This window comes from Euphorbia lathyris, chromosome 5, assembly GCF_963576675.1.
Source record: "Euphorbia lathyris chromosome 5, ddEupLath1.1, whole genome shotgun sequence".
In the NCBI taxonomy this organism is placed as follows: domain Eukaryota; kingdom Viridiplantae; phylum Streptophyta; class Magnoliopsida; order Malpighiales; family Euphorbiaceae; genus Euphorbia; species Euphorbia lathyris.
Window position 1 is genome coordinate 80,092,007 of NC_088914.1, and position 72,089 is coordinate 80,164,095.

The 72,089-nt window shown below is 37.2% G+C and overlaps 2 protein-coding genes across 2 annotated transcripts; both read right to left on the reverse strand.

Moving 5' to 3' along the window:
* Window positions 1–24,272: 24,272 nt before the first annotated feature.
* LOC136229892 (protein JINGUBANG) lies at window positions 24,273–25,679 on the reverse strand. Its single transcript, XM_066018761.1, has one exon. The coding sequence runs from the start codon at window positions 25,677–25,679 to the stop codon at window positions 24,273–24,275; it is 1,407 nt and encodes a 468-aa protein (XP_065874833.1).
* Window positions 25,680–32,525: 6,846 nt separating this feature from the next.
* On the reverse strand, window positions 32,526–35,508 carry LOC136231042 (patellin-6). The gene is made up of 4 exons (XM_066020284.1): window positions 34,714–35,508; window positions 34,503–34,627; window positions 34,280–34,421; window positions 32,526–33,041 (listed from the first exon to the last, which is right to left on the reverse strand). The coding sequence occupies exons 1-4, from the start codon at window positions 35,407–35,409 to the stop codon at window positions 32,781–32,783; spliced, it is 1,224 nt and encodes a 407-aa protein (XP_065876356.1). The 5' UTR covers window positions 35,410–35,508; the 3' UTR covers window positions 32,526–32,780.
* Window positions 35,509–72,089: the final 36,581 nt, after the last annotated feature.

Here is a 72,089-nt window from a genome sequence, read left to right on the forward strand (position 1 = left end):
AAATCGCCATTTGCGAACCAGCTTGTTAAATTAGAAACTAACTTTTATCATTTGCATTTAGTATAAATTGTGACCTAGTTGTGAAGGAACTCTTTGTGTAGTGTTTCGCAATCTACAAAATGCGAACTAAATCCGACAAAAACATAAACTTATTTCAAATTTTATATAAATTACGAACCAGTATATAAAATTGTGATTCGCAATTCCTTAAATGCAAACTGATTGTCAAAATGTGAAGCTGATTTTTCACTCAATTTCAAACTACTTATTCTATGTCTATGTTGTACGCAAGTATTGTAGATATTTTGTTGGCCAAGTATATGTAAATAAAAACTATATAATTAATTTTAAAATATAGTCCAAGGAAAACGGTCCACACAATGTGTGAACCATGTAAGCTTGTCACCAAGTAGGCAAAGCCACTCACACGACATGTGAAATAGCACATGGCGTGTGGGTATGAATTTGAACTCCCTGCCAAAAGTTTGCTAATTCACACGTTGTGTGGTCTAATCCACACGACGTGTGAAGTATAAATGGCACAAAAAGTGCGTAAAAGAGAGCCACACGTTGTGTAGCCTATTCCACGCGTCGTGTGGCATTGATTTCCAATAGTCTATCCACATATGGTTCGATGATTTTGAACCTCGAAACGCACTGCACAACGAGCCAACAACAGAACCAAAGACTAGTCACTCTAGCATGACACGTCTTTTGCACATGTGCAAAAAGCCATCCACTTCCTAGCATACACTAAGCCCTACATCAAGGGAAAGTGAGGTGATATGGTACATATGTGGAGCAAAATTAGACATTGAGGAATGAAACTAAGTATTGCAAAGAAAATTAGGCATTGAGGGATCAATCTCAAACTCAAGCACATCAAATTCAAACTCAACAAAACACTTAATCTATCATTAGTTACCTGTATTCATTATTCTATATTGGTACCATATTTTAATGCACTTAAAATGTCATTAAGTATTTGTATTCATTCCACTTGGATAGTTTAGTTTATTTCAGTTTGTTCCTTCAAATATACTTTCTCTTAAATATTATCAACCAGGAAGAAAGCCAAAAATTAGTGAAAAATAAACTCTATCTCGTGGTTGCAGCATTAAAGCAAGGAGGGGGGATTTTCTTTACTTTACCGCTAGAACCTTTCTTATAGTCAACAGTTGAACTTGTTACCCCGAAGACTCTGAAGTTGCTCTTGGTGACTTCCTTCTCTTGGTCGAGCTAGTTATGGAAGCAGAGAAATCTTCTCCAAAAAAGAAAGGATTGTTGTTTATATATACCAACATTAAAAGGAAGTTTGTTTAGAAAAGAGTTCTTTTGAAGAAGAACAATGCAACAAGTTCAAGTCTTAATCTTACTAGTTGGAGAATAGATCATGGAGAGTAGACCAACAGAGCTGAAATAAGACCGAGCGAAGCGGCATCGATGTTGATGGAAACTAGCATCGATGAAGAGAGTGGCGAGGTCGATTGGGCATTTTAGGATATTTGGCTATAATTGGGGAGAGAGGATGATATTAGGGTTAAGAGAGCTATCTAAAAGGGAAAATGTGATTTATATATACTCTTATTTTTTAATTAATTTTTTTTATTGTGTTAATATATATATATATATAAAATTTAGGCTCCTACATATTTTATTATCGGTAACTAATATCACATATTGGTAATATCACCGTCACTAAAAATCACCTACTAAAGGTGGTGGTATTTGGGGTGAGAATAATCCCACCAAAAATGCCCTACACATTCCATGAATGTATAAGTAACTTCCGACGCATATTTTCCGTCGGTGATTCCTACACACAAAAATTCATCGATCGATTGTATTGGTGATAATGTTTTCCTTGTAGTGCATTATCGGTGTCATCGTTCCAAAAAGCATAACAGGGAAGGAATCGTGCTCTTTGGATGAGTTGTCGTCTTGGAAGGTTTACTACTGATAAAGTAGCTTCTTTTATGATGCGATTTGAATGGATTGAGTGGCTTGAAAGCTCCTCATCATGTTGATGAGTTGTCTCAATGGTTCTATGGTTTCTACAAGCAGGGGACTCAAATTCTACGGTGGCATCTCAGGCCCGTGACGGTTGTCAAGAGAGGGAGAGATCGTGCTTGGGTTCGAGGGATTCGCCATTTCCTTTTTACTGGGATAAGAATTGCTTGAGAATCAACCATTGGTATTGAGGGAATACTAAATGTTGGGAGGAAAAGAGTTTGAAAAACAAGATGAACGGAGTCGTGTGCTACTCCACGTTCATCGCACCAAATAATGGAGAAGTGTGATTTCTGCTCACAATTCTGTCATCGGTCTTCATCTGCACTAGGATCGGTCCATGAATGCACTCTGATAGTCAAGTTAGTTCCAGGTAGAGACAATAACAACTTAGAGAGTGAGAGAGAGAGAGAGAAAGAAAGCGTAATTTTCGAGAGTCCCTTTACCACTAAAGATCCTTCCTATTTATATGGTTGAGTATGTGGTGTAATGTCTTCTATACCCTTGGGCTTTTGGCTAGTTGTTCATGTAAGCTTGCTCTTTATTGGGCCTGAGAGTCTTTTTACCATTAATGATCCTTTCTATTCATCGAAGTTGAGTATATGATATAATGTCTTATATGCCTTTGGGTCTTGTCTAGTTATCCATGTAGGCATGCTCTCAATTGGGCATGTTTTGGACTAGTAAAAGAGAGCAGATTTGGTGGAGTTGGCCATAGACTCATATTTTTCATCATGTTTTAATATACTGAATGACATATTTAAATATTATTTATAAATATTTAACAAGTTAAATAGTAAATAATAATATACAAATAGAAATATGTAATCTTTTGTCAAACTGCATTATATGTAACTAAAAGAAATTGCAATATTATATTTATCTTTTATGATTTTGCTAATTTGCAGATGTTTATATTTTTTTTTTGTGTTAAAAACAAATGGGTGATGTTTTTTTTCCATTTATAAATTAAAGATCTTTAGGTTGACATTGTCAATTTGACCGTTAATGACTTCAAAATTAAAAAAAAAATTAAGAATTAAATTTGTTTAGTATCACGAAACTACATTTTTATTTTTTTTTTAAAAGAAATTTTTATTTTTTAAAATTATCATTTTTAGACTTTTTTTCTCTGATAACCAAACAACATTGGAATGATATCAAAATTAAAAAAATTAAAATTTCCTAAAATATAATAAATTCTTAAAATTTTCTATTTTAGATTATTGATTAAATTGATAATGAAAAAAAACTTTAGGCTTCTTTAAAAAAAAAAAAAAACAAAAACTACAAATGTTCATCTATCAATTAGCAAAGGCAAAAAGCATCATTAGGCCCCTGATTTTTCATTTTTTATTTCATTAAGCCCTTGATTTTTTATTTGGATACATTACGTTTCTGATCATTTATTTTTAGTCTCATTAAGCCTTTGATTACCAAATTATTAAATTATGAACATCTAATTCTGTTAAGAATACGTTATTAACTTCATTTGTATTTGAAATTATTAAAAAAATCCTCACCAGACCCGGACGTGATTCGAATCCAAGGCATAGGTAAGCTCTCAACCACTAGGCTAAGAGCTTCACCACATATATTTTTACAATTTAAATTAAGGTCTTTATAATTTTGCTATAGCCACATTATATATCCAAAACTGATTTCAAACAGTGAAAAAACACAAATTTTGAATGCATGTGCAATGAATAACAGCCTGTCAATCGAATTAGATGTTCTCAACTTATTAATTGGTCATCAATGGTTTAATGAGACAAAAAATAAATGATCATGGACTTAATGTATCCAAATAAAAAATCAGTGACCTAATGATTTTTTTTCCATTAGCAAAATCACAAAGATTTTTTTAAAATTGACCTTTTTCTAAAATCAAATAACTTTGGAATATGAAATTATATGTGGTACGTTTTATTTATAAAATAAAGTATTACAATTACAATTACGTTTTGATTACAACCAAAGACATTTTTATCTTAAAAAAATTATTCTTACTTATCAGTAAAGCACAACCCCCTGAAAACAAACTTTCTAAATCAAAACAATAAATAATATGGTGGAATTTTACGTTATTTACTAATTTGACAGTTTATGAACTAAATTAATATTTAAGTTCATTTACACAGTTGCAATTTGATTTTAGGATTTGTGTTTTGTCAAAATATAAATGTAATTAAAAAAATTAAAAAATGTCCTTAATTATCATCAATTACTTAAAAGTTTAATTTTAAATACTTTGTTTTGTAAAAAAACATACCACGTATTTCTATTTGTAAACTTTTAAACCACAGACCTCTACTTACAAATAAGACAAACCATGAATTTTTTTTTATACTTTGTTCTTATTTTTTTTATCTATTTAAAATGTTGTTGTTTTTTTAAAATGTTGTTTTTTTTATCTCTTGATTAATTATTTGGTTAACATTTAATTTAACATATTAAAATGTTTTCAGCATAATTTTAACTTTGTTCAATTTTGTTAAATTTCTAGCAGATCATTAATAATTTCGCTTTTTATGGATTATGTTTTTCTTAGAATTTTTAAAGTTTGACCATACTGTCATGTATTTTCTTAAACACTCTAATAGTTTGGTTCACTTATTAGGTAGAAGCTTTTTGTTGTTGCTCTTAGCTGTTATAGTTAGTTGTTTATTATTGTTGTTAGCAGTTTGTTATTAGCTAATTAATCATTAGTGTTTAGTAAAATTATCATTAATTATTGTTATTAGTATGTAAAATGTCTAAAATAAACATATTTTAAATTAATCAATAAATAAATTATATAAAAAAAATTAAATTCTAAATATAACCTTCCAAATTGGTACCTATGATTTTTTTATTGCAAAAGAAGATTGAGGTCATCGTCGTTAGCAAAACTAGGGATTTTTAGATTGAATGCTTAATTTTGACTGTTGATAAACATTTTAATTTTGAGGTTATTTATGTATTTTTTTATTAGGAGAGAGAAAGTGCATGCTTAGAGAGAGAATGCTCCGAAAATTATAATTTTTGGAAAATCGAAAACGTAGTTTCATAGTAGATGTAGTTCTTAGATTTGTCAACTTAAAAGTTCTTAGTTTTGCTAATGGCAAAGACCTTGGTCCTCTTTTAGCAACAAAAAAAAACCACAAACACTCATTTGTAAATCGGTGAAACCATATGGTTATATTTGAAACAAGCACTCAGTTGTTTCAAAAAAAAATGTTGAACGATGTTGATGTTGTATAAACTTAATCAAACACTATATTTTGTACGATTGAAAATGAATTTAAATCCCTAAACTCTAGTCTGAAAAATCTGAAACAAACATCCCCTAAAGCATAATTTTTTAACTTTTTTTTTCCAACTTCAACCTCTCACTGTATGATCCTAACCTTCTTTCAACATTTAATATCCAGATCCTTTGATCCTTAGTACATTTCACCACCCCTAACCCAATTAGCAAACTTATGGAAATAATTGAGTATGAGTATGGTGGATTTTCCGGTCCGAAGTGGGAGGCATTAGGATAGTAGGCTTGAACAATAATGAGCGACCTAAGAGATGTAGAGGTAAGAATGAACCGAATCTCACATTAAAAATGGAAAGAGCGTAACGGAGACTTATTAGTAAGGTGGACATCCAATACATGCAGACAGTGGCGAATCCAGGATTTGAGGGAACGGGGGGCAAAATTCTACGTAACAAAAATTTAGACAAAAAATGTAAAATTGTTCAATTTTTTATGACAAAAAATGCAAAATCGTTCAATTGTCATGCATTATTTTCATGATTTTTTTTTATAAATAACGTAAATTATAATGTTTCCGACTCGTAATCATCCATTTCCGGGATTCTCGGGTTGTTACGCATCAAATATCCCTAACGTTTTGGGTCAGGTGCAATTTTATCCCTAATGTTTGTAGCCAAGAGTAATTTTATCCCTAACGTTGATAAATTGGATCAATTTCAGACACCATTATAAAATACAGTCATTTTTTTCTTTATTTTGCATCAATTGCATATCAATTTTATAATTTTGCACCAATTTTACCTCTAACGTTGATAAATTGGATCAATTTCAGACATTATTATTCATGACCGAGAAGACAGTTTGATGAATTATTTCTCAAATTGACCCAATTTATCAACGTTAGGGGTAAAATTGCTCTTGGCTTCCAACATTAGGGATGAAATTGTACCATTTTAGACGTTAGGTATAAAATTGCTCCTGGCCAAAATATTAGGGGTATTTTTGCACTTTAACCCTTATTTTTGGATTTAAATTTTTTTTTTTAAATGGGATGAAGGGGGCAAATGCCCCCTTTGACCCCCTCCCTACATCCGCCCATGCATGCAGACGTATTTTAAAGCCGTGAGGTCGAAGATGTTGAATTTGGGTCAAAATGAACAATACGCTGCATTGATATTTGACAGGATTTTACATTGTAAGTCTAGTTGTACTTCATGACCGTATAAGTATTAAATTGAAAATAACATGGAAAGTCATGGAAAACCTTAAATTCAAAGGACCAGACCCAGATCACATCATATGTTTATTTCTTGGCCAATAAATGCTATATAGGATTCTACAGTTTTCCTTTTCCTTTTGTTATTTTCTATTTGTCACAGAAGTTAATATATTTTATTTACAAGTACAACCCTAGAGATATTAATACTATCCTTTTTTGGAAAAATAGTTATTAAAACTTTAGTATATGGACGTTTAATTTCTTTTCAGTAGACAAGGAAAACTAAAAAGAAACAAAATTGGGAAAATAAAACAAAAGTGTAGATTACACTAAGTAACAATCAATCAAGGGAATGTCACTCCTAATTAATCATCTTTTGAAAGGGTTTTTTTATGCCTGAGACAACTCGATGAAGAACAATAATCTTATAAGAATTTTATAGGTTTAATATCCTTCCAGCCCTCTCAAATTGGCCCAATACTGTAACTGATCTCGTCCTTACACTTTTAACAAATAACTCTCCCAACTTGCTTATTTCGAATAAATAACTCATCAAATAGGTTATTTCGGGAGTTTTTTTTTTTTTTTTTTGGCCTTTTACTTAATGTATCACTAGATTAGTTAGATGTATCAACCGATAATTTGAAATCTTTTATTTCTAATGTAATATTATGTTGAATGTTTTTTTGGGTTTAGGGGTTATTTGTTCTAAATAAGCTAACTTGATGAGTTATTTGTTCCAATTGAGTAATTTGAGGGATTATTTGTTCCAAATAAGCAAGTTGAGGGGTTACTTGTTAAAAGTGTAAGTATGGGGTTAGTTGCAAAATTGGGCCAACTTGAAGAGGCTGGGAGGATATTAAGCCAATTTTATACTATTTTTTATATTAAATAATATACTATATACATCAATATATATTGCTGTGGATAATATAAATAGAAAAATATTCCATTAGAATCATATTTAGACAATATAGATATTATGGATCTTAACTCCGCCTGTGAGGGTCACTTGGTGGCCTTTACAGCCGGTCCCAAGCCCGGACAAAGGAGGAGGGTTGCGGTAGGTTTGTGGCGGCCAGCGTAAAATTTAGTCACATCTTATGACATGAACCATAATATAAATACCGTTGGGGCGTTCCCTACTCAGCGACGCGCTGCACTTCCTAGACCCGGGTGTAGTGATAAATGTGCAAGGGTTGCTAGGTCGTCGCCCCGAAGCGGCGCGCCACCCCAGGACCCGGGGGTGGTGTCAAATATGCAAGGGTTGCGGGTAAATAAGCTAGTCCACGGTAATGGTAGGGGTAGGGGTAAGGGTAGTAGGTTACGCTTTGGGACATGGAACATAGGTTCTTTGACAGGAAGATTAGCTGAAATTGTAGATGTTATGAAGAGGAGGAGAATAAATATATTATGCCTACAAGAAACCAAGTGGGTTGGAGCTAAGGCTAGAGAGATAGCTCCTTGGGGTTATAAGCTTTGGTACTCAGGAAAGGATAAGGGTAGAAATGGAGTAGGTATTCTTATTGATAGGGAGTATATTGATGAGGTAGTAGTGGTGTCTAGGAAGAGCGATAGAATTATGAGTGTTAAGCTAGTAATAGGGGATGAGGTTGTGAATGTCATTAGTGCATATGCGCCACAAATAGGATTAGATGTGTCTATAAGTCAAGCTTTTTGCGATGACTTAGAGGAAGTGGTGCAACAGGTTCCTAGGGATGAAAAAATGGTACTAGGGGGTGATCTCAATGGACACGTGGGTTCTAGGCGAGATGGGTTTGAGAGTGTTCATGGAGGGTATGGTTTTGGAGATAAGAATGAAGCATGAAATGATATTTTGGAATTCGCATCAGTCTATGACTTGAGTATCATGAACACATGGTTTATGAAGAGAACATCCCACTTAGTGACTTATCGGAGTGGCGGTAATGCGAGCCAAATTGACTTCTTCTTAGTAAGGAGTGCTTGGAGAAAGAGTTATATTGATTGTAAGGTGATCCCTGGTGAGAGTACGACAACCCAACATAGAGTAGTGGTGCTAGATTTTCGAAGTAGGAAATGTATAAGAAAACAAACACCTCAAGTAGAGACTAAGATTAAGTGGTGGAAATTGCAAGGGGAGAATCAACAAAAATTTGTGGATGAGATGACCAAAAAAGATATTTGGACTTGCAATATGGATTCAGATATAGATTCGATATGGAATAAGATGGAGCATAGTATAAGGGAAGTAGCGAAGGAAGTTCTAGGGGAATCTAAAGGTAGCATGCCACCGGGTAAGGACACATCTTGGTGGACAGAAGAAGTACGACAAGCAGTAAAGAGTAAGAGAGAATCCTATAAACTATTGGGGAAATGTAGGAGTGACGAGAACTACGAAAAATACAAAGAGGCTAAAAGGGAAGTAAAGAAGGTCATACGAGATGCTAGAGCAAAGGTGAATCGGGATCTGTATACAAGATTGGATATGAAAGAAGGGGAAAGAGACATATATAGAATTGCTCGGATGAGAGATAGGAAGACGCGAGATCTCGGAAAAGTTAAATGTGTGAAGGATGTGGACCAGAAAGTCCTAGTTGGAGATAAGGATATCAAGGAACGATGGAGGTCCTATTTTGATGACTTATTTAATGGAGATCGCCAACAAGATGTTGGAGATATAAGTATCCATCACGATATGATAAATCATGAATGCCTGCGGAGAATTCAAAAGGGTGAAGTCAAAATGGCATTAAGTAAGATGAAGTTGAAGAAAGCAGTAGGACCTGATGGCATCCCTATTGAGATTTGGAGATGTTTGGGAGAAAGAGGAATCGAATGGTTGACGACGTTCTTCAACAAAATTTGGAGAAACAATAAGATGCCATCAGAATGGAGGAAAAGTACCTTAATCCCTTTGTATAAGAACAAAGGCGATGTCCAAGATTGTGCCAACTATCGGGGAATCAAATTAATGAGTCACACTATGAAACTTTGGGAGCGAGTGATTGAACAAAGGCTAAGGAGGACGGTGAAGATCTCGGAAAACCAGTTTGGCTTTATGCCGGGAAGATCAACTATGGAAGCCATCCATCTAATGAGACAATTAATGGAGCACTATCGAAATAAGAAGAAAGACTTGCATATGGTTTTCATTGACTTGGAGAAAGCATATGATAAGGTACCAAGGGAAGTACTTTGGTGGGCCTTGATAAGGAAAGGCATTTCGCGGAAATATATTGACATCATAAAGGACATGTATGAGGGAGTATGCACGAGTGTACGTACTAGTGTTGGGAAGACTGAAGAGTTTCCTATTACGATTGGAGTGCATCAAGGTTCCGCACTAAGCCCATTTCTTTTTGCCATCATTATGGATGAACTAACAAGTTCACTTCAAGATGGTATACCATGGTGCATGCTGTTTGCAGATGATATTGTGTTGGTTGAGGAGACGAAAGAAGGAGTGGAGATGAAGTTGGAACTATGGAGGCAAACTCTAGAATCTAGAGGCTTTAAGTTGAGTCGAAGTAAGACAGAATATTTGGAGTGTAAGTTTAGCGGCCGTAGGAGTAGGGAGGCAGGGACAATCATCCTAGATGGGAGAGTTGTTCAGGCCTCGGATTGCTTCCGGTATTTAGGATCTATTATCCAAACGGATGGAGAAGTAGATGGAGATGTTGCTCATAGGATTAAAGCTGGTTGGTCGAAGTGGAAGAGTGCTACGGGTTTCCTTTGTGATCCCGGCATGCCTAATAGATTGAAGGGAAAATTCTACCGGACGGCAATTAGACCAGCATTGTTATATGGTACGGAGTGTTGGGCAGTGAAACACTGCCACATCCATAAGATGTCGGTGGCGGAGATGCGTATGTTGAGATGGATGTGTGGTCACACGAGAAAGGACCGGGTGCGTAATGAAATAATTAGGACAAAAGTAGGGGTCACATCTATTGAGAATAAAATGAGAGAAAACCGACTAAGGTGGTTTGGCCATGTGAGACGTAGAGCGCTTGATGCGCCGGTTAGGAGAACCGAAGAGTGGCAAAGGGATGTAGTGGTGAGGGGTAGGGGAAGACCTAAGCAAACTTGGAGGAGGGTGATCGAGAGTGATATGAGTTTATTGGGAATTGAGGAAAATATGGTAGTGGATAGGACGGAGTGGAGGGAGCGAATCTGTGTCGCTGACACGACTTGATTTTCACGGTTTTATATAATGGTTCATGTTAGCCGACCCCGAATCATTTCGGGACTAAGGCTTTGTTGTTGTTGTTGTTGTTGTTGTTGTATAGATATTATGGATCTTGGATGGAGTTGAAGAAAACTAAATAATGGAAGGATAGGTGAAGTGAGGGGAGGGGAGGGAGGTTAACTTAACCTCCAAATTCCATTGATTTGGTGAGACTTAAATGGAGATTTTTTTTGGTGGGTTTTTACATTTGAAATTCATCCCTTCCATTTAACCTTCCTCTTAATCAAGGTTAATCCATTAACCTCAAAACAAGCAGTTTATATTACTTATTTTGCACTCCCCCTCAAGCTCACCAGACTATCTACGACTCAAGACGAGCTTCCAGAGCTCGAACAAATGGACGGTATGGATGTCTGAGACCTATACAATTAAGAAAATCTTATACTACCATGAGACTCTGCAAGCAAGTTAATGTCTGTCAATCTACAGAATATGATGATTAGGCTGAAATGGGGTCATCTGAATAAAATGAGTAAATTGTCAGAGAGGGGCCGGAGTCTGGCATCCCTTCTCTGATGCTTAAATCAATATGTTACTAGACTTGAAAGTAGAGTTTAAATGAATGTGATTACGTACATTGTGTTCTCTCAGGAATGACTATTTATAGATAACTGAAATGTACCTACTATTAAGTAGCTTTCCACGTTTTGACAGCTGATTGGCTTTCATTTCGTGCGCCTTTCTTTTTACCACAAATCACAACATGGCATAGAGTTTAAGGGTGTAATTTTCGAATTCGGTCTTGTGATTGGACCATGTGTACTGGTAGTTATGCTTTATCTATAAAGCTCCTTATTGGTCCACGTGTCCGAGCCTTAATTTCATACTATATCATATGTGATGCGCCTTCGGTAAAAAAGACTCACTAAGGGATAAGTGTACCCCGTCGTTATCAAGTAATAAAATTCTGGAAAGTCCAAGTATCGTCCACAGGATTTATTTCTGCAAGTATCGGATTACTTGGCTTCAGGTGTTATCTAGGCTTAGGGGGTTTTGAGTTGGTTTTTCTTAAGTTAATCTACCCCTAGGTTGAATTATACTACTCCTAGCTAAGTTATCTGATTCTAACTAAGTTATTCTACGCCTAATTAAGTTACTTCTACCCCTAATTAAGTTAAACTACTCCTAAGTGATCTTTTACCAGTGCAATTATCCGAAGGAACATGAAGGGATACAATGATAATGAAAATATATTTGTTTAAGCAATTGAATTAAAACCTAAGTCACTTGTGTCCGAGGCGATTAACCCGACCTATCCTCCTAAAGTCCCTAGTTCGTGATTCCCTTGTAAGGCCGAAACTAGCTCTAAGGCTCAGCAATTTGGGCTTAATCTTCTATAGGGTCGTCAATCCTATAGGCACTGACTAGGTCAGATTCAGCTCGCAATATGTGCCAACTTAATTTTGGGATTATCGAATGAGTTAAACCAATCAGACAAAGCATAAGACAAAGGTTGAAGCAATAAAACAATTGAAGAAACAAAACTATAATATATATCAAAGATGAAAAGTATTGTCACGAAGTTACAATGAGCCTAGGATTCATAACATGTATCAGAGGATAGACAGAATATAAAAGAAGAAAAATCCCTTTCAGGGAACCTGTCTACCAATGCAGGCGTCTTCCTAGGACTTAAGGATGGAGCTTGAGCAATCCTCGGTGAGCGGAGCTTCGGAGGTGTCTTCAATGGAGGTTTGAAGGATATGGAGGAGGTGGAGAGGATTTCTCAAGATGAAAAGCTAAGAAAATTACAAAAGATAAAAGATGCCTAATTACATTGGAAAAATCCTATTTATAGGCGTGGCTCGGGCCCTTTTCTTGACCTATTTCGTGTCCTTATACAGGTAGGAAGTCGTGGGGGCGGAATTGGTCTTTTTGACCAATTCCCGCAGGTCTGCTCGGCGAGCAGGCACTGCTCGTCGCGAGCAGGCTCCCTGCTCGCCTGAGCAGGCCTCTGAGGGCCTGCTCGGCAAGCAGGAGCAGTGCCCGAGCAGTGCCTGGGCAGTGCCCGGGCTGCGCGCCGAGCAGCGCCTGGGCTGCGCGCCGATGCTCAATTCGCCGAGCATCTGTCGGGGGTCCTCGAGACACGATTTTTGCCTGAAATTGATCATGTTTTAACCTGCACACGCACATAAACTCCAAACAACATTAGTCCAAAGGCTAAATTGACCCGTCAATCGCTTATTTTGAGCAAACGCTTCGTTTGGTGCGACTTTTGACGGATCAATTAGCTTCAAAAGATAACGGAATTATAATATGTATGCCATTTTGGCCGTATTTGCCTAAATTGATCATAAAACGAGCCTAAACAACGAAAAGTAAATAAAACATTTCCAATTTCTAACTAACTCACACAAAAGCATTTAAATGCGAGAATTGCTCGCTTATTAACTAAATAACGCTAAAAACCGTTCTAAAACCGTACCCAAAGATAGGGGTTTTTGACCCCTATCAAACCTCCTTGCACTTAAAACTTTACTTGTCCCCAAGTAAACTAAAAAAACTAAACCCGCAATCACAAGCAAGCTAGAAAACCTCCCGGTTTGACTAAGTGCTTGACACAATTTCGAGCATCTGTAATTATATGCATTCGGAAATACAAAGTAGAGACACGATATCCAAAAGCCGCATTTCAATTATCATAGGTCATATGTTTTAAGAAAAAGGACACATGTTCAATTAAACGAGCTTGAGGGGATCGCTAAGTAAACACTTCACCATAGGTAGTTCACTCATTTCACACAATTTTAGTGGCTAAAGTGTTTACTCTCGGCTTATGTTCTTGCTTAGGATTACGTTGATTTTGCACGTTCATCCGAGTTCCTCTACTATGCTATATGACTCCGATGATATCAAAAACAGCCTCGAATTGGGGTTGTAATGTGGTTAGAGGGTTAAAGGTACAACAAGGGTTAATAGTTCTAGCGCTAGAAAAACAAAGTTCAAATGGCTTTAGCAAATACGAAGTGACTGAGCTTTTTATTCATTATTTTTTTCTTTTTTCTTGAGACGTTTTGATTTTAAGAACTAAGGAATGAAGTTCTCCTTTTTGTTCGTCTCTTTTTCTTTTCTTTTTCTGTTTTTCTCTTTCTTTTTTTTCTTTTTTTTCGGGGTAGCATTGCTCAATCACTTCTTAGCCTTTTGGCTTGCTACTATAATGCCATAAACAAGGAAAAAGCGCTAGAAGAAAACAAAGGCTCAATTTGAGCTTTGCAAAAACTTGGGTTAAGTAACAAACTAAGTGATAGTTTGCAAAAATAAGGGTTAGAACGAAAGAAAAAATCTACAAGCTACAAAAATACAGGCTCAAAGGGGCTTCCTAGAGTGGTTGAAAAAAGAGAAAATAAGGTAAAGGAAATGGTTAATTCTAATGAGGCTGATTCATCGTTTATCATCTCAAATCATTGCATGTAGGTTCAACACAGTATTAGGTGCAAAATCTGTAATCTTTCCACAAGTCAAAGCATTCACACAAAAATGTCAAGAAAAAGAGCTTTTTGATGTTCGCTCTTAGGCTCAAATTCAACTCACAATTCTTTGGGTTTCAATTTTGTGTTTACTAGTTCTCCCCAAACTCAAGTTTAACATCACATGCCTTCAATTCTTAAGTTATCTACCTAAGTAATGATTTTAGCATTTCTTCAAAAGTATGGTCTAAATGCAAACTTTAGCTCATGCTTTTACAGATACAAGGATTGTGTCCTACACCTAAACTAGTTGTCATGCAATCTTAGATTCGGTTCTCAGCCCTCAAGGACAAATAACGAAGTTTAGATTCGAAGGAGGTTCACGGTTTTAGGTCCTAAACATGCAAAAACATAAATAAAACCCGAAAACGCTAAACTAAACTAGACACGACGCCACAAAAATTTAAAAATTATACAAATTTTTATAAGTTTGTCTTCCCCTCCTCCTCACACTTAAAATATGCAATAAGTTCCAACATTGCATCTAAAACCATCAAGCGCATGTGCAAAAAGTTAGGGTGGAGAAGACAACTTACTAACCAAAGTTAAAAACAGAAATCTATAATTGAATTAAAAAGAAAAACAAACCTAGAAAAAGTTTAATCCAAACTTGGGTTGCCTCCCAAGAAGCGCTACTTTATAGTCGGTTAGCTCGACATGGAGTTCCTTCCTAGGTGTAAGCTTCTACTCGCGTTAGGAACTCGAACTCCTTGAGAAATAACCCGTACCTACAAAACGGATTAAGAGCATCTAATAAGTTTAATGAAAGTAGGAGGTCGAATTTAAACATATTATGAAAAAGTTTGGTTTGCTCCCTTTTGGATTCTCTTAGTAGGTCGAAGAGAATGAAAACTTCTGAGCATGAAGCAAACCTAAACTTTTCTAATTTTTGAGGAAAAGGTAGTTGAGATACACAAGTTTTGATTTGATCTTTTATCTCTATCACATGATTTAGAATTTCAGATTTTGAACCGAGGTTGCTTACCGCTTCCGGTTCCTCACTTACCTCGAGTGATGCATGTGATAGTGGACTTGGTTCTACCTTTTTGTCATTCCTCAAGGAGATGGCTTGAGCTGATTCCCTTTGTGGGATTTCTATGTTTTCCTTTATGCTTGGGAGAGCATCTCGGGATTGCTCTTGCATCTCATGGTTTATTTGAGCTAATTGGTTGCTCAAGTCCTTGCAAACCTCCTCGTTGATTGTAAGTCGGGCTGATATTCCTTTCAAAAGGGACAGCACCTCATCTCGTGAGCTAGAGGGTTATGGAGGAACTTGGCTTGCTTGTTCGTAAGGGAACATTCCCAATTCGTTTTCCCTATGCTCATTAACAAACCTATTTGGAGGCCTCAACATGTTAGGGTTCCCGTAGGACAGATTTGAGTGTTGAGGTCCCCTCCAATCACTACCATAAAAGCTGTAAGAATTGGGGTTAGAATTATACCTTTGGTGATTACCCACAAAACTTACACTTTCATTGGTGTTGAGGCTCAGTTTCGTCATCAAGATATCCATTTTCTCATTTAAGTCGGCCATGGAGGGATTGGGAGCCTCATTCTCCAGGGCATGAATGTATTGTCTTGATGGGATAGTAAACTTTTGAGCTTGCCACTCGACTCTTTCTTGCCAATTTATTGATCAGAGAATGCTGAGAAAAAGTGAAGTTCTAGCACAAAAGTTGATAAGTAAAAGTATATAGAACAAATACAAAAGATATGAACAAGTATAGAAGTTATAAAGAATTATATATAAACAAGTATAAACGATATAAACAAAGGATATTCACAAGGAATGCCTAAACTAACAAATCGACCTTTGGTTCGATATTGCAGAAGAAATAAATCCCCGGCAACGGCGCCAAAAACTTGATGCGCCTTCGGTAAAGAAGACTCACTAAGGGATAAGTGTACCCCGTCGTTATCAAGTAATAAAATTCTGGAAAGTCCAAGTATCGTCCACAAGATTTATTTCTGCAAGTATCGGATTACTTGGCTTCAGGTGTTATCTAGGCTTAGGGGGTTTTGAGTTGGTTTTTCTTAAGTTAATCTACTCCTAGGTTGAATTATACTACTCCTAGCTAAGTTATCTGATTCTAACTAAGTTATTCTACGTCTAATTAAGTTACTTCTACCCCTAATTAAGTTAAACTACTCCTAAGTGATCTTTTACCAGTGCAATTATCCGAAGGAACATGAAGGGGTACAATGATAATGAAAATATATTTGTTTAAGCAATTGAATTAAAACCTAAGTCACTTGTGTCCGAGGCGATTAACCCGACCTATCCTCCTAAAGTCCCTAGTTCGTGATTCCATTGTAAGGCCGAAACTAGTTCTAAGGCTCAGCAATTTGGGCTTAATCTTCTATAGGGTCGTCAATCCTATAGGCACTGACTAGGTCAGATTCAGCTCGCAATATGTGCCAACTTAATTTTGGGATTATCGAATGAGTTAAACCAATCAGACAAAGCGTAAAACAAAGGTTGAAGCAATAAAACAATTGAAGAAACAAAACTATAATATATATCAAAGATGAAAAGTATTGTCACGAAGTTACAATGAGCCTAGGATTCATAACATGTATCAGAGGCTAGACAGAATATAAAAGAAGAAAAATCCCTTTCAGGGAACCTGTCTACCAATGCAGGCGTCTTCCTAGGACTTAAGGATGGAGCTTGAGCAATCCTCGGTGAGCGGAGCTTCAGAGGTGTCTTCAATGGAGGTTTGAAGGATATGGAGGAGGTGGAGAGGATTTCTCAAGATGAAAAGCTAAGAAAATTACAAAAGATAAAAGATGCCTAATTACATTGGAAAAATCCTATTTATAGGCGTGGCTCAGGCCCTTTTCTTGACCTATTTCGTGTCCTTATGCAGGTAGGAAGTCGTGGGGTCCATCGTGAAGTCGTGGGGGCGGAATTGGTCTTTTTGACCAATTCCCGCAGGTCTGCTCGGCGAGCAGGCACAGCCTGCTCGGCAAGCAGGAGCAGTGCCCGAGCAGTGCCTGGGCAGTGCCGGGGCTGCGCGCCGAGCAGCGCCTGGGCTGCTCACCGATGCTCAATTCGCCGAGCATCTGCCAGGGGTCCTCGAGACACGATTTTTGCCTGAAATTGATCATGTTTTAACCTGCACACGCACATAAACTCCAAACAACATTAGTCCAAAGGCTAAATTGACCCGCCAATCGCTTATTTTGTGCAAACGCTTCGTTTGGTGCGACGTTTGACGGATCAATTAGCTTCAAAAGATAACGGAATTATAATATGCATGACATTTTGGCCGTATTTGCCTAAATTGATCATAAAACGAGCCTAAACAACGAAAAGTAAATAAAACATTTCCAATTTCTAACTAACTCGCACAAAAGCATTTAAATGCGAGAATTGCTCGCTTATTAACTAAATAACGCTAAAAACCGTTCTAAAACCGTACCCAAAGATAGGGGTTTTTGACCCCTATCAATATGTCCAACCTAGCTTGTCTCGAAGATCTTTAGGGCTTTGTTTATCACTTTGCTGCAAAGATGAGCTCAATATTGTATTATTTGGAAGCCCACTTTCTTCTGCAGACGCTTCCTTTTCTTATAAACTGTCTGACCGATGTCGTTTTGATAGGTGTACTTATTACATATCCCTCATTTCTTGAGAAGATCTAAAGAATAGGCCATAGTTATGAAACATGATGCCCTTTGGGATCCATCCGTCCTACTTTTATAAATTGTAAATGTGAAGATTTCTGCTCGCACCCTTTTGCTTCATCTTATTCTCTGCAATTTCTGTAAGTTTTTTGCTTCCTCTTTCTGCTTTTTTACATTTCTTGTTAACTTTGTGAAAGCTTTATAGAAGATTTTGTTTGTTTTTTCGCATCATGGCTCCCAAACCATAAAAAACTACCTCTTCCAAATCTAAAAAAAGCTTCTAACTCTGCTCTTGCTCAAAACCCTAAAAAGGTTCCTCCTAAAGCCAAACAAATGAATTTAAACGTGTTCTCTCAACCTTCCACCTTATTTAAAGATACTATGCCTAAGATTGTAGCTCTCTACCCATGGTTAGAACAGATGTCTATTAGTCTTCCTTCTTGAAAATGAAAAAGCTTATAATCCTCCTCCGGTCACTTTTGGGCATTTTCACACGATATCTTCAATGGGATATGCACTTTCCATTACCACGAGGAGTTGTTGCTGCCTTAAATAAATTCATCTTGAGCCATTGTCAAATTACTATGAATGTTTGGCTAGAATTACTTTCATTTCAAAAGTATGCTTGAAGTTAGGTGTTAACATGACCAGACCTTTGCTTCGGTTTTGTTGGCATCCCAACATTACTGGTCAATTAACGCTCAATGTCGATCCTTCATTGACAAGAAAATAAAGAGTGTGAAGAATTGCAACCCAAAGTGGTTTTGGGTAAAACAGAATGCTTCGAACATTGAAGGCCCATATTCTTAAGGATTTCCTTTTGCAACCAAATAGAATGAAATGCCTTGCAATTATGAATCTTGGAAACCTGCTAGCACTTTGACTTCAAAGGAGAAAGGAGTTACGCTCTTACAATCATACAACAAACAATGGTCTTACCATAAAATGTTTGGCCTGATCTGCACTAACACCCATTCAGTCTTTATAACCAAAAAGGGCAAAATTATCTACAAAGGCTCAAAAAGAATTCAAAGAGAAGAATGTGAGCTTAATTTATCATTTTTTTATTTTGTTGGATGCAGGCGATTCTGAGAATATGTCTCTTCGTTCCAACTCATAGCTCAAATTAAAAAAGGTGAATGAGACTATGATGCCTCAAGAAGCTATTGTTGCTTCTTCGCTCATTGGGGGATTGGGCATGAAACCCTCAGCTGAAGGTCCCTTAGCCCTCATAGTCTAAGTTACTCGGACCGAGCTCATTCCTGCGTGCCCCAAGCTTCTGAAGTTGAAATTCCTTTTGGCCCTGCAGATAATTCTTCTCTTCTGGCCAACTTTGTCAGAAGATGAAATAATTCCAACTAATCCTTTCACCGGAACTCTTCCATTTCCTGGATTTGAAAAAATACCAAAAAGTCATCCTATGATTTCAGTACCTTCCTCTATAGAGCCTAAAGTTGTAATAAAAAAAAGTTGCCAGAAAGTGCACCCTATGAACAAGCCACATGCTCCACGCATCCTTTTCCTTTGTCTAAGGAGGTAGATATTTGGACTTCACTCCCTCCCTTTCTTCCCATGAGGGCTCCAGTTATTTCGACTCCAATGTTCCTAATATAGTGGAGTGGATGAAACTGGAGAAACTAAACCGAGAAGAATTGATTGAACAAATCTATTGTGTTTACAAGCTCAAAATTCCGATCGTCGGTTGCCTAAACCTCGTAGGGAAACATCAAAAAGTTCTTGATATTGAGTTTACCCCTACGGAGGAGCGTGCTCCTAAGCGTTTGAGAACCTTCAAGCAGGAAAAAGCAAAAGAGAAAGCGAAAGGGAAGACTGAGACCCATGGTGTTATGGTCACTTTGGAACGGGCTTCTTCTAAATTAAGCAATGAAGAGCTGTAAGCATATAAGATATATGATCATCCCAATGTGAGTTTAGTTACTTTCAGATGTTCCGATTTTTCTTAAGTTGCTTTCTTTTAGAAAAATAATGACTCTTGCTTTGCAAATAGTTGTGACGTTAGATGCTATGTCCTTGAAAATACCTGCCATATATGAAGATATTGCACATCTGGCCATTTTATATGACGATATTGAATTTTTTTTATCACCACTCCATGTACTCTATGATGACAACCACTCTCCACCGTAAATGTGTTGTGAGTATTCTTTTTCTTTATCACTTTAACTTATAAAGTTTTATTATAATTTATGCTGTTAATTTGTCTCAGGACTTTACCTCTATTTGTACTTTATGCAATCAGTTTTCTAATTTAGGGATTCAGTATTACAAGCAATAAGAGGCTTTAAATACTCAAATTGCCTTCACCCGAGATGCCCTTACTCAAGTAGACTTGTTACGCCAAGATTTGACTGATGCCAAAAAAGGAGACGGAAGCTGCCAAAATTCCCGAAGCCGAAGGGAAAAAGAAAGAAAGAAATTGCTTTTCAAAAAGCCCAAGATGTTACTAATCTGGAGAACTTAATTCAGGAGAGAGATTCCATCATTCGAATGACCTTTGGTAAATAGTGTTGTCAATAACCGCATATCTGTCAGATTTTCTAATCACCTTTATTTGGTCATCCTTATCCTTTGATAAGAGTCATACAGTAAGATAATACTATATATATTATAATACCATTCAGTTGTAATGTCTACTATCAGGACTTCCTTTTTATGTATGCTAGCTTAAGGAATCATTTCAATTTGGCATGAGCACATTCGAGACTCATTAAATCGAAGCGATCTTAGCCAAATGGTCTACTTCATAGTTCTTTTCAGGGACGGATCTAGGATTTTTAGGCTATGGGGGCAAACTATATGTGCAATATAAAATAAAAAAATAACAAATACAACAAAAATCAATACATAAATTAAGGAGATAAGAGCCAAATTTCACCGTAATAAATGAAATGGTCTAAATTTCATACTAACATTTTCAAGAAAGATCAATTACATCCTACATTATCGAAAATTTGAAAAGATTTGTTTAATTTGCTATAATTGATATTCCAAACATCAATTTAAGTCTAAGATATTTAGTGTCACTGACATTCAGTTTATCGACAAACTTATTTGGAAGTTTTGATATGACAGTTAAATAACAGTCAAACTGGCTTTTCAAATTTTCATTAATGTGGACCTAAAATTGACCTGATTTGGAAACGTTAGAGTTAAATTTACACTATTTTATAGGCCAAGACTAAATATACACTTCTTCAAAAACATTAGAGCCAAAAAAAATTCATTACTGTTGCATTAGAGAGAAAAATAAGTAGTAAATACACAAACCATACTTCAGAAAAATGAAATCATAACAGCAAAAAAAAAAAATACATAAAAAGAGGTAGCAAATCAACCATACATAAAATAATTAACATCAAAATACAAAATAACATCAGATATGTCCCTACATACTTCATACAAAGTAATTAACACCAACATACATAAAATACATAAAATACATAAAAGAGAATTAGAAAATCATACTTGAATCAACTCAAACCAAACAATACCAGCCATCTGCTTTGTTCGAATCAAACTACTGAGAGTGAGAGAATTATTACCACAAGTATAAACCAAATGTAATTCTTAAAGGACTCTAACTCAAAATACTCCCAAAAGAGAGAAAAGATGCCTAATAAAACAAGAAAAATAAGGGTTAGGCTATGTTTACTTTGTTTTTGACAAAGTAAGCTTTACTTTGTTTTTACCATCATTGGATGAACTTACTTTGTTAAAGTCCATCATCATCCAATAGTGAAGAAAACAAAGTAAGCTTTACTTTGTCAAAAATTAAGTAACCATAGAAGGCACCGAAAAATAAATGAAGTTTTGGAGCCACGTTTGAATCTTTACAAGGTTTTTTTTTGCATTCTGTAAATGGTATTTTATCCATTTATAACTGGATGATTAGACTTTCATCACACAAAAAAAACCTCTATTTCTACGAACCAAACAAATTTCTTCAAAATTAAGTTAAATTATTCTTAACAATATGCAACAAATTATAAACATGAGAAGTACTAAATCACTTTTGCTAATTGGTTCAAATCAAACATTGCTAAATTGATAATTGGTTTAAATCAAACATGGCTAAATTGATATTTGTTTCAAATCAAACCCTTACTAAATAAGCAAATCAGTTCAGGATAAAGAACCAATTAAGCAAACACGTCCCTGCAATTTGCAACCAAACAAACAACAAACACGATTCAAGATAAATTAAGAGAAGAGCAGCAAAGAATCAATTAACAGAAGATTAACAACAAAATTCAAGATAAATCAGTTCAGGAGAAAATAAAAGAATCAATTAACATGCCAACATCAAACAAAGAGAAGAGCAGCAAAGTAAGTACAAAATAAAACGAACGGAGGAGAGGGGGACGAAACGAACCGAGGCAGAGATGGGGCTTGAATCCTTTAAGTTAAAGGAGGCAGAGTTAGAACAAACTGATGAGAGGGGACGACGGTCGGATGCTAGACTGAAAAGAGATCGACAGAATTAGGGATTTGGGAGATTTGAAGAGATCGGCAGAATTAGGATTGAGGACTGAGGACTAAGGACTGAAATGTCAAATTCTCTTTTTGTCTTTCAATTAGACAAAACGACCGCGTTCCACTTAAGTGGAACGACGTCATTTTTTTCTAATTGAAAGATTTTACATTTCTTGCCAGTATGAGATATTAGCTTTATAATTTTTAGTGAGCTGGCACACCACAAACTTTGAATCACTTTCCAAAACTGCTATGTCATGTTTTATTGTGGAACGACGTCGTTTTTTCTAATTGAAAGATTTTACATTTCAGTCCTCTTCTCCTACCTCTTTCTTTCTCGCAAAACAAAAGCTCCTGCAGCATATCAATGGTGTTTGTGAGGGGGCAAAATTCCAGAAATCAAAACCTAGTACCTGGTATTTTATTTCTTCCCAGATCTCAGTGGGGGCAAGTTTCCCCATTGCCCCCACAGTAGATCCGTCCCTGGTTCTCTTCCCTCAGTATTGTTTGAACATCCATGCTTCGACTCTCTTTCTTTCTTTCTTCCAAAAGTTTTCTTGCCAGTATGAGATACTGCTTCATAATAACATCTTTAGCTTTATAATTTTCAGTGAGCTGGCACACCACAAACTTTGAATCACTTTACAAAACTGCTATGTCATGTTTTATTGTGTTCGTAATTCGAAGACCTTGGACTAAAGCTTTGTATTCGAGCATGTTATTAGATGCCCCGAAATTTAGTGTAGCTGCATACCTGAATATGATACATTGATGAAGATTCCAATACTTGATCCTTCCTTGTTTGAGCTTCCATTCACATAGATTTCCCATAACTTTGTTGCTGCCGAAGGAATACTTTTGAAGATTATTTTTTGGTTACAATGGAGGGGCTAATCCCCGAGTAAACACCAAAAACAGACCGACCCTTAAAGACGGGTCATTCTGAAAGCCCAGAACCATAAAAATCAGAAAAATGAATGTCCTGGATGCATGCAGGAGGCGCATCACACTCGTGAAGACCTAAACTCAAACTCCCTGCGTAGTTTGTCATCCAATCAGCTGCCCTGTTCCATTCCCGTAGGATATGAACGGGCCGCTCCTCCCAATCTCTGTCATATAGACCATGACACGCCATAATAAGCCAATAAAAACGATTCTGTTGAACTACTTCATGACTAACAAGCCGAATTACTACCAAAGAGTCTATTTTCAAATACTACCTTGTGGTAATGCTTAGCTCATGCATACTTGAGGCCAAAATACAAACCACATAATTCTATGTGGTACTGCAATGCAAAAACCAAGATTCACCGTCACACCTCCTAACCACTGACCATGCTCATCACGTAGGATCCCTCCAGCCGAAGCGAGTCCCGGGTTCCTCTTGCTTGCACCATCACTATTAAATTTAACTCATCCTCCGTCCGATGGAACCCAGCTAACCAACACATCTTTAATAGGCCGATCACAATTCAGATATGTTATTGTGATTGGGACACGTGGCAGTGGTGATTATACTTTTTTTTTTTTTTTGCGTAACTCCCCCATTTATTCACGTGCCATATTTTGTAATAATTTTTAGCATATTTAGTTCACGTGTCATATATATGGAACTCATATGCACAAATTAGATCAACAATACAATTCAAAATAAACAATTTTGAACTAAAATTATGCAACAAAAAAAAATAGAGAAAAAGTACAAATTTATAAATAGTTAAAATAATCATTTCAACAAATCCTAGCTACAACAAAATGAAAAAAAAACATGTGTATATATATCTTAATTTTAAAAAAAAAAAGCATGCTTCTTCACTCTATATTTATAGAGGCATAGTTACCAATTTTTAGGAAAATTTTCATTTTTTTTCTTTTCTTTTCTTAATTAAACTGGGAAAAGAAGGGGTTGATACGCTGCCGTTTAGCAAGGTAGGTTGCTGAAAATTTCCACTATATAGTATCAGGATATTCTTCTTATAGTTCCATGGGCATATTAATTCCATCATTACTCAGACGAGAGTTTTTATGCGCCGGCGAGAACACCGGCATTGTACCTTCACATCCATTCCAAGCCATCGGTGGAGCATTCTCCGATATCTGCCATATCTTCATCGACTTATCAAGACTTCCGCTGTACAAAATCCACCGCTCGCCGGAGTGAGATTCCCCTTCTTTCTGAGCTGCCAAACATTTCACCGGCCCGCTATGTCCAGTTAAGAACGATAACCATATATGATCACTTCCCAATCTTCTCCAAACACATATCCCCATATCCGCCGATCCACTAATCACAAGACTCCCCGCCGTCGTTAAACACAAAATCGCCAGTTTATGCCCCTTCAAAACGCCGCCGTGTGAGAGCTGATTTTGTCTTTCCCATAAATTAACGAACCCGTCCGATGAACCGCTGTAAATTATCGTCGCTTCTGGATTAAGCGCTAATGCTGTAACTGCACTGTCTTGCTTCAATAGCGTCTGTGAAAAATAATGTTTTGTGCCTTTCCCTTGGGTTTCTCTCCGCCATACTTTTACTGTTCCGTCGGCGGATCCAGTGAATACTAATCCGTCCAATCCGGCGACGATTGAGTTCACGGCATCGTCGTGAGCAGTGACGGATTCTAAACATTTGGAGTCGGAAATTCTCCAGATTTTGAATGTTTTATCCCAGGAGGCTGAGTAAAGAAGAGATGAATCTTCGCTTAAGCTTAGACATGAGATTGCATCAAAATGTTTTAGCCAAACAATGTTCCGATTTCTTCTGATTTCAACGTAATTGCTTGGCCTCATTGAACTTTTAACGAAATCTGTGAATTTCGGGAGAGTTCCGACTCTTTTGTAATGACTCGCATTCTTCGATGAGATTTTCCACAGCCGGATTTTCCCGTCTTGATGACCGGTGAAAATCCGGTTATTAGCGATTACAATTGCTTTCACTAAACCGCTATTCGATTTAAATCCGGCGAACTCTTTCTGATTCTTCCATACACGAATGTTCTTACTATCGGAACCGGTGTATAAAAGATCATTAGATGCAGCTAATGAATAAATATGCCCTTCTTCTCGTACCAACGATCCCAAAAGCAAATACGGCGAGTAATTCCGTTCACGGTGATCTTGATCTTGATTCTGATAATCGAATTCGATGTTTACTTGAGAAGACCAGGGCGAATTCGCGAAGGGAGACGGCGGATAATTCTCATTAGTAGATAAAGTATCGAGGTTGAAGAAAGGATAATCTTCGCTACTACTTCCGGTCGTCATATAGGAGGAATCGCCGTCTGAGTCTTTGTGACTATGGCCTTGTCCGTGGCCGTGAGGGTGAGCGTGAGCGTGACCGTGGCCGTGGCCGTGGTTCTCTTTTGAGAAAAAACGGCCTTTCATGAAAAAGTGTGTGAAATTCCGGTGAAGTTTGAAGAGAGATATGGAGGAGGAGAAGAATTAATGGTGGAGGGAAATTATTGGATATGGAATTAATAACGGAAAATATCATGTTTTAGTTAGTTGTTGTTCGGAGAAGTTTTATTTTAAGGGAAGTTAAGGTAAGGAACATCCTGTGGCTGTTAAAATGTGGAAGGTGCAACGTGATTTTCCGGCGGCTAGGTGAAGATTCAGGTTGGATGGCTATATTAGTAGTGTCTGAACGGCGGAAACGGGGAGGTTATATGGTTGAGGTCAAACAATGTTTGACTTGGTCCAATTAGTTAAAAGTATATATTTATTTATTTTTAATGAAGGGAAAATCTCACACCTCAAAAAATGAAAGTAGAATTTATAGAAACAAAATAAAAGATCTGAGTTCGCGAAATTAAAATTGGTAAGTCCAAAAATATGTTTAGAAAACAAATATGGTTGTTTGTTGTTGTCGTTTACGGTTTGCTGTTAGAAAAAACTGTTCTTTTAAAAAGAATGAATTTCCTACTTTTGTAAAATGCTACTTTTCAGAAGATCATAAACCAAACACTTAAAACTCTCATTTTTTAAGTGAAAAGACACATAGAAACCTGAAAATGAACAAATAAATACTCCTATAATATTTTCTTAAAAAAAAATAACCGATCAAAGGATTTTATTGATATGTGACTTAATTTTATTAATTTGTAAATTTTACTAATATGATTTTAATAATATCCATGTCGAGCACTGAGGGCCTTCGGATCCAGTAAAACTTCCAGGAATTATTTCCCACTTAGGAAAACCCTTATGTGACCTGAAGGAGACCGTCCAAAAGAGAAGACTTCTCCTCATAGAAAAAAAATTTCTAATAGAAGAAGGAGTTGTAGAAAACGAGGGATTCATCAAAAGCATTGTAAATAGACATATATGGCAAACCATAAAGGTATGTTTTTTCTTAAAAATTTGCACACAATACGCTTACATTAAAGAAGAAAGAAAAATACTCACTCCACCCGGATGTGATTCGAACTCATGACCTCCTTAGTCATAGGTAGGGGTGTCAATATGGGTTCGCGGGTTGTAAACGTGTCGTGTCGATTTACTCAGGTGATCCATTTATCTCAACCCTGACCCAACCCATTTAATAAACGAGTCGACTCAGCACGTATCGTTTAAGAAGTGAGTTGAACGTGTCAACCTGGCTAGCCCATTTAATTTTGCAACTCCATGACATCATCATCATCATCATCATCACCATCACTTTCAATAGTAATATTGTCAATCTTTGCTCTATCTTCAATCTTAACTGAACCAACTTGGGTTTGACTAGAAATTTAGAACACGGACGTGACAATTAGTCATCTGCAAAATATAATTTTCTATCATTCTCACTTGACTAACCCAGTATCGTGAACAAAGTGTAAAGACAATGAGAAACTAAAAAAACAAAACAAATAAATTCAGTATCTAATTTGATTAAAGCTCCAAACAAAGAATAGGAACCACGATAATAAATAATAATAAAAAAAAGCAAAACAACTATCTAGGTTACCAATTTGATTACTATTAATTCAATTGATTATGAAATTCATGCCTTTGAGATCGAAACAAGAACAAATAGAAGTCAGGTTCAAACTTCAGGAATTTTTTAGTATAAATGATGGTCTTTGATTATTAATGTGTATTTTGTTGGGTCATCCATGAATTTGTTGCGTAGCTATAGCCTACTACACTACACCATCATCAATCTAATTTTAATATAAAGAAAAGTTTAAAAACTTTTATAATAAAAAATAAAAATTTAGAGACCATAATTAACATGGTTTAGATTGATGGCTTATTATTTATCATTTTATATACCAAAGGAATAAAGCATATTAAAAGCAACTACATGGGTTCTAGATTAAAAGAAAGCATCACTATCCTAGAAAAAAGAACTACTAACAGTCTATCAGAGTACAAAAACCGTCAAATCTCATGGTCTCTCAAAATCAATATCAAATTTCCTAGAATTTCTTAGGCTCATAGTTTCGAATGTAACCGACTGAAGATGAATCTCATGGACAAGAACAAGAGGTAAAGGACAATTTAAGTGGAAAATTAAATCAACAAAAGACTTACTTATGGCTGGAGACTGAAGCGTTCACCGGATCTCAATGAAGAGAGGCAGGCAACACAAGTTGTTAGGGAAAGAAAGTTGAAAACCTAACGTGTTCTGTAATCTACTAATCTGTATGTATATATATATATATATATATATATATATATTAGGGTTAAAAATTAAAATTACTTTAATATCCATAAAACTTTTTTATATTTACATGATATATGGGTTAGATGGGCTATATGGGTTCGCGGGTTGGGTTGACATGATCCATAGACTCGTCTAAATTACACGGGTTACAATGAATTCGCGAGTCACCCCGCGACCCGACCCGTTTCTTTTACGGGTTAGGCGTGTCGATCCATTTATGACCCAAACCTATTTATCTCAACCCTAATTCATTTAATTTCCTTGTTATGCGAATCGTGTTATCGTGTTGTGACCCATATTGACAGCCCTACATAGGTATGCTCTCAACCACTAGGCTAAAAGTTTCACCACAACCATAAAGATACGTTAACATCACTACTTCACAAGTATTCCATTACCTTCAACCCTTCAAACCCTTGATTACTTAGGCATCAGAACGAATTCTCCGGACTCGACTCCTCTCCGACTTTTCGTTCTGTCTTGAAGGTAACTCGAATAAGGACTTGAAGGGTGCTTCGTTAACAACATTATCAATACGTAAAGAAATAAATAGTTTAGAAAATATAAAGACAATATATTGATGCGAAATAATGAGTTATCATGTAATATAACTCGTTCAAGTAGTGCTGAAGTTATTGATAGTGAACGGATCAGTAGTAACATAGTTGATCTTAAACATTAGAAGATGAGTTGCAACTATAAAACAAAGCTATATGTACAATTTACCATATGGTGTAATGATTTATAAGAAATATTATATAAATGTTTACTGTAGAACGATTTTTCTAGTTAATTCTACATCTTCATAATCTGATATAAAAGTAGGTTCATCCGACTCTTCGTTTTTTTGCTTCCGCTTTCATTTGATGTTGAGCTTGATAAATTTTCACCTAATTGTAATGATTTTCTAACACAGGGTACCGATAAAAACAATGAAGTACAACGGAAGAACAAGTGCGATGAAGGAACAATAGTGGGACCCAGAGTTTGTTTTTTGGGAGTTGGGAATTCGTCTTTGAAAATGCCCCAAACAAAGAAATATAGGTGCACCTCGAATTTGGAGAAATAGTCAGATAAAAATGAACCCACCACTCATTAAACAAAATGTGTCATGTCCAACTAAACCTAATAAACAAGCCAGGCCAAACGTGTTTAGTGAGATCATAGTGCAAGAAAAGTATTCCTTGGTGTTTACCATAGAATTTCAAAAGGGACAATTAGCCCTTAAGGAGAAGCAACACGCCAATTCACACGATGAGGTATCTAGTTGTCCAAACTAATACTAACAGAGTCTCATTCACCAATATCCCATCACAAGTGATTTCTCAAAGTCGTCTTAGCAGAATGAACGCAAAACGCAAAAGCATACCTCTTAAGTAGCTCCACTTTTATGCGATCATATGCCTGTGAGACATCGAGTTCTAATGTTATCTAGCCTTTATTACCTTTTTTCTTGAATATAACTTATGAACCGTATCAAAAGCAAGGATGAAGTTATTTGTGATCAGACAACCCAAACCAAAGGCACTTTGGGATGGAGAGATCACATCCAGGAGAATCCGCTTCAAGCGATTAGCACTAGCTTTAATGTTTTCTAAAGGTGTTTTTTTCCTTCCCGGCTCCTATTTATTTTACCTTTATTACTGAACTTACGGCCACCATTTTTACAATAACAATGACTTGGCATAAAGGTCAGCACAACCTCTTGATTGAATGTGATTCAGCTTAGGTAGTTAAGATTACCAAGCAAATGTCGAGAGACGTTTCTTAGACGATTCGACAAAATTGATTTGCTTGTCTTCATTATATTTCTAGAATTTAAATGATACTTATGGGGAAGAGAATTGGCTACAAATGCTCTACCAAAGCATGGTTTATTAGCTGGTAGAGCATGGTTTATTAGCTTTAGCTTTGTAGTGGTGAGATTCTTCACCAGACTTTTGTAATTTATTTATTTCTGATAATTTTTGTTCTTTAGAACAATTTAGAAATGCTTAGGTTTTTCTTATCATTATGTGTGTAATCTTTTGTTTTTTTGCTTTTCAATAAACTAAGTTAGATGTTGAGTTGTTGTCTAAAGTGTCAACTTAGTTAGAATGTCTTGCGTTGGCTCTTTCTTTCTCCTATTCACACATTTTCTGCTTAAAAAAAAAAAAAAAAAAACTCTTAACTATTTTTTAAAATGAAATACAAGGGTTAAAAAACTTAATGAGTAACTAATAATATTCCTCCCTTTCCAAATAAAAATTTCAAATTAAATTTAGATACCATATAATATTATAAAGGGATAAGGTACCAAAATAGGCCTAAGCTTTTTGAGAAAGTATCAATTTAAGCTCAACGTTCAAAACAGCACCAATATAGGCTTAACGTTTACAATAGAGCATCAATTTAGGTCTCACGTACAAAATAGCACCAATATAGGCTTAACGTTTACAAAATAATACGAATTTAAGCTTAACGTTTACGAAATATACACAATTTAAGCTAAATGTCATAATTAAATTAATCATATTATATTCTTTCCCTATTAACTTTATATGTTATCTTTTTTTTTTGAATCATTATCTTTTTATTTAGTTCTATATTCCTATTTATTATAATACAATTAATTAGTATTCTTACCCATTTAGATCTTATATTTATTTTTTTTATCAATGATTCCATGACTACTAAATTTCATGGCTCATGTAATATATGCAAACTAAAAGTTTACATGTTCGATGTTTCAAAAAAAAAAAAAAGGTTTACATGTTCGAAATATTGTGAATATTCAATTACTTTTAGTTTGCATATATTACATGAGCCATGGAATTTAGTAGTTATGGAATCATTGATTAAAAATAAATATAAGATCTAAATGGACAAGAAATACTAATTAATTGTATTATAATAAAGGGTTAATGTGCAAAAATACCCCTAACGTTGTGTGTCAGGAGCAATTTTACCTCTAACGTTGGAAGTCAGGAGCAATTTTACCCCTAACGTTGATAAATTGGATCAATTTCAGACACTACTAGTTTTTGACCCGTGCGATGCACGGATTCATCTTAATATATAAATATTAACAAAAATATAATTTAATAATTATAATTAATGATATAAATGTGATATATAAATTAAATATTATTATTTTATTTTCACATTTAATTTAAATAATCTTTTTATAAATAAATATAATAATATAACAAAAGTTAATATATTATATTTTATATTATATTTTTTATCAGTAAAAAAGGAGGAAGTGACACCTCAGTTCCATCTTACTGTTTTATATTATATATAGATATGCAGAGAATTAAAGAGATTTCATGAATTAATTTAGATTCTGTAGAACTTTTAGATATAGATATGCAGAGAATTAGAGAGATTTTAGGGATTAATTTAAATTCTGTAGAACTCTTAGATATAGTACGGATAAAATAATCTTTTTATAAATAAATATAATAATATAACAAAAGTTAATATATTATATTTTATATTATATTTTTTATCAGTAAAAATGGAAGAAGTGACACCTCAGGTCCATCGTTACTGTTTTATATTATATATAGATTATAAAACACATATATTTTTGTTCATTATTCTGCACCAATTGTATAATAATTCGTTCTAAAAAAAGATATCATGTTTTTTATAATTTAATAATAGAATTTGAGATTAATATTTATAAATTCGTGTTTCAAAAAAAAATATTTATAAATTTGGTGGATTTTTTTTGTCTAATCCGTATAAAAAGGCAGTATATTTTTTTAATTTTTTTTCAAATCCTAACGAATGTTTGTGATTTGTTACTGATAAAATGACACATATATGAATGTAGATAACAAGAGTCATGACCGAGAAGACAGTTTGATGAATTATTTCTCAAATTGACCCAATTTATTAACATTAGGGGTAAAATTGCTCTTAGTTTCCAATGTTAGGGGTAAAATTGCACCATTTTAGATGTTATGGGTAAAATTACTCCTGGCCCAAAACGTTATGGGTATTTTTGCACCTTAACCCTATAATAAATAAGAACATATAAAGTTAATATGAAAAGAATATAATATGGCTAATTTAATTGTGACGTTTAGCTTAAATTGGATATATTTTGTAGACGTTAAGCTTAAATTCGTATTATTGTATAAACGTTAAACCTATATTAGTGCTATTTTGTACGTGAGACCTAAATTGGTGCTATATTGTAAACGTTAAGCCTAAATTGATATTATATTATATGTTAGTGTTATTTTGAACCTTAAACCTAAATTAGTACTTCCTCAAAAACCTTAAACCTATTTTGCTACCTTATCCCTGTTATAAATTTTATATGAAATCCAGTTACAAAGTAAATATTAAATACCCATCCCATTTGGTTCTTCTATTTATGATTACTTTTTGCTTTTTGACTTCAAACATAAAATAAAGTGTTCGATTTTTATGTCTATTTTAACATGCACCAAAAACACCAAAGAACCATGAAAAAAAGCACATATATTTTCTTTGTTTTTTTTATAATATCTTACTTTAAATGGAACTTTATATTTTAGTTTCAACTAAATCTTAAATATCCAAACTATATTATAAAAGGGAGGGATAAGTTAAAATTTGCTTCTAATATTTTTGAGAAATACATAAATACCCATAACTTAAAAAAATAGTACAATTTAATCCTCAAAGTGCAAAAAAACAAAGCAAGTACATATACATTATGCTTTAGAAAAAAAACTGCCCCTACCCATATCAAAACATCGGTTTTGACCTAGGTTGGGGTAAAAAAGAACCGTCATCCACTATCAGTGCAATTAGCAACCCGTAAATAGCGATTTACGGATGGCCGGGTCGGGAAATTAGACAACAGGGGATTTACGGACAAAATAGCGATAGGCGGCGACCTTTTTTCTCGTAGACGAAGTGTTGTCGACAGAAAGAATCATCTTCCCAGCTTGTTTAGATGTGTAAGAATTGTGAATAGCTTCTTCTCCTGAACTTATCTTTCTTGCTTTCTCCACGGCTATGGCGTAGCTCCCTTGTGCATTTGGCACAAATTCTGCACTGTACTCCAATTCCCAGCCCCCCACTACTATGTCCCATGTAATTGTTGCTCCTCCCTGCAACATTTATCAATTCATTGGCTTTCTTTCAACTAAATCAAGCAAAAACAAGAGTTAAATGCAGAGTGTTTAGTTACTCAATTTTCATAATTTTTCATAGTTTTCTTAAAAATGGTTATCCAATCTCTTTATCTCAATAAAATTATTAAACTTTGAATTTTATTTCAATTAAGTCATTCTGTCAACTTCAAGTGTAAAAAGACATCGGAAAAATAAGGTGCATACACGTCAGTACTAATCAACTTTTACGCCGAAACAACACATGTGACAGCCAGGTGACAGTCACGTGTTGTTTCGATCGGCGATGAAAGTTGATTAGTGCTTATAAAACTCTTACGGGGTGTTTGTTAGGAGGGATATAGGAGGTGGGATAGGGATAAAAAACACGAGATAAGTTATCTCGCGTTTGTTTGTGAGATAGAAGAGTGAGACAGATGAGGGATCTTATCCCTCAAATCCTATACCCAAGAGGGGGCTGGTATAAGGAGATGAGATAAGCTCCTGCGATTTTAATAGGATGGAAAAGTCCATCTTATCCTTCAAATTAATGTTATGTAGTTTAAATAAGGTTAAAATAGTAAAATGTATTATTTTATCCCTATCCCTATCCCACGTACCAAACATTGAATAATAATTCTCGAATTATATTTTTATCCTTATCCCAACTATTTATCCTTGTCCATATCCCAACATTTATCCTTATCTCTATCCCAATAGAATATCAAACGCCCCGTTAGTCCACTCTTTAAAAATAATATAAAACATTGATTATTAGTGATTTGAATAATAACTAATACGTATTATCTCCAATAATACTACTTATATTCACTACTTATTTATTAATTTTATCGCTAAAATTATTATATCTAAGAGAGACCCCTCAACTATGCATCCCAATGCATTTACCACTAAAACATGGTTAAACCTTTTGGAGGTAATTTATGAAAGTTATTACAAACCCCGTAATGGTTGGAAAATAATTTCTTTTTAAGAGATTACTTTTTAATTTTGTAGTTAAAAATAGTCTCACTAGAGTGAGTCCACTGTCGTAATGATATAAAAGACAATTATTTTTGTCTTTTGTAGCACCAGGGTCGGCCCAACACAGTAATGTAAAAACGGTCCCTACAAGAGAATTATTTCTCGACCATTACCCGATTTGAGAATAATTCCTTCAAATTACCCATTTACCCGCAAAAACAATTATATCTATTCATATTTATGGTAAATTGAACCTCAATTCCTTCAATCTGAATGTTCACTTTCTCTCCTCCTTTTACAGTAAACTCAGAAGCCTGTTTCGGTTGACCACTCTGCAAATCGCTGCCTCTACCTAATCCACCATACTGAACTGGAATCTCTTCCGGCCTTACAAATCTGATAAATCAAGTACTAATCATCACATCACATCACATCACATGGAACCAAAACACTAAAGAATTGAATCAAAAGACTCACTTATACAGCGTCTCTGCAACATTTCCCTCCTTGGAGATGACAAACTTGCTCTTGGTTCGTTGAGTGAGAAACGGACTAAACATTGAATACAACATACTGAAGTACCATGGAACATTGATGAAAATCTAATCCAAACAAGAATAACATAAGAGAGCAGCAAAAATAAATCCACAAAACGTAATCAAACAAGGGGGGGAAATGGTTAAAATACCTTACGAGCTACCATTTCCGGGTAATTGTCTTGGAAAAGAGAGAGGATGTGATTCGAAGCGACTCTAAGCTCTTTCTTAGGCATATCTTTGAGATCGGTTACCTGAATAATGGAATTAACACCTCCTGGTTTAAACTGGAGAAGATGAATCCCTCTTTCCAAAACCTGAACTCTCCATCGAAGAAATTTCTTCAACTTCTCTTCATCTCCAAACGTTCTCTCATACATTTCCTTATCTCTAAACACACCATACGCATTGTAACAAACAGGATGTCCCTCTCTATCATACCCGTGCATATAAGCTACAACTCCTTCAAGCTCTTTAAACCCTAATTCCTCTTCGCAAACATTATCCGCCGCAAATTCCTTTCTCCAGCACAAGCATTTCTCCAGCATATTAATCGAATCAGCCACTCTGAAGTCTCTCGCTCGGAGAAACTTCAACAGTATAACGTCGGCCTTCTCGCCGCCGGTTAGCAGAGGAACTCCCCACATTGAACACTCGGTAGCGTCCTCAGATGCGGCGGAGAGTTTGTCTCTCAGCTCTTGAAGCGCTTTCTTCTCGGAGGACTTGAGGTGAGAGAGGAAATACGTGTCTTCTTTGAAAGAAGGAGAGCGAAGAGTCGCGGCCTCCATTAGAGTAGTAACGAAGCTTTTCTTGTAAGGTTTTGGAGGTTTTGGAGATGAAGCTTCCATGATTGATCTCTCAGATTCTCAAGGATATGGTATGAATCAGAGAAAACTGGTTTAAAAAGAGAAAAAAAGACAATGCGTGAGAAATTTGAAATTGGGGGAAAAATAATTGAAGGGGGTCTTTCTTTTTTCTTTGCTTTTGTTACAGTGGGGGACCCACAGGCTCTCTCTCACACGCCTCCCGAGCTCGAATTTCGGGCTCAAACAGTACTTTCCTTGACTATTGTGCAAAAAGAAACAAGCTTCTCAGAGTTTTTACCTTTTATTAACACAAATGCTAATACTAATGGCTAACTATAATTAAAGTGGTTTAGTGGATTCAATGTAAATGATTACAGTGGTTGTTTGGTTTGTGGTCCTATTTCAAATTTGAACCTACCTAGTAAGGTTTATACTGTTTTGTTACTTGTCACATAGCACTTTTTAAATAACATATCATTAAAAAATATATATATATATAAAAATAAATCTTGTGTTACGCCCATTTTCGAACAACACCAATGTTGTTTAAAAGTTTACAAAGTAGTATCATGTACTTCATTCCGTTAGCAAACACATACCAAATTGACTAACGGTATTAAAAGTCAAAGGGAAAAGAGTTAGTTTGGTCCTTATATTTATAAATTGACCTCCTTATTATCTAATTATCACCAACAAACCTCAAAATAAAAAAATAAAATTCAAATATATCATATCATCCATCTCTTTTCAATTTCTTATTTTTTTTTTCTTCTTTCTCTCTCATCTCTCTTAATTCCGCTCTCTAAAATTCAATGTGTTGATCAATAATCTATGATCTTCTGATTAAAAGAAAAACACCATAGTTCCCAAATCTCATTGGGTTATTTAACACTTCTAATAGAAACAAATAACGAATAAATTAAAATGTCATATTGTTAATTAAAAATGTTGGCCAACCAATGAATGAAGGTCTGTCCATGGATGGAAAACACTGAAACGCTGAATCAGGATGAGGGTCTGTCGACTCCGTGACCGTGACCTCCGGGGACAAAATGATTTTTTCTTAATTGATGAAAATGATAGTATAGCTATGGATATTTCCGTCTGTGATTCATAAAAATGATAGTAATTGGGGAAGAGGAGAGGAGCTTACAGTGAAAACGGAGAACGTAACCTCTCATGGATTAAACATTCCATCTTTAGAAGCAGAGAAGTTGCAAACATTTAGAAATTACTGATTCCATTGAAAATCTCCATCAGCATAAAATCCACCTCCCTGAGTGAAATTCTTTTTAGAAGATTTCCTAAAATTCCTCAACCCACTATGTTTTTGACCTTTCCATTTAATCTCAACCCAAAATCTCTTTTTCTCTGCATCCATTTTCACACCTTCGATTTTCTGCACTTTTATTATATAATTTGCTTTGTTATTTGTTTCTATTGCAAGTGTTAAATAATCGAATGGGATTTGGAAACTATGGTGTTTTTCTTTTAATCAGAAAATCATAGATTACTGATCAACCCATTGATTTTTAGAGAGATAAATTAAGAGAGAGGAGAAAGACCGAAGAAAAAAAATAAGAAATTAAAAAGAGATAGAGAAGATGGTATATTTGAATTTTATTTTTTATTTTGGGGTTTGTTTGTGATAATTAGATAATAAGGAGGTCAAATTATAAAAATAAATAAATATAAGGACCAAACTAACTCTTTTTCCATTGACTTTTAACACCGTTAGTCAATTTGGTATGTGTTTGCTAACAGAATGAAGTATATGGTACCACTTTGCAAACTTTTAAACCACATGGTGTTATTTGAAAATGGGTGTAACCACAAGGTTTATTTTTGTACTTTTCCAAAAAAAAAAGGTCTGAAATTTACTCATTTTAATATATTGGCGAGCGAACTTCACTCGCTCACTAAATTTTAACTAACTTTTCTATATTACTATTAACGATTTTAAAATAAAAATATTTAAAAATTAAAGTTGTTCAGAACGAGATTTACCAAACTATATTTTTTATTTTTCAAAATTAAGTATTTCATCTCTAAAAAAATTCACACTCACTCCTAACCTAACAACACTTAAATGACCTCAAAACTAAAAATTTTAAAAATGAAATTTTTTTAGAATATCATCAACTCTTCGAATTTTTATTTTGAGGCTTCCAACAGTCGTTTTGAAACGTTGAGTGGCCACCGGTATTAAAAATGTAAAATTCAGTGGTCATACCATTAAGAAATGAAATTCAATGTTAAAAATATTAAAATAGATAAAGTTTAGCGACCACAAGTGTAATTTACCCTTAAAAATGTAATATTTTATTTCTTTGTTTATCCACCACACTTTTTGACAATCTTTTGTAAAAAAAAATGACAAATAATAAAGAAGTTCACACTATCAACATACAAAAAAAGTTAACACTATAAATTAATAGTAAATAGTTAAATCATTTTTTACATCAAAAAAATTAAGTAATGTTAAAAGATTGTAAAAAAAAAAGTGATAAGATTATTTGAAAATTCCAAGCACTAGATACTTTTTGACAGTTGACAAAACCATTGTCATGTTATCTAGTAATCAATCAAGCAACCTCTATTGAAAATATTTTTTTTTATTAGAATGTATTGAAAATAATTTTAGAAATGTTTGTTACTTTTTATCAAAAAAAAAAAAAAAAAAAAAAAATGTTTGTTACTTCCAATGTTAGTAGTGTCTGTCGAAACATAATTTCCATTAAATTTTTAACTATGACAAAAATCACATTTAAGGTTTTAAAATCCCATAAGTATTTAATTGAAGAATTAAATTTAGTTTTATCTTATACTAATGGATTTGCTAAATTTTGAAATATAAACTCAAGTATAAATGACAATAACCCAATAGCCTTAAAAGGCCCTAAAAATATCAAAAGCCCAACAACATAACTATAGATTCGGAATCAAAAGCCAGAAGACAAGATTCAAGAGAATCAAAGTCAACATCCAGTCGTTTCCATAATTGGCAAAGAAGACAGAAGCCAAAAGCTACTGTCAACCAAACGTCTCTCTCACATCACTATTTTAGGAAAGAACAGACAGTGTCTGTCACGCTAAGAAATTAGAAGCTGCCGTTGACATGCTGGTCAACACCAAACAGAATACTGATTTTATCAACAACTCTTTTCCTCATTTGTGTATTATGGCCTTTGGAAGTCAGAAGCAAAGACAAAAGACAGAAGCCATTTGAAGCTTTCCCTCCAATGGACAAGTTCAAATTCAAATGTCTCTGCCTCAAAGCCTCCACTATAAAAGCCAAGCATAAAGCTCATTTTCACAGCTCGTCATTAACGCAAAAACGAGATTCAAAGCTTTCAAGTGAAAAGGAGCAAAAGTAGAATACACATTCATAGTTCATACTTGTGTAATTTAATTGAGAGATGGTTCTTCATCTGTGTTATAGATGAGAACAAAATCATATATTGTAAAAAGATCATAAGCTATTCTGTTTACTTCGGTTATAAGTAAACATATAGAGATAGATAGCTAAGTGTGGATTGTAAAGAAAGATACTTTACAGAACCTCTATATCTATTGTAAAGGTTTGTGATCTACCGATAAAAAGTTCAGTAATGGATTAAAACTCATAAGAAGGTATTTTGATGACTGGATGCAGGCAAGAGACTGAACCAGTATAAATCGTTGTGTAACTCTTTCTAACTCTATCCTTACTTACTTCTGATATTGCATGCTCTATTAGTAATCTCACATATATAAAGCTCCGACTATTATGCATCAATAGATCATTAACCTTAAGTTTATAGAGAAGCTCCTCTTAGTGAGTTGTCTTCCTTAAGCAAAAGTCAGATACAAAATCAAGCTTTGTTGACTGATTAACTCAGTAAACGGAACTTGCCTCTGATTCCAAAGTATTGCTTCTATGTTGTGCTATTGAACTTTAAGTGAGAAAAATTATAAAAGGTTAAAAGTTAACCAATAGCTCCATTCGCTCCCCTTTTGGAATTAATCTAACCTCACAGGGTCATGGTAGCTACCTGGAGTGATGACAATGAATCTCCATCCTCCAAATGTGAAGCTACTGAGACACCCAACATATGCTTTATCGTTGTGGAGATAGAAGAGGCAAGTGTTATTGAAGAAGCTGAGCTCTCCAACGCTTTTGATAACGATGGTCAGAATGTTGAGGTGATCTCTATTATTGTCCTCTAAAATGAAATGTTTAATGCCTTGTGTGATGTTAAGTCACTTGTAAAGAAGTGTAATAAAAAGATAAGGGCATTAAGCAGAAGACTTGATGAAGTTGAATAAGTAAAACTTGGAGACATCTGATATTTTCTTCAAGACAACACCCGTTAAGATGAAAATCTAAAAACAACGATGAAGTTTGTCGCTGAAGTCTATAAGGAGAATAATAATAATACTAAAGGGATAAATAACAAATTTAATTCTATCATTTTTAAATAAAGTGCACATTTAGTCTTAACGTATGAAATGATGCAATTTTAATCCTAACGTTTTTAAGCAAGATCAATTTTAGCACCGCGTTATTGAAAATTAGAAAAAACTAGTTTGACTGGTATTTATCTGTCACTTCAGACATTTCAAATATCAATTATGTTTAAGATATTTAGTTTATTACTAACAAAATTATAAAAATTCAGTTAAAATATTAAAAACTAAGGCCTTGTTTGGATGGGGGTATTTTAAAGTAAAGTAAGGTAGGGTAAGGTAAGTGAAGTGAATGAAATAATTTGCTGTGTTTGGATAGAAGGTAAGGTAAGTGATGGTTTAATAATGTAATTGTGTTTGGTTTGATGGTAAGGTAAAGTAAAGTAAGGTAAGTTATATACAAAATTACTTTTATATCCAAACAATGTCTTATTTTAAAATAAAATATAGAGCGTAATTTTGGAAAAGGAAAATCTGTCACCTCCCTACCCTCCAATTTGGGGTGTAAAGAAAATCAGCCAAATTTCACCTCACTTACCCTCACTTACTATTATATTCAATTACACCTGAAAACAAACAAGATTAGCTACCCTCATTTACCCTCACTTACTTTAAAATACCTCCATCCAAACAAACCCTAAAACTGCTACATATAGGTTAATCACAATTATTTTTGTCAAAATGTTTAAAATATTTAATGCGTTGTTAATATAGTTATAAAAAAACAACAAAAAAATGTACGAAACTGCTTCAAATTATCAACGAACTTGTTTGGAAGGTCCAATATGACAAATAACAGTCAAACATCTTTTCAAACTTTCGATAGCACAGGGTTAAAATTGATCTTGTTTTGAAATATTAGAGTTAAACTTCCATCATTTCAAACGTTAGGACTAAATTTGAATTTCGCTTGAAACATTAGGGTTAAATTTGGTCTTTATCCCTTCAAATTTGAACTACATAGTAATAGTAATATAATAAGGCTTAATATATTGGTTCTGTTAGTTTAGCTGTTAACTTATTATATTAGTTATTACATTTTTATTTAGCTAAGTTGACTAGTTGTTTGTATAAACAAGTTTGGTAAAACTTAAATGATTGTCAATAGTTATTTGTGTAAAATGATAAATTAGGACATTAGTATTTTATGGCTATTCTTTTATATATATATATATATATTTATATATATATATATAAGTTATATTATTAAGGATTAATGATGTCATGAACAAAACTTAATGGGGAGAAAAGTTGTAGGGAAAAATATTTCAGAAAAAGTTTACAAGTGTTTAATAAATATACGAATAAAAAAATTATACGACGAGCGATGAAAGCGAAAGATGAGCGACGGAAGCGAGAGACAGGGAAGGAGATGAGCGACGGCGAGACGGTGACCTGAGGGAGCGCGCACGGTTGGGCGGTGGTCCAGGGTGGGCGGCAGCGGTGTGATCCGGCTTGGCTGAGGGCGAGGCGCGTGGTGGATCGGCTGCTTCGATCTGTAAACCAGTTACAGAGGCGCGCGACACCTTGATTGGGAAGAGTGAGGCGAGGCATGCGCTGCCTAGATCCGGCAATGTTCCGAGGGTGGGGGAGCCGATTAGGTCAAATCCGGTGGAAGGAAGAAACGGTAAGGAGGCAGGCGGGGTTAGTCCGCCAAGGAACGGATCTGCCACATTATTGAGCGGTGGATCTGGTGGTATTAGCGGATCAGGTGTAGGGGATGGCATCTGGTTGCCCGGCCAGCAAAGAAAGATGTTTGGTAATGACAATTTGGCTTTCGTGGGGATCCTTACGGCGACAATCAACTTTCCTCTAGATCCCCAGGTTGTTTCTGAGATAAGGGGTAGGGGAGATATGGTTGATATGGTGCAAGGGGGTGGGTCACCGAGTAATTTGAAAATGTCCTAGAAAGACACGGTCATGGGTGTTGTGGAGGAGGATACTTCCCTAAATGGAGGGTTGGAGGATGATGATTTGGACGGAATTTTGTCGGATTCAAATATGGAGGATGAGGAACAAGACGATCCTTTGTGTCCTGTGATTCGTTTGTCCTCGGCTGACAAACGATCCCTTCGTTCTAAATGGAAAATGTCCTTAATAGTGACAGTCTTAGGGAAAAGAATTGGATTTAGTTATTTTGCCCAGAGAATTCGTGCTCAGTGGGCTAAAAAGGGAAAATCACCATCACTGACTTGGAGAATGACTATTACGTGATCAAGTTCACACGGGCTGAAGATTATGAAGTGGTCATTAATGGGGGCCCCTACATCATCTCTAATCATGTCCTTGCCATAAGACCTTGGGTTCGTAACTTTAATCCAAGGGATTGCTCGGTTAATAGAATTTTGACTTGGGTAAGATTCCCAGGTCTCCCGATTGAATACTATAATGAAATATTTTTAAAGAAAATGGCTGGGATTGTTGGAAAAGTCCATCATGTGGATAAAACCACTATTGGTGTTGAAAAAGGCAAATTTGCTAGAGTTTGTATTGATATTGACCTAGCAAAACCCCTTTTATCTGAATTCTGTGTACAACATACAATTTACTATATTGAGTATGAAGGGATCCACAATATCTGTTATAAATGTGGAATGTTTGGTCATACTTATGAGGGATGTACTAAAAGGAAGGAGGTTTCCGAGGAGTTAGTTGAAACTGCTAAGGCTAGGGAAGAGGATATCCAAGGGGATGTGAGGAATTTCGGCCCTTGGATGGTAGCTAAACGTTCAGGCAGACGAAAGACGCGCGTTCCTGTTGCCCACAATCCTCCTCTTGACATTAATAAAGTTCAAGTCCTGCCACGAAATGATGTGGGGAGGAAGGAGATACCTAGAGCAAAGGATTGTGCTGATTCCGGCGGCCCTTTGGAGTTATGTTCTGGTTCTAGGTTTGGGGTTCTTCCCGTAGAGGAAGATCAAGACCCTGATCCTACTAAGGATCTGGTTGAGTTGAGTATGCCTGACTTAGAGCCTGTAGAGCCTGGAGGAAATAATGTGGAGGCAATTAACCCTCTATTTGAATCCAAAGATACCTCCCATGATGGTTCTCAGATTAAAGCTCCTCAAGTTTCTAAGATAAATAAAGAGGTTAGTTCTTCTAAAATCTGTATTGAGGCTAGAAATGGGAAAGCCATGGGGGTCAATAAAATGAGTATGAAGAAACTCAAAGGAAGTCATAAGAATAACCAAAATTCTTTTGGGTTCCTGGAGAAAAGGGGGTCTGCAGGTACCTCAACTAGGCTCTTAGGAGCCCCTAATAAATATCTGGTTTAGTTGGGTGGGCCTATGTTTGTTGTTCTCTCGTTGATGGATATGTTTGTTTGGAATGTTAGAGGAGCGGCAAGCAAGGCGACCCGGATCCATGTAAAGGATTTAATTAAACAGTTCAACCCGTCTTGTTTTGCTTTACTGGAAACTAAGGTTAGTGGAGCCAAAGCCGATTAGGTGGTTAAATTATTTAGAAGTCGGAAGTGTATTAGATCGGAGGCTACGGGCCGAGCGGGTGGTATTTGGCTTTGTTGGAAGCCTGATCTTGTTCATTTTGATATCGTGAAGATGGATAAGTAATTTATTCATAGTAAAGTTACTTATCCTGGTAATAAACCCCTTTTTATCACAATTGCGTATGCTGGTCCTATTCTTGCCAATCGTAGACGTCTTTGGGAGGTTCTGTTTACGACAAGTACGAGTATGGTGGATGTCTGGTTTGTTGCTGGAGATTTTAATGATATTGCTATCATTAGTGATCAAAGAGGGGGAGGGAGTCACTATATTAATAGTTGTCTTAATCATAAGCAGAATATGGATTTGTGTGGTCTATCGGATCTTGGTGCTGCTGGGCATAAGTTTACTTGGAAACGGAATAGTACCTTTGTTCGGTTGGACAAAGTTTATGCTAATATTGTTGCTCAAAGTAGGTTTCCTGAGGCGGCTGTGTTGAATCTCCCCTTCCGTCATTCTGACCATTGTCCGATCGTAGTCAGGTTGGTGAGAGTTCCGCGTCCTAGAGGGGAAAGGCCGTTTAGATATCTGGTGGCTTGGGATTCTCATCCTGAGTTTAAGAATTTTGTTCGGGATAATTGGAAACCCCATTCTAATGTTTTAATGGCTGCGGAGGGTAATGTGGTGGGCTGGAATAGAAATGTTTTTGGCCATATTATCAGAAGGAAACAGAAAATTCTGAGTAGGATTGAACGCATCAACGTATATTGGAGATCAAGTTTGACCATAGTTTGAGTTACCTTCTTAGATCCCTCCAGAATGAGTTGGAGGCTGTGCTAAGACAAGAGGAGTTGCTTTGGTTTCAAAAATCAAGGAAAGCTTGTATTAAAGATGGAGATCGTAATACAAGGTATTTTCATCTTTCTACTGTTATCAGAAGACAGAAAAATCATATTGATGTTGTCAAAGATCCTAATAGGAATTGGGTGTATGAAGATGAAGAAATCTGTCTCTTGGCCCTTAATTTCTATAAGGAGTTATTTAAAGAGGATCCGGTGGATTTGGATAGTGCCCTATCGAGGTCTACTTTTCCTACGGTTTGTGAAGAGAAGATTATGGATGCCTTTCACCCTATTGATTAGAAAGAGATTAGTCAGGCTGTGTTTAGCATATGAAAGCTCCTGGGATAGATGGGCTTCCGACTGGCTTTTATCATAAACACTGGGAAACTGTAAAAGAAGGTATTTACAGTTTTGTAAAAGGGGTGTTTAATGGGTCTGAGGGTATTAGGCTTGTGAATAAAACTCTTCTGGTCCTGATTCCTAAAGTGGATAAACCTTCCTCTTTCTTACAAATGAGACCTATTAGTTTGTGTAATGTGCTTTATAAGGTGGTTACTAAAATCGTGGCTAATAGGCTTCGGTGTATCCTACCTGATATTATTAGCCAGAATCAATGCAGTTTTGTTCCGGGAAGACAGATGATGGATAATATTTTTATCGCTCAGGAGATGGTTCATTCGATGAAGGTCAAAAAGGGAAAGCGTGGTATTGTGGCTCTAAAGCTGGATCTGGAGAAAGCTTATGATCGGATTAATTGGAGTTTTCTTTTTGATAGTTGATGCGCCTCCCGTAAAGGAGACTCACTAAGGGATAAGTGTACCCCGTCGTTATCAAGTAATAACTCTGGAAAGTCCAGGTATCGAATCCACAGGACTTATTTACCACAAGTATCAAATTACTTGGTCTCAGGTGTTATCTAGGCTTTGTGGGTTTTGAGTTTGTTTGTTTAAGTTAATCTACTCCTAGGTTGAATTACGCTACTCCTAGCTAAATTATACTAATTCTAACTAAGTTATTCTATGTCTAATTAAGTTAAACTACTCCTAATTAAGTTATACTACTCCTATGTGATCTTTCACTAATGCAATTACCCAAAGGAACATGGTATGAACGATAATAATGAACTTAGGTTATTAGGTCTATTGATTAAAAACCTAATCTAAGTCACTTGTATTCAAGGCGATTAACCCTACTTACCCTCCTGAAGTTCCTAGTGTGTGATTCCCTTGTAAGGCCGAAACTAGGTCTAAGGCTCAGCAATTTGGGCTTAATCAACTAAGAGGTCGTCAATCTCCTAGGCTCTGACTAGGTCATATTCAGCTCACAATATGTGCCTACTCGATTTTGGGGCTTTTGAATGAGTTAAACCAATTGAATAAAGCGTAAGACAAAGATTAAACAAATAATCATAGAACAAAACAAGAGCTAAAATATTATTAAAGGCGAAGAACAATGTCACAGGATACAATTAGCCTAGGATTCATAGACTATATCAAAGAGTACAAACAAGGAGAGATAAAAGGAGATACGAAAATCCCTTTCAGGGAACCTGTCTACTCCGCAGCCGGCTTCCTAGGTCTTAAGGATGGACCTTGAATATTCCTCGGAGAACAGCTTTGAAGGAGCTTCAATGGAGGTTGAAGAAGATGGAGGAGATGGAGAGGAATTTCAAGGGGAAAGCTAAAGTAAATTACAATAATGAAAGATATCTAATTTACAATGGAAAAGTTCTATTTATAATTGTAGCTCGGGCCCTCTTTTTAACCTATTTCGTGTCCTTGTGTAGCTGGGAAGTCGTGGGACCGGTCGTGGAGTCGTGGGGTCAAAACTGACATTTTTGACCAATTCTCGCAGGTCAGCTCGCCGAGCAGGGCGCGCTGCTCGGCGAGCTGGCCTATAATGGCCAGCTCGCCCGAGTAGGCCCCTAGAGGCCTGCTTGGCGAGCTGGCCTAAAAAGGCCAGTTCGACGAGCCGTTTTGCCCTGCACGCTTCCGCACGGTTGCTCGATGTTCCACGATGTAATTTTCGCCCGAATTTCCCCTGTGCATGCACGAAAACTCCAAATAACATTAGTCTCGAGGCTAAATTGACCCGCCAATCGCTCATTTTAAGCAAACGCTTCGTTTGGTGCGACTTTTGGCGGATCAATTAGCTATAAAAGATAACGGAATTATAACATACATGCCATTTTGGCCTTATTTGCCTAAAATGATCAGAAAACGAGCCTAAACAACAAAAAGTTAATAAAACATTTCCAATTCCTAACTAACTCACACAAAGGCACATAAATGCGAGAATTGCTCGCTTATTCATGAAATAACACTAAAAACCGTCCTAAAACCGTACCCAAAGATAGGGGTTTTTGACCCCTATCAAACCTCCTCGCACTTAAAACTTTACTTGTCCCCAAGTAAACTAAAAAACTAAACCCGTAATCACAAGCAAGCTAGAAAACCTCCCGGTTTGACTAGATGCTTGACACAATTTCGAGCATCTGTAATTACATGCATTCGGAAATACAAAGTAGAGACACGATATCCAAAAGCCGCATTTCAATTATCATAGGTCATATGTTTTAAGAGAAAGGACACATGTTCAATTAGACGAGCTTAAGGGGATCGCTAAGTAAAACACCTCACCATAGGTAGTTCACTCATTTCACACAATTTTGGTGGCTAAAGTGTTTACTCTTGGCTTATGTTCTTGCTTAGGATTACGTTGACTTTGCACGTTCATCCGAGTTCCTCTACTATGCTATATGACTCCGATGATATCAAAAACAGCCTCGAATTGGGGTTGTAATGTGGTTAGAGGGTTAAAGGTACAACAAGGGTTAATAGTCCTAGCGCTAGAAAAACAAAGTTAAAATGGCTTTAGCAAATATGAAGTGACTGAGCTTTCTATTTATTATATTTTTTTCTTTGAGACGTTTTGATTTTAGGAACTGGGGGATGAAGTTTTCCCTTTTTATTCGTCTCTTTTCTTTTCTTTTTCTGTTTTTCTTTTTCTTTTTCTCTTTTCTCTCTCTTTTTTTTGGATAGTGATGCTCATTCACTTCTTAGCCTTTTGGCTTGCTACTATGATGCCATAAACAAAGATAAAGCGCTAGAAGAAAACAAAGGCTCAATGCGAGCTTTGCAAAACTGGGTTAGGATGAAAGAAAAATCTACAAACTACAAAAATATAGGCTCAAAGGGGCTTCCTAGAGTGGATGAAAAAGAGAAAATAAGGTAAAGAAAAGGGTTAATTCTAATGAGGCTGATTTCATCATCTACCATCTCAAATCATTGCATGTAGGTTCAACACAGTATTAGGTGCAAAATCTGTAATCTTTCCACAAGTCAAAGCAGTCACACAAAAATGTCAAGAAAAAGAGCTTTTTGATGTTCGCTCTTGGGCTCAAATTCAACTCACAATTCTTTGGGTTTCAATTTTGTGTTTACTAGTTCTCCCCAAACTCAAGTTTAACATCACATGCCTTCAATTCTTAAGTTATCTACCTAAGTAATGATTTTAGCATTTCTTCAAAAGTAGGGTCTAAATGCAAACTTTAGCTCATGCTTTTACAGATACAAGGATTGTGTCCTACACCTAAACTAGTTGTCATGCAATCTTAGATTCGGTTCTCAGCCCTCAAGGACAAATAACGAAGTTTAGATTCGAAGGAGGTTCACGGTTTTAGGTCCTAAACATGCAAAACATAAATAAAACCCGAAAAACGCAAAACTAAACTAGACACGACGCAACAAAAATTTAAAAATTATACAATTTTTGTAAGTTTGTCTAACCCTCCTCCTCACACTAAAAATGTGCAATAAGTTCCAACATTGCATCACAAACCATAAAGTACAAGTGCAAAAAGTTAGGGTGGAGAAGACAACTTACTGATCAGCCAGGGGGGGTGGCCACGGCATGTTGTAGCGCTCACAGTAGTCTGCCGCTACATATTCAAGGCATGTGAGCCTCCGGTCCATGTTCTGCTCGAAGTTAGTGAATCGTTGGTCCATTTTTTGAACATTGTTGAAGGTCGGAAGGTTAAGGTCTCTCATTTCTGCCATCATGGTGTTGATGGCTTGGAATTGGGCCTCCGTTCCCAGCTCATGGTGTTCCGTTTGGTCATCTGCTTCTGCAGCTTCTTCTCCTTCAGGTTCGTCGTGCTCTCTCTCTCTTTGTCGTGGCGGGTTTCTTGCCCGTTTTCTTGCTCTCCCGCTTGAGATTGCTCCTTCAGATGGGTCCCTATTTAAAACTGCATGAAAAGTAGACCTTCCCAAAACTGTGGAGTTAAGCAAGGTGGGGTGGAAACCATCTTCGTTGATTTCCAAATTTTTGAATTGGTTATCAAGGAAGTTGGTTACCAAATATCCAAGACCAAGTGATCCGCGTTTTCTACTTGTTTGGCTTTGAAAGCCTTCAAAGATGGCTTTGACATTATCAACGGGTTTATGATTAGCTATACACCACAATATGAGCAATTCCATGCTCGAGACCTTATTGCTCTCGTTTTTGCCTAGCAAGTTGTGAGCCACAAACTTGTGTATAAGGTTTAACAATGGGTCTAAGAGAGCGACCGGGCTAGCAGTGCGGGAGTCATAATCTGATGAGCCTGTTAGTTGGAGCCAGGCATCATCTGGTGTCATGGGTTCCTCAAAACTCGAGACTGCCTCTGGGTGGTTGTAGACTCCCATTAAGGCTGCTATCACAGTGTCACTGAGACGATAGGGTCTACCGTTCAGTCTGAAGGAATACTTTCCCGATCCTATGGGCGGTTCTTTTTTCAAGGTGGTCAGAAATTCCATAGTAAAGTTATAATACACTAGGGTCCCTTTTGTGGCCAGTTTATACCAGCCTTGGAATTTTAGGATTTCATTGAAATCATTTTCCAAACCTATAGATGCTAGGTATGACTGATCAACAATGATTCGAGTGGCAAGGTCCTGCTTAGAGAACCGAGCGTACAACAACCCCTCACGCTCATCAACTAGTCCAAAAGTGGGATTATACTTAGCTTGGAGGGCGTCGCTGAATTCGACGTCAGAGTCGGCTTCATTGTTAACCGTGATCTTGGCCTTGCCTTTCCTGCCCATAGTACCTGAGAGATAGACCAAAACGGACTAGTTAGAATTTCTTCACAAACATAAACATAAACCCCAAAACAACCAACAATTAGGCCTAGACCATAGCTTAGAAACTTAGGGACCAAAACCATGAGTTTTCAGCCCTAAGTAATTTACCCGTAATTCCAAATTCGTGCAAAATCAAGGATGCCCAGTGACCAAAATGCGTTAAGAATATGATATAGAATTCCATTGGCAAGTTTTCAACTATAAACTGAATAGTTGGACTTTGAGCTAAAATGGAGATTTTACCCAAATTGAGCAATTTCTCTAAATATTCACAAATTAAGAACAAAAATCATACTCAAACCATATATTGATCATAATGTAACTATATATTGCAAGAATATCAAGAATTAAAAGCAAATAAAAGGTTATTTGAGAAAAAAGATAAAAAAACCCAAAACTTAGGTTTATCTCAAATCTCAAAAATTAACACCCTAAACTACAATCTAAACCTAGAAACATGCTAGAAATAAAAAAAATAGGTAAGAATCCATACCTTAATTATTGAATTCGGGTTAGTATGGAGGATTGGGGAGTTAGGTTTGTGAAAGAAAAAGAAAAAGGAGAGAAGGAAAGAAAGAAGAGAATAAAGAAGAAGAAGGTAAGGAAGGGGATGATGAGTCATCCCCTATCCTTATCCTTTTTATTTATTTTTTTTTTTATTTCGGGATTTTTATAAATCCCGAATGGCCCCGTGTCGGCCGAGCTGACTGGCTCGGCGAGCAGGGCATCAGCGCCCTGCTTGCCCGAGCTGGGGTGCTGGGCGAATTTTTTTTTTTTTTTTAGAGTATGGGGAGTGCAAAACTTGACAAATTAATTACCAAAACGAAAATTATGAAAATAACAACCAAAATTAACAAAAAGAAAAGAAAAGATGCAGAAATAAATGTTCAAGTTTTGGATTTAAACCGAGGAGAACTCGATTTCTCCCCCTTAGTTAATCCTTTCTCGGGATCTTTGGATTCTTCTCCGTTGTGCTCGGGAGAGAACCCTATGGCCTTTCCTGTCTGTCCCTATTGATCTGGGCTAGCTGATTGCTCAGATCCTTGCAGAAAGCTTCATTGTTGGCAAGCCTAGCCAAGATCTCTTTCAAGAGAGTAACCACCTCGTCAGATACCTTAGGAGGTTGCATTGGCCCTTGGTTCTGCTGTTGATATGGGGGCATGCCAAGCCCCTGCTCTCTATGTTCCTGAACAAAACCGCTGGGAGGTCGAAGCACATTCTGATTTGACTTCCCGTAAGATAGGTTCGGGTGCTGAGGCCTCCTATAGTTGTTGTTGTTGTTGTAGGAGTTGTGGTTGTTGGGGTTGTAGTTGTTATAGTTCTGGTTGTACCTCGGTTGCCCCCCAACATAATTGACCATCTCCACCCCATCTCCAGCGAAAGGGCTCCCTGCCTGACAGTCCTTTCCATAGTGGTCGCCGCCACAGTGCACATAGGTGGGAGGTTGGCTGAATTTTGCCCACAGGATGTCCATCTTCCTACTCAAATCTGCAACACCCGGATTTTGTTCTTGTTCTTCCACAGCAAACACCCGCTGCCTTGTGGGGCCAGCGAGTTTCTCCTCTTGCCACTGCACACTCTTCCTAGCCAGCTCGTTAATCATGTCATACGCCTCTGTTGCTGTCTTTCTGAACAAATCTCCACCCGCTGCGGAGTCTACAATAGCCCTGTTGGTGGGTGTCAATCTGTGATAGAAGATGCTCACCAATTGATGCTTGGGTATGTCATGATGAGGGCACATGCGCAGCATTTTTCTGAATCAGGTCCAAGATGTGTGGAGCGCTTCGTGCTCGGGTTGGTGGAAGGATGTGATCTCACCCCTGAGCATTGCTGTCTTCGAGGGAGGAAAGTAGTAGGACAAGAATTCCTTCTCCAATCTTGCCCAAGTTGTGATTGATCCAGGCTCTAGTGTTCTTAGCCATTCCAAAGCTTGCCCAGTTAGAGAAAATGGGAACAACTTCAGCCTAGCAGCATCTTGGGGAACCCCATTTGTTCTCGCGGTGTCTGCGCACATTAGGAAGCGATCCAGATGATCATTCGGGCTCTCATGTGCCTCCCCTCCAAACAATCCGGTCTGTTGAATCAAGTGAATTATGCCCGACTTGATTTCGTATGTGTTGGCCGGAATATTCGGAGCGGCAATGCCGGACAGATGCTGGTGTCGATGTGGTGCCAGGATTTCACTCATCAGACGAGTGTCAGTTTCTGGTCCGGTGTTCTCAGTGTTCCGTTCAGTGTTCCGTTCATTGTCAGTCATTTTGATAGGCTCGATGATCTCGTCTTGCTTCAGCTTTCCAATCTGTTTGCTCCTGCGAAGAGTACGTTCAAGTTCAGGGTTAAGAGGGACACACGGTATTCCCGCTGATCTTGTAGGCATATGCTGAGAAGAAATAAATACAAGAAATAAATGAAAGCAGAAATTTTTCCTATGAAAGAAAAGTATACACATCATACAAAGTCGCACAGTTTTATACAAGTATCCTTATTGGTTTATATTGACAGATATAGATTAGTGTACATGGTACAAACTAGTAGAGATAAACAAGTATGTATAAGTATGAATCAGAATATGAACAAATATAAATATAAGAATGAACAAGTATAAATGAGTATAGGTATGAACAACTACGCATGTTATGAGAAAACACGGTAGATATAAACAAGTATAGAAAGGTCATATATACTTAGGTATAAACGAATAAACAAGTATTTGTATATGCAAGTATGAATATAAACAAGTATAAATGATATAAACAAGTATAAATGATATAAACAAGTATAGATGATATAGACAAAGGATATTTACAATGAATGCCTAAACTAACAAATCGACCTTTGGTTCGATATTGCAGAAGAAATAAATCCCCGGCAACGGCGCCAAAAACTTGACGCGGCCTTTGCGGTGTCACCCGATGAGGCCGATCTTAGGGATAAGTGTACCCCGTCGTTATCAAGTAATAAATCTGGAAAGTCCAGGTATCGAATCCATAGGACTTATTTACCACAAGTATCGAATTACTTGGTCTCAGGTGTTATCAAGGCTTTGTGGGTTTTGAGTTTGTTTGTTTAAGTTAATCTACTCCTAGGTTGAATTACGCTACTCCTAGCTAAATTATACTAATTCTAACTAAGTTATTCTATGCCTAATTAAGTTAAACTACTCCTAATTAAGTTATACTACTTCTAGGTGATCTTTCACTAATGCAATTACCCGAAGGAACATGGTATGAACGATAATAATGAAGTTAGGTTATTAGGTCTATTGATTAAAAACCTAATCTAAGTCACTTATATTCAAGGCGATTAACCCTACTTACCCTCCTCAAGTTCCTAGTGCGTGATTCCCTTGTAAGGCCGAAACTAGGTCTAAGGCTCAGCAATTTGGGCTTAATCAACTAAGAGGTCGTCAATCTCCTAGGCTATGACTAGGTCAGATTCAGCTCACAATATGTGCCTACTCGATTTTGGGGCTTTTGAATGAGTTAAACCAATTGAATAAAGCGTAAGACAAAGATTAAACAAATAATCATAGAACAAAACAAGAGCTAAAATATTATTAAAGGCGAAGAACAATGTCACAGGATACAATTAGCCTAGGATTCATAGACTGTGTCAAAGAGTACAAACAAGGAAAGATAAAAGGAGATACGAAAATCCTTTTCAGGGAACCTGTCTACTCTGCAGCCGGTCTCCTAGGTCTTAAGGACGGACCTTGAATATTCCTCGGAGAACAGCTTTGAAGGAGCTTCAATGGAGGTTGAAGAAGATGGAGGAGATGGAGAGGAATTTCAAGGGGAAAGCTAAAGTAAATTACAATAATGAAAGATATCTAATTTACAATGGAAAAGTTCTATTTATAGTTGTAGCTCGGGCCCTCTTTTTTACCTATTTCATGTCCTTGTGCAGGTGGGAAGTCGTGGGACCGGTCGTGGAGTCGTGGGGTCAAAACTTACATTTTTGACCAATTCCCGCAGGTCAACTCGCCGAGCAGGGCGCGCTACTTGGCGAGCTGGCCTAAAAAGGCCAGTTCGACGAGCCATTTTGCCCTGCACGCTTCCGCACAGTTGCTCGATGTCCCACGATGTAATTTTCGCCTGAATTTCCCCTGCGCATGCACGAAAACTCCAAATAACATTAGTCTCGAGGCTAAATTGACCCGTCAATCGCTCATTTTAAGCAAACGCTTCGTTTGGTGCGACTTTTGGCGGATCAATTAGCTATAAAAGATAACGGAATTATAACATACATGCCATTTTGGCCTTATTTGCCTAAAATGATGAGAAAACGAGCCTAAACAATAAAAAGTTAATAAAACATTTCCAATTCCTAACTAACTCACACAAAGGCATATAAATGCGAGAATTGCTCGCTTATTCATGAAATAACACTAAAAACCGTCCTAAAATTGTACCCAAAGATAGGGGTTTTTGATCCCTATCAAACCTCCTCGCACTTAAAACTTTACTTGTCCCCAAGTAAACTAAAAAACTAAATCCGTAATCACAAGCAAGCTAGAAAACCTCCCGGTTTGACTAGATGCTTGACACAATTTCGAGCATCTGTAATTACATGCATTCGGAAATACAAAGTAGAGACACGATATCCAAAAGCCGCATTTCAATTATCATAGGTCATATGTTTTAAGAGAAAGGACACATGTTCAATTAGACGAGCTTAAGGGGATCGCTAAGTAAAACACCTCACCATAGGTAGTTCACTCATTTCACACAATTTTGGTGGCTAAAGTGTTTACTCTCGGCTTATGTTCTTGCTTAGGATTACGTTGACTTTGCACGTTCATCCGAGTTCCTCTACAATGCTATATGACTCCGATGATATCAAAAACAGCCTCGAATTAGGGTTGTAATGTGGTTATAGGGTTAAAGGTACAACAAGGGTTAATAGTCCTAGCGCTAGAAAAACAAAGTTAAAATGGCTTTACCAAATATGAAGTGACTGAGCTTTCTATTTATTATATTTTTTTCTTTGAGACGTTTTGATTTTAGGAACTGGGGGATGAAGTTTTCCCTTTTTATTCGTCTCTTTTCTTTTCTTTTTCTGTTTTTCTTTTTCTTTTTCTCTTTTCTCTCTCTTTTTTTTTTTTGGATAGTGATGCTCATTCACTTCTTAGCCTTTTGGCTTGCTACTATGATGCCATAAACAAAGATAAAGCGCTAGAAGAAAACAAAGGCTCAATGCGAGCTTTGCAAAACTGGGTTAGGACGAAAGAAAAATCTACAAACTACAAAAATATAGGCTCAAAGGGGCTTTCTAGAGTGGATGAAAAAGAGAAAATAAGGTAAAGAAAAGGGTTAATTCTAATGAGGCTGATTTCATCGTCTACCATCTCAAATCATTGCACGTAGGTTCAACACAGTATTAGGTGCAAAATTTGTAATCTTTCCACAAGTCAAAGCATTCACACAAAAATGTCAAGAAAAAGAGCTTTTTGATGTTCGCTCTTGGGCTCAAATTCAACTCACAATTCTTTGGGTTTCAATTTTGTGTTTACTAGTTCTCCACAAACTCATGTTTAACATCACATGCCTTCAATTCTTAAGTTATCTACCTAAGTAATGATTTTAGCATTTCTTCAAAAGTAGGGTCTAAATGCAAACTTTAGCTCATGCTTTTACAGATACAAGGATTGTGTCCTACACCTAAACTAGTTGTCATGCAATCTTAGATTCGGTTCTCAGCCCTTAAGGACAAATAACGAAGTTTAGATTCGAAGGAGGTTCACGGTTTTAGGTCCTAAACATGCAAAACATAAATAAAACCCGAAAAACGCAAAACTAAACTAGACACGACGCAACAAAAATTTAAAAATTATACAATTTTTGTAAGTTTGTCTACCCCTCATCCTCACACTAAAAATGTGCAATAAGTTCCAACATTGCATCACAAACCATAAAGTACAAGTGCAAAAAGTTAGGGTGGAGAAGACAACTTACTGATCGGCCAGGGGGGTGGCCACGGCATGTTGTAGCGCTCACAGTAGTCTGCCGCTACATATTGAAGGCCTGTGAGCCTCCAGTCCATGTTCTGCTCGAAGTTAGTGAACCGTTGGTCCATTTCTTGAACAGTGTTGAAGGTCCGAAGGTTAAGGTCTCTCATTTCTGCCATCATGGTGTTGATGGCTTGGCATTGGGCCTCCGTTCCCAGCTCTTGGTGTTCCGTTTGGTCATCTGCTTCTACAGCTTCTTCTCCTTCAGGTTCGTCGTGCTCTCTCTCTCTTTGTCGTGGCGGGTTTCTTGCCCGTTTTCTTGCTCTCCCGCTTGAGATTGCTCCTCCAGATGGGTCCCTATTTAAAACTGCATGAAAAGTAGACCTTCCCAAAAATGTGGAGTTAAGCAAGGTGGGGTGGAAACCATCTTCGTTGATTTCCAAATTTTTGAATTGGTTATCAAGGAAGTTGGTTACCAAATGTCCAAGACCAAGTGATCCGCGTTTTCTACTTGTTTGGCTTTGAAAGCCTTCAAAGATGGCTTTGACATTATCAACGGGTTTATGATTAGCTATACACCACAATATGAGCAATTCCATGCTCGAGACCTTATTGCTCTCGTTTTTGCCTAGCAAGTTGTGAGCCACAAACTTGTGTATAAGGTTTAACAATGGGTCTAAGAGAGCGACCGGGTTAGCAGTGCGGGAGTCATAATCTGATGAGCCTGTTAGTTGGAGCCAGGCATCATCTGGTGTCATGGGTTCCTCAAAACCCGAGACTGCCTCTGGGTGGTTGTAGACTCCCATTAAGGCTGCTATCACAGTGTCACTGAGACGATAGGGTCTACCGTTCAGTCTGAAGGAATACTTTCCCGATCCTATGGGCGGTTCTTTTTTCAAGGTGGTCAGAAATTCCATAGTAAAGTTATAATACACTAGGGTCCCTTTTGTGGCCAGTTTATACCAGCCTTGGAATTTTAGGATTTCATTGAAATCCTTTTCCAAACCTATAGATGCTAGGTATGACTGATCAACAATGATTCGAGTGGCAAGGTCCTACTTAGAGAACCGAGCGTACAACAACCCCTCACGCTCATCAACTAGTCCAAAAGTGGGATTATACTTAGCTTGGAGGGCGTCGCTAAATTCGACGTTAGAGTCGGCTTCATTGTTAACCGTGATCTTGGCCTTGCCTTTCCTGCCCATAGTACCTGAGAGATAGACCAAAACGGACTAGTTAGAATTTCTTCACAAACATAAACATAAACCCCCAAACAACCAACAATTAGGCCTAGACCATAGCTTAGAAACTTAGGGACCAAAACCATGAGTTTTCAGTCCCTAAGTAATTTACCCGTAATTCTAAATTCGTGCAAAATCAAGGATGCCCAGTGACCAAAATGCGTTAAGAATATGATATAGAATTCCATTGGCAAGTTTTCAACTATAAACTGAATAGTTGGACTTTGAGCTAAAATGGAGATTTTACCCAAATTGAGCAATTTCTCCAAATATTCACAAATTAAGAACAAAAATCTTACCCAAACCATATATTGATCATAATGTAACTATATATTGCAAGAATATCAAGAATTAAAAGCAAATAAAAGGTTATTTGAGAAAAAAGATAAAAAAACCCAAAACTTAGGTTTATCTCAAATCTCAAAATTAACATCCTAAACTAAAATCTAAACCTAGAAACATGCTAGAAATAAAAAAATAGGTAAGAATCCATACCTTAATTGTTGAATTCGGGTTAGTATGGAGGATTGGGGAGTTAGGTTTGTGAAAGAAAAAGAAAAAGAGAGAAGGAAAGAAATAAGAGAATAAAGAAGAAGAAGGTAAGGAAGGGGATGATGAGTCATCCCCTATCCTTATCCTTTTTATTTATTTATTTATTTTTATTTCGGGATTTTTAAAAATCCCGAATGGCCCCGTGTCGGCCGAGCTGGCTGGCTCGGCGAGCAGGGCGTCAGTGCCCTGCTTGCCCGAGCTGGTGTGCTGGGCGATTTTTTTTTTTTTTTTTTAGAGTATGGGGAGTGCAAAACTTGACAAATTAATTACCAAAACGAAAATTATGAAAATAACAACCAAAATTAACAAAAAGAAAAGAAAAGATGCAGAAATAAATGTTCAAGTTTTGGATTTAAACCGAGGAGAACTCGATTTCTCCTCCTTACTCAATCCTTTCTCATGATCTTTGGATTCTTCTCCGTTGTGCTCGGGAGGGAACCCTGTGGCCTTTCCTGTCTGTCCCTATTGATCTGGGCTACCTGATTGCTCAGATCCTTGCAGAAAGCTTCATTGTTGGCAAGCCTAGCCGAGATCTCTTTCAAGAGAGTAACCACCTCGTCAGATTCCTTAGGAGGTTGCATTGGCCCTTGGTTCTGCTGTTGATATGGGGGCATGCCAAGCCCCTGCTCTCTATGTTCCTGAACAAAACCGCTGGGAGGTCGAAGCACATTTTGATTTGAATTCCCGTAAGATAGGTTCGGGTGCTGAGGCCTCCTATAGTTGTTGTTGTTGTAGGAGTTGTGGTTCTTGGGGTTGTAGTTGTTATAGTTCTGGTTGTACCTCGGTTGCCCCCCAACATAATTGACCATCTCCACCCCATCTCCAGCGAAAGGGCTCCCTGCCTGACAGTCCTTTCCATGGTGGTCGCCGCCACAGTGCACACAGGTGGGAGGTTGGCTGAATTTTGCCAACAGGACGTCCATCTTCCTACTCAAATCCGCAACACCCGGATTTTGTTCTTGTTCTTCCACAGCAAACACCCGCTGCCTTGTAGGGCCAGCGAGTTTCTCCTCTTGCCACTGCACACTCTTCCTAGCCAGCTCGTTAATCATGTCATACGCCTCTGTTGCTGTCTTTCTAAACAAATCTCCACCCGCTGTGGAGTCTACAATAGCCCTGTTGGTGGGTGTCAATCCGTGATAGAAGACGCTCACCAATTGATGCTTGGGTATGTCATGATGAGGGCACATGCGCAGCATTTTTCTGAATCAGGTCCAAGATCTGTGGAGCGCTTCGTGCTCGGGTTGGTGGAAGGATGTGATCTCACCCCTGAGCATTGCTGTCTTCGAGGGTGGAAAGTAGTAGGACAAGAATTCCTTCTCCAATCCTGCCCAAGTTGTGATTGATCCAGGCTCTAGTGTTCTTAGCCATTCCAAAGCTTGCCCAGTTAGAGAAAATGGGAACAACTTCAGCCTAGCAGCATCTTGGGGAACCCCATTTGTTCTCGCGGTGTCTACGCACATTAGGAAGCGATCCAGATGATCATTCGGGCTCTCATATGCCTCCCCTCCAAACAATCCGGTCTGTTGAATCAAGTGAATTATGCCCGACTTGATTTCGTATGTGTTGGCCGGAATATTCGGAGTGGCAATGCCGGACAGATGCTGGTGTCGATGTGGTGCCAGGATCTCACTCATCAGACGAGTGTCAGTTTCTGGTCCGGTGTTCTCAGTGTTTCGTTCATTCTCAGTCATTTTGATAGGCTCGATGATCTCGTCTTGCTTCAGCTTTCCTATCTGTTTGCTCCTGCGAAGAGTACGTTCAAGTTCAGGGTTAAGAGGGACACACGGTATTCCCGCTGATCTTGTAGGCATATGCTGAGAAGAAATAAATACAAGAAATAAATGAAAGCAGAAATTTTTCCTATGAAAGAAAAGTATACACATCATACAAAGTCGCACAGTTTTATACAAGTATCCTTATTGGTTTATATTGACAGATATAGATTGGTGTACATGGTACAAACTAGTAGAGATAAACAAGTATGTATAAGTATGAATCAGAATATGAACAAATATAAATATAAGAATGAACAAGTATAAATGAGTATAGGTATGAACAACTACGCATGTTATGAGAAAACACGGTAGATATAAACAAGTATAGGAAGGTCATATATACTTAGGTATAAACGAATAAACAAGTATTTGTATATGCAAGTATGAATATAAACAAGTATAAATGATATAAACAAGTATAAATGATATAAACCAGTATAGATGATATAGACAAAGGATATTTACAATGAATGCCTAAACTAACAAATCGACCTTTGGTTCGATATTGCAGAAGAAATAAATCCCCGGCAACGGCGCCAAAAACTTGACGCGGCCTCGGCGGTGTCACCCGATGAGGCCGATCTTAGGGATAAGTGTACCCCGTCGTTATCAAGTAATAAATCTGGAAAGTCCAAGTATCGAATCCAAAGGACTTATTTACCACAAGTATCGAATTACTTGGTCTCAGGTGTTATCAAGGCTTTGTGGGTTTTGAGTTTGTTTGTTTAAGTTAATCTACTCCTAGGTTGAATTACGCTACTCCTTGCTAAATTATACTAAGTCTAACTAAGTTATTCTATGCCTAATTAAGTTAAACTACTCCTAATTAAGTTATACTACTCATAGGTGATCTTTCACTAATGCAATTACCCGAAGGAACATGGTATGAACGATAATAATGAAGTTAGGTTATTAGGTCTATTGATTAAAAACCTAATCTAAGTCACTTGTATTCAAGGCGATTAACCCTACTTACCCTCCTGAAGTTCCTAGTGTGTGATTCCCTTGTAAGGCCGAAACTAGGTCTAAGGCTCAGCAATTTGGGCTTAATCAACTAAGAGGTCGTCAATCTCCTAGGCTCTGACTAGGTCAGATTCAGCTCACAATATGTGCCTACTCGATTTTGGGGCTTTTGAATGAGTTAAACCAATTGAATAAAGCGTAAGACAAAGATTAAACAAATAATCATAGAACAAAACAAGAGCTAAAATATTATTAAAGGCGAAGAACAATGTCACAGGATACAATTAGCCTAGGATTCATAGACTGTGTCAAAGAGTACAAACAAGGAAAGATAAAAGGAGATACGAAAATCCCTTTCAGGGAACCTGTCTACTCTACAGCCGGCTTCCTAGGTCTTAAGGACGGACCTTGAATATTCCTCGGAGAACAGCTTTGAAGGAGCTTCAATGGAGGTTGAAGAAGATGGAGGAGATGGAGAGGAATTTCAAGGGGAAAGCTAAAGTAAATTACAATAATGAAAGATATCTAATTTACAATGGAAAAGTTCTATTTATAGTTGTAGCTCGGGCCCTCTTTTTTACCTATTTCATGTCTTTGTGCATGTGGGAAGTCGTGGGACCGGTCGTGGAGTCGTGGGGTCAAAACTGACATTTTTGACCAATTCCCGCAGGTCAACTCGCCGAGCAGGGCGCGCTGCTCGGCGAGCTGGCCCCCAGCTCGCCCGAGCAGGCCCCAAGAGGCCTGCTCGGTGAGCTGGCCTAAAAAGGCCAGTTCGATGAGCCGTTTTGCCCTGCACGCTTCCGCACAGTTGCTCGATGTTCCACGATGTAATGTTCGCCTGAATTTCCCCTGTGCATGCACGAAAACTCCAAATAACATTAGTCTCGAGGCTAAATTGACCCGTCAATCGCTCATTTTAAGCAAACGCTTCGTTTGGTGCGACTTTTGGCGGATCAATTAGCTATAAAAGATAACGGAATTATAACATACATGCCATTTTGGCCTTATTTGCCTAAAATGATCAGAAAACGAGCCTAAACAACAAAAAGTTAATAAAACATTTCCAATTCCTAACTAACTCACACAAAGGCATATAAATGCGAGAATTGCTCGCTTATTCATGAAATAACACTAAAACCCGTCCTAAAACCGTACCCAAAGATAGGGTTTTTTGACCCCTATCAAACCTCCTCGCACTTAAAACTTTACTTGTCCCCAAGTAAACTAAAAAACTAAATCCGTAATCACAAGCAAGCTAGAAAACCTCCCGGTTTGACTAGATGCTTGACACAATTTCGAGCATCTGTAATTACATGCATTCGGAAATACAAAGTAGAGACACGATATCCAAAAGCCACATTTCAATTATCATAGGTCATATGTTTTAAGAGAAAGGACACATGTTCAATTAGACGAGCTTAAGGGGATCGCTAAGTAAAACACCTCACCATAGGTAGTTCACTCATTTCACACAATTTTGGTGGCTAAAGTGTTTACTCTCGGCTTATGTTCTTGCTTAGGATTACGTTGACTTTGCACGTTCATCCGAGTTCCTCTACTATGCTATATGACTCCGATGATATCAAAAACAGCCTCGAATTAGGGTTGTAATTAGGGGTGAGCAAAACCAAACCGAAAACCAAAAACCAAAAAAACCGAACCGAAAAAACCGAACCAGACCGAACCAAATTGTAATTCGGTTTCGGTTTGGTTCTAATTTTCCAAGCATTTCGGTTCTTGGTTTGGTTCGGTTTGGTTCAGATTAGAACCGAACAAAACCGAACCAAATCTATATTTAATATTTATAGTTTTAACTTCTTATCTCTTACTTCCACCCTTCCCTAAGTTTGGTTAAATAGTAACATTTCACAGCTCTCTTGTCTTCTATTTTAATCCTTTATCTATTCACTATGATACCTTATCTCTGGACATTTTTCTTCTGTTATTTTCTGTTGCAGAGGCTTTGTGGAATGAATTGGGACTACTTTAAATGAAACAAAATTAAATAAATAATAATCCTAACAAATTGAATTAAGCTTAAATTATCCAACACCAAGCTATTGCATGTGAAATCAAACAATTAAGTTTGACAATAAAAACAAATCGAGCAACTAACATTATTAATTAAAAATTTCAACTCAATTATTGACCGTTGGATTTTTATTCATAATCATTCACAAAATTAAATAAAAAATAATCACAACATATTATATTTTTATTATTAAGTGACAAATAAAATTCACTGAATTCTTATTCGGTTTAGACATGAACCAAACCAAATTAGTTTGGTTCGGTCCAAACCGAACCGAATTAAAATTTGGTTTGGTTCGGTTCATAAAAATTAGTCTTATTTGGTTCAGTTCTATTTGGTTCGGTTCGGTTTTTTGACCGAACTGGACCATGCTCACCCCTAGTTGTAATGTGGTTAGAGGGTTAAAGGTACAACAATGGTTAATAGTCCTAGCGCTAGAAAAACAAAGTTAAAATGGCTTTACCAAATATGAAGTGACTGAGCTTTCTATTTATTATATTTTTTTCTTTGAGACGTTTTGATTTTAGGAACTTGGGGATGAAGTTTTCCCTTTTTATTCGTGTCTTTTCTTTTCTTTTTCTGTTTTTCTTTTTCTTTTTCTCTTTTCTCTTTTTTTTTTGGATAGTGATGCTCATTCACTTCTTAGCCTTTTGACTTGCTACTATGATGCCATAAACAAAGATAAAGCGCTAGAAGAAAACAAAGGCTCAATGCGAGCTTTGCAAAACTGGGTTAGGACGAAAGAAAAATCTACAAACTACAAAAATATAGGCTCAAAGGGGCTTCCTAGAGTGGATGAAAAAGAGAAAATAAGGTAAAGAAAATGGTTAATTCTAATGAGGCTGATTTCATCGTCTACCATCTCAAATCATTGCATGTAGGTTCAACACAGTATTAGGTGCAAAATCTGTAATCTTCCACAAGTCAAAGCATTCACACAAAAATGTCAAGAAAAAGAGCTTTTTGATGTTCTCTCTTGGGCTCAGCAATTTGGGCTTAATCAACTAAGAGGTCGTCAATCTCCTAGGCTCTGACTAGGTCAGATTCAGCTCACAATATGTGTCTACTCGATTTTGGGGCTTTTGAATGAGTTAAACCAATTGAATAAAGCGTAAGACAAGATTAAACAAATAATCATAGAACAAAACAAGAGCTAAAATATTATTAAAGGCGAAGAACAACGTCACATGATACAATTAGCTTAGGATTCATAGACTGTATCAAAGAGTACAAACAAGGAAAGATAAAAGGAGATACGAAAATCCCTTTCAGGGAACCTGTCTACTCTACAGCCGGCTTCCTAGGTCTTAAGGACGGACCTTGAATATTCCTCGGAGAACAGCTTTGAAGGAGCTTCAATGGAGGTTGAAGAAGATGGAGGAGATGGAGAGGAATTTCAAGGGGAAAGCTAAAGTAAATTACAATAATGAAAGATATCTAATTTACAATGGAAAAGTTCTATTTATAGTTGTAGCTCGGGCCCTCTTTTTGACCTATTTCATGTCCTTGTGCAGGTGGGAAGTCGTGGGACCGGTCGTGGAGTCGTGGGGTCAAAACTGACATTTTTGACCAATTCCTGTAGGTCAGCTCGCCGAGCAGTGCGCGCTGCTCGGCGAGCTGGCCCTGCGCAGCCAGCTCTCCCGAGCTGGCCCAAAGGCCAGCTCATCGCGAGCTGGCATGGCCAGCTTGCCCGAGCAGGCCCCTGGAGGCCTGCTCGGCGAGCTGGCCTAAAAAGGCCAGTTCGACGAGCCGTTTTGCCCTGCACGCTTCCGCACGGTTGCTCGATGTTCCACGATGTAATTTTCGCCCGAATTTCCCCTGCGCATGCACGAAAACTCCAAATAACATTAGTCTCGAGGCTAAATTGACCCGCCGATCGCTCATTTTAAGCAAACGCTTCGTTTGGTGTGACTTTTGGCGGATCAATTAGCTATAAAAGATAACGAAATTATAACATACATGCCATTTTGGCCTTATTTGTGCTCTAATAATATGGACCAAAAGGTCTGTAAAAAGATGAGTGAGATTTTCGGTATTCCCCTTACCAAGGCTTTTGGTAACTATCTGGGGGTTCCTCTCCATAGTGATAGAGTTTCCAAAGCTTCTTTTAAAGAGATCTTTGATAGATCTAATAGTAAATGTGCTAGTTGGAAAGCTAAGTCCCTTTCGCTTGCGGGCCGTCTAACCTTGGTACAATCGGTGAACTGTGCGATTCCTAATCATATTATGCAAGCCTGTAAATTGCCTGGGCCTATTCTTAATGGTCTCGATAAAATCAATCGCCGTTTTCTGTGGGGGGCTCGGAAGAGGGGAAAAAAGATCCATCTTGTTCCTTGGAAGGAGGTTTGCCAACCTAAGAATATGGGAGGTTTGGGGATCAGGAAAGCCAGGGACAACAATAAAGTGTTGTTAATGAAGCTTCTTTGGAGAATGTGGCAGTCCCCGGAGGCTCTTTGGGTGCATTTATTATGCGGAAAATATAGAAAGGATAGGATTTTTAGGGGTCCAAAGGAGAGGGTTCTTAATTGTTCTTTCTTATGGAAAGGAGTTAATGTTGTGTTTTTAGAGTTTTGCTCTGGGATTGGTTGGTCTGTGGGAAATGGCAAATCTATTAGTTTTTGGAATGACATCTGGCTTGGGAAGAAGCATTTATTAGAGATTTGTACTTCTTTACCGCCTCTTGAGATTCGTAATTGGAATATTGCAGATGTTGTTGACTCAGAGGGTGATTGTGTTTGGTCTAGATTTGAGGCTTACCTTAGTCTGGAAACGCTGCTAAAAATTCGCGGAGTTAAAGTTAGTAGTAAGGAGGAAGATAGGGATAATCACTGTTGGTCCCTTACTAACAATGATGCTTATTCTTGTAAATCATCATTTGAGGCTTTTAATCTGAATTTGAATCCTCCCCCTTCAGTCACCTGGAAGAAGATTTGGGCCTTAAAAGTACCTTTTCGCATGAGAAGTTTCATGTGGCTTGGTGCTAAGAATAGGTTGCTGACTAATGTGGAAAGGAGAAGACGCCATTTAGTGGATTCTGATACTTGTGGCAGATGTAGAGCTCAGGCGGAAACCACCTGCCATGCTCTTAGAGATTGTGCTAAAAGTAAAAATGTGTGGAGGCAAGTTCTTTCGGTCGACTTGATTTCTGATTTCTTTGCCTATTCTGACCAAGATTGGTTTGTTGATGGTGTTAGTGGTTTTTATTGCCTGAGCTGGAGCATGGTGCTATCCTCTTTGTCGTCGTTTGTCACCAGCTTTGGCAGTGGAGGAATGCTGATATCTTTGGAGATGGAGCTATTATTATTCCTAATTTACTTGTCTTCTTCTCTAAGAAAAACAATTCTATTATTGATAGCTTCAAAATGGATATTTTATCCAATACTATCAGAGGAATAATGTTCATCTATTTGGATGGAGTAGACCTGGGGAAGGGATAATTAAATTAAATACTGACGGCTCTTGTCTCAGTGATGGCAGAATTGCGACTGGAGGTGCTTTAAAGGATGCCGGTGGTGCTTGGGTGTCTTGTTTTGCTCAGAACCTAGGGTTGGGATCGTCCTTCACTGCCGAGCTCTGGGGGATCTTCTCTGGACTTAAGATCGCCAAAAATCTAGGCTTGAAAAGACTGGTCGTGGAACAGACAACCTCGAAACGGTCAAAATGATCTCGGATAACAATGCTATGAGTCTGGGATGCCAAAACTTAGTTAAAGAGATTAAAAGATTAGGCACCTCTTTCGAGTCCATCAGCTTTGCCCACGTCTTCAGGGAGCAAAATCGAGTGGCAGACGGCCTTGCTGCCGAAGGCCATATGAGAACCTTGGGAGTAACAACTTTCTTCTCTCCTCCGGACTTCCTTTCTTCCTTACTTTTGGATGATCAAGTGGGGGTTAGCTTTCCTAGGCTAATCCTGGGCTAGTTTGAGGGGCTTTTGTTTGTTTTTCTTTCCTATTCTACTAAAAAAAATTAAGGATTAATTTAAAAAAAAAGAAATCATGATTTCACATTTTTACCTATCGATACTTGCGGGGTTTTTTGTCACAAAACAAACCATGTGGTTTGCGCTATTAGCAGAATCAAGGCAAATCCTTTAGCATTGTTCAAAATATAGGGGTAATTTCAGAATTATTATTATTATTATTACTTTCTTTGACTTTTCTCCTCCTCCTCTTCTTCTTCTTTATATTTTTTTAATTATAGAATCCAAACGTTTTAGAATTCCACACATTCTGGAAAACTTTTTAAACAAGTTTGGTTTGGTTACGGAGCCACATCTTGTACCTCATCACATTGGTTGGGTCAATGCTGTGAAGAAGCTTCGAGTTACTCATCGGTGCAAAGTTCCTTTCGCCATTAAGGCTTATCAAGATGAAGCTATATGCGATGTTGTAGAAGTGGATGCTTGCCACTTGCTCTTAGGAAGGCCATGGTAATGTGATTGTGATGCCTCACATAGAGGAGGAAGAAACACCTACACCATATGCAAAACCCTTGAAAAGTCATTATATTGAGAAAAAGAAAACCACCTTGAGTGCTTGTCTAATTCAGGAGTTGATTTTGAATGAATGCATAGGTAAACAGGGGAGACTAATCCAATGGAAGTTGACCCAATACCCAAGTATGTTAAGGATGCTACCTCACAAGAGAAACTTCTATAACTTTCACATTACGAAAAGATACAGCATCACATTGACTTGGATCTCGAGGATCATTTGCCTAGCCTCTCTCGTGATAGAGTAAGCTCCAAATAGAAGAATGAAGTTAAGAATGGGAAGATCAAGTTCGAAAGTGGTGAAGTAGAACCAATGTCTGAAGATGGAAAGTATGTTTCCTTCAAGGAGCAACCTTGAGGACTTCCACCTTTGGGGAAGATACTATGTGATATTACATGGGATCCCAGAGACCATGTACCAAGTCTTCCTTATGGTAGATTAAGCTCTAAAAAGAATAACGAAAGATACCTTGTGACGCCTCTAGGAAGACCTGAGACTCCCAAAACATGCATGACGCAGATGAGTCAAGTCACCCACTTGGTAAAATATGAACTTGTTGTTTTGTTCTTTATTAAAATGTACGTGTTGGAAACCATGCTTGGTTTGTTGAGGGAGTATAAACCTTATGAGAAGTATATGAGATGTAACCTTATGATGAAGAGTGTGAGCTTCTTGGAGCATTTAGTGAATAAGAATGGCATCCAGGATGACATAGAGAAGATGGGAGAAATCCAAGAGTTGTGGGATAGTGTCCAAGTTAATGAAGATGCCAATCTAGAAGCCTCGGGATTGTCAACTCAAGATAAAGAATGAGTATATACAAGGATTCTTGGGATCACTATGAAGTGGGTTGACAAGTGCCATCGAGATATTCCATTTGATGTCGATAATAGGGAGTAGAGGTTCATCGTAACATCTGGGTTAGTGATGTGAGGGATAGAGAATTCTAGGGATATTCAACTCAAATACATGTTGGTGTTTTTAAGGGTGCTCATGGGATCGCTCCAAATTGGGTTGATATGTGTCACCAGGACACTCCATTTGAGGTAAGCTATGAGCAGAAGAAGGTTGGGCTAGACTCCAAGTTAGTGAAATGGAGACCGAGAAGGTTCGGGGTTGGTCCGTTCAACGTGATATGGGGGTTTGGAAAAACGTTCGAAGTATTGTTGATGAGTGGTTTGACAAACTTCACCGAGATATTCCATTTGATGTCGGTAGAAGGTGCAAGATGAATGCCAAGGAGGATGAGAAGTCACAAGTTGAAATATAGGATAAATTTCGTGTGGAGAAGGAGAATCCGAAAGCTTATGGAATGAGCTTCATGAATTCATTTTGAGCAACACTTTTGCTTGATTTGAAAGTTTTGAGTCCGTTCAAGATCAACGAGTTTCTTCCATACTCAACAAGTAACTTGAGGACAAGTTTTTTTAAGAGGGCATGTATGATGAGGGCATCAAGTCGATCGAATGTGTGAAAACAAGTGGTAAGAGAAGCCGAGCCAAAGGGACGACACACCAAGAGAAAAAGAAGGTTATTCATGTGAAAACAAAGGCCACGTGCCGTGTAAACTTTAAAAGGCACCAACTTACACTTCGATACCAAACCCACACAATTGTGGGCTTTAAAAAGGTCACATGTTCATTCTGAAATGAAGCCCATACGCCGTACAGACTTTTTAAAAGGCTCTTGAAAATCAACATTTCCCCTTCTCCATCTTCCTACTAATTACAAGTTTGTCACCTCTTATTTGCAACTCATACCATCTACTTATTTACAACATTGTCACCCCTTTACCCTTATCCTATTTTATCCATTTTAAACTTTATCTAACTAGTTATGTATTTACGCTTTTATGTAATTTGCTATCTTTTAGGTTAGGAAGAGTATAAATCCATCTATTTCATGTAATGAATTAACTTTTTTTTATCAATTAATACAAATTATCTCTTTGAGAGTTATTGTATGGTTCATCACTCTTAACAACATGAATTTCAATTTCTATAAGTTTAGCTCGTGAATTTTGGGGGTTTCACGGCTCATTCAAGTTTAACTTGAGAATATCTTTGATATATTATGATTGAAAGCTCGATTAAATGCACAATTGGTCACTAAACTCACATGATTGTCTCAAAATTGTCACTCAACTTCAATTTGTCTTAATAAAATCATTCAACTTTGATTTTTGTCTCAATTAGGTCACTTTGGCTATTTTATTAATCAAAAGGCATCAGAATGATGTCATTGGTGACACGTCAAAATGAGCCAATTCAGATTTCTGACTGAAATGACACATGTCATCTACGTATGTGCCATCTGGTTGTCATGTGTCGGTTATTTTTGCGAAAAACACAAAATTTAATTTTTTTTTCATAAAAATAACTGACACGTGGCTGCCACGTGTCATTTCGGTTAGAGATCTGATTTTGACTTATGCTGATGTGTCAGCTATGACATCACTATGATGCCTTTTAACCTTTAAAATCATCAGAGTGAGCTAATTAAGATAAAATTTAAAGTTGAATGATTTTATTGAGACATTAAAATTGAATGACCATTTTGTGATAATTATATAAATTTAGTGACCAATGATGTATTTAATGTTGAAACACCTTTCCACATGATTTTGATTTGACAAACTTATTTAAGTTAATCCATGATTAAGGAGCAGTTAAATTTAAGTACTTTGATTTAATTGTACTAATATGGTTGTTCAATGTTGAGTATAACTATAAATGAAAACAGAATCAAAAAGTAAGACAGGACGAAGTCAGCATGAGAACATAGCACAAGCTGAGTGAAGTGAACTCAACATGATAGAAGATAAGTCATCTTCAGAACAAATACTTAAAGATGAAGCTGACCAAAAAGCTGAGTGGAATGCAACTCAGTATCAAAGAAGAGAAGTCTTCCTCTAAGCTAATGCTTGCAGACGAAGCTGACCACGGAAGCTGAGTAAGAATATGACTCAGAAACAAAGAACAAAAGCAACGTCAATACAGTCAAGCTGAGTGTTCGTCAGGACAGCACGAATGATACGTTTGCTAGAAGACAAGATCCGACAACTGTCTGCACCAATAATAGAAACCTTGGAATTACGCACAGAGTCAATTTCGAAATGCATGGGTCAACTGTCCGTTAGCTAAAAGACGAACTGGCACTAGAAGACGCACCTGCGGGAAGAAGACAAGCCTGACGCCTGCGGAATTCAGACGACAGGATTGGCCTGCAAATCTGAAGCTGACCAGAACAATGTCGTAAGAAAGAGCCGTTTGAATCCAACGGATAATTCCGGATTCAAATGATTATGTCTTCAGATTTCAACTATAAAAGGACAAGTTCATTCTTGGATCCTTTGGCGATTGCTGATATACAAAAAGAGAAAAATACAAAGCACATTAAAACAAGAAAAAGATCTTACACCAAACTTCCATTTCTGTGTAAAAGCTAGATTGATTTTGTAATCATCTAAAGTGTTCTTCATCTAGAAAGAACAAGTTTATATCAATTGTAAAATTGAGAGAGTGGTGCTGAGTACTCGGTTTTAAGTACTCAGTGGTAGAGAAATCTAGGTGTTCGGTTATAGCACTTAGTAGGAGTTAAGTAGATGAATAGAGGAAGGTACTCTTGCATATTCAACTGCCTTGTAAACGGTTTGTGCTCTACCTTTAAAGAGCTCAGTATTGGATTGAAAAAGCCCGGAGGGACTGGACATAGGCGGAGAGGCCGAACCAGGATAAGTCGTGCTGAGTAATTTCTAACTCTCTCTCAATACATATTTGTAAGTGTTGCTTGATTAAATTACTCAGTATATAAATCGTAAAAGCTGACACTGAGTAATCTGGTGCTGAGTTGGAAGCTAACCTCAAGTGTTAATTCCCAACTCACGTGTAAAACAGTTCTAGTCAGCATCCGACTAAAGCTCTCTTACATCTCTCGGCCGTGCTGACCTAAACTAAGTTAAGTCACTTAAAGAATTATATTAAGTCAGCATAATTAAGCGAAAAAGTTATATTAGTTCCTAAACCCCCTTGGAACTAATCACACGGGACCAACAAGTGGTATCAGAGCTAGGTAGCTCACTACTCAAAGATAAAACTATCTTGAGCTGATCCCGATAAATGGCTGAGAACAGCACTCGTTTCCTTCCCGGAAATCAAACAACACAGATACTCCCTGAGAGATTATCGATTAGTCGGCCTCCCCTATTCTTTGGATCTAATTATACCTTCTGGAAGAACAGGAAGAAAAATTTCATTCAAGCCACAAACATGAGTGCATGGCTTGCAATAGTACAAGGTCCATACGTGCCTTAAAAAACTGTTAACAATGAGAAAGTTGTTAAGAGTGAAACTGAGTGGTCAGAAGATGACCCTAAGAAATTACAAAATAATGTTTCGGCTGTCAATATGCTTCACTGTGCGTTAGATGCTGCAGAGTACAACAAAATTTCAGGTTGTGAGTCAGCACATGAGATTTGGAAAAAGCTGGAAGTGACCTATGAAGGCACAAGCAAGGTCAAGGAGTCCAAAGTGAACCAACATATGAGACTGTACGAGCTGTTCGAGATGAATGAAAACAAAGACATCTTGGAGATGAACTTAAGGTTCACCAATATTATAAATGAGCTCAAGAGGCTCGGAAAGAATTTTACCGAAGAGGAACAGGTGAAGAAAATATTAAGAAGTCTTCCCAAAAGCTGGCAAGCTAAGAAGACAGCTGTGGAAGAAGCTCAGGACTTGACCACGTACAAATACGACGAGCTAATCGGATCTCTGCTGACTCATGAGATCTCTATGAAAAACTTCGAAGCAAAAGAGAAGTCAGAAGACAAGAAGCAAAAATCACTTGTCATGAAAGCTGACTCAACCGAAGCTGACTCGTCAGATGATGAGGAGATGGCCATGTTCACAAGAAAGATGAAGAAGATGTTCAAAAAGAATGACAAGAACAGCAAAAGGCCATACAAAAGAGGCGATAGGTACAAAGCTGAGTCCAGTGACAACAGATATAAGAAGGACAGCTCAAAGCCTGTCACATGCTTCGAGTGCCATCAAACTGGGCACATTAAGTCAAGCTGCCCTAACTTAAAGAAAGAAAAGATGGGAAGTAAAAAGGAAATGGTGGCCACATGGAGCGACAGTGATGAGTCAACCTCATCAGAAGCTGATGCAAATGAAACAGCAAACATATGCTTCATGGCCGATGACGCTGCTGACCAAAGCCGATCTGAGCAAGATGACCTCTTTGATGATTCTGACCAAGAGGAACACTCCAATGAGGTAACATCTCTACTCTTGCTTAGAAATGAAATGGTTAACGCCCTGAGTGATTTATATACACTGACTAAAAAGTGTAACAAGAAAATAAAGGCACTCAGCAGGCGATGTGATGAGATTGAAGAGGTCAAACTGAGTGACCTACGATATCTTCTCCAAGATAACAGCAGGCAAGATGAAAATCTAAAAGTCATGCATCGTTTTGTCTCGGAAGTCCAAACTGAGTCAAAGAAACTTAGAAAGGACATCACAACCATACAGAACCAGCTGAGTAAATCGGCCAAGAAAAGGTTCTATCCCAATGCTGAGTATCAGGGTACTGGTCAGCATAGACAGTACACTCAGCATAACAGTCAGTGTGGCTGTTGTGGGAAAAGAGGACACACCATAGATGTGTGTTGGTATACTCGGTGGAATGTCTAATGTGACTTCTGCGGAAAGAAAGGCCATACTACTAAGGTATGTTGGCATGCTCAGCACAATCGTGCTGACCAGAAACAAAATCACTCTCAAAGGGTGACCTATTGTGACTTCTGTGGTAAAGCTGGCCACACAATAAATATATGTCGTCACAAATATATGCT

Bases quoted from the DNA above. Each gene is read 5' to 3' on its own strand.
- LOC136229892 (XM_066018761.1), bottom strand. From the start codon at position 25,679: ATGAAAGGCCGTTTTTTCTCAAAAGAGAACCACGGCCACGGCCACGGT.
- LOC136231042 (XM_066020284.1), bottom strand. From the start codon at position 35,409: ATGGAAGCTTCATCTCCAAAACCTCCAAAACCTTACAAGAAAAGCTTC. The intron at 34,628-34,713 runs GTATTTTAACCA...TGTTTGGATTAG, and splicing joins CGGAAATGGTAGCTCGTAAG to ATTTTCATCAATGTTCCATG. The intron at 34,422-34,502 runs GTGAGTCTTTTG...TTGATTTATCAG, and splicing joins GTTGCAGAGACGCTGTATAA to ATTTGTAAGGCCGGAAGAGA.